Consider the following 72,089-nt stretch of genomic DNA (forward strand, 5'->3'; position numbering starts at 1 on the left):
AAACTGTTCTTTTGTGGCGAGCCCCCTCCCGCCTGGGTGCAGCAGACAAAGGTTCATGATGCAGCCGGTGGAAAGGGGCAGGATAACAACAGCATGGTGACTGTCATGCTGTCCATCCCTCTGTTGGTCCCGCCACTGGTCAGCCTGCTCCCTCTTCATCCGTTGTTCTGCACAACCAAAGGCACTGCTGTGACCAGTCCTGCAGTCCATGGTACCTGCTTTGGTGACTAACTACAGCTCCATGTCCACAACTGACTTTGGTAAGTGCCCCAGTGTTTGTGGTGGCAGCAGGACAGTGTAATCCTGTGACAGCATTCTAGCCCATTAACATTATCTCTTAATTAGCATATCTAGCACTTGCTGGGTGTTTATTGGAACTCAATGAGCGCACGCTGTAAAACATCCTGTCCTCTGTGACCAACAAAGTAAATAAAAATCCCACATCCTTTAGTGGGAAGTTAGATTTGCTTTGCATGGACTTAAGAAAAGCAAAGTATTTTCTACTTAAAGACTGCCTGTACAAACTATTATGGTTCATGAACTTTGGGAAACCCTCCGCCTATCTGTGACCCTTGCTCTGTTAGCATAAGGAGCCCTTGCTAGGAATCACCCCACCAAAGGGGCGGTGTACAGAACAGGGATGATCTTACAGCCAAGGGCACTGCAGTCTGAGTAAGGAAAGGAAGAGGGAATGGCAGAGGGACAGACATCAGCTGGAACAAGTAAAGAGTAAAACCACACTGGCCAAAACAACAGAGAACCACCCAAACCACCACAAAGAGATTCAAGTCAAAGGGGACATCCATATTACTTACGATTAAATTAGCAAAAGGATGGTTTATTATGGAACTTTGATTTTTCATTAAGTTGGGTTTTAGGATGTTAACCAAATGTGTGTGTACAATTCTGTGCTATTCATTCATATGCAGGGCCTGGCAACTGTTCACAAGCCAGGGGCACATCCCTCTTTCATGCACCCACCCTCCTTTCTTTTCTCACAAGGGCTGGTGGCAGAGAGAAACAGCCTCATGACACAGAGGGTTGTTGCTCACTTCTTCAGACCATTTTTTTTAACTAAGCCCCAAGGTGACTCTTCTTTCTAGAGTTCACCTCTGCAATCCTGCTCAGGAAACACAAGTTCATAGCTAGCAGGTACCACAGGTGGCTGTGACTCCCACCCTCAAAGGGCAGATACCCATTCTGCACGAGTTATCCTTGCAAAAACATCTGCAAACTGCTGCATGTGGCCCTTCCAGATCCCTGGGGAGGGAAAACAACCAACCTGCAACACAGACTTTGGATTCACCCAAAAGTAAAAGCTTTTGAAAAAAAAAATTACTGCTTAAGACAATTCATACCTTGATCTGACTCCTGAGAAGGAGGTCCATCCTCCAATGTGTTCTAGGATTTCTAGAAAGAAAACTACCCAGCAAACTTTAAATCAACTGAGAGCTTGTGGATGCCTCAGTGAAACCATAATCACAAAATCAATGCCCTGCATTACACAGGTGGCCAGTCTAGAGGCTTGTAAAATTTTCTCCCACAATAATAGTTACTCTGCTGATGGGATAAATTTTTTGCAATAAACAGTCACCTTCAGCACCCAGGGATGTTGCAGTAACAAAGTCTGCCACAAGCTGGTAGGGATCTAAGTGTTACAATATTCTTGCTACAGCTGTACCCAGTGACACCATCACATCTAATCACCATGGGTAAACGCAGTAAAAATTCCATGAAGTTATATTTGGGACAAGCCATTCAAAACACCCCCAGTTAAGATACAGCTGTGTAAATTGTTTGAGCTACTGGACAACAGCAACACCTTAGCAAAAAGGATTTGGGATTTTTTGTGCTCGAAAGCAAGAAGATAAAAAGGACCCAATGACTTGTAACAAAGCAAGCTCAGTGCGTCCTTGGGGTACCACCCTCTCAAGCAAATCTCGCAGTGATAGGGGAGTTGCTGATAGGAATGGTGTCTGGAATGACACAGCACATGATGGGTCTCAATAATTATTCCAAAGGAAAGCCCCAAGGTAGGAATTACAACATTGCCATTGACCAAATGCAGACAATGGACAGAAGTTACATGGAAATTTAAAGCATCACTGACCACTCCAGTGATGAGTACCCACAGTAGTGACCAGTATGGATCACACAACTCAGTGGGTGCCTGGGAATGGGTCAGCAAATGCACAGGTATCAAGAATGAGCTGAAAATGCCAAAAGGTTCATTAGTGATCATGGATGATTTCCAGGAGTCTGCCACTCCAAAGCAGGAGAGCCCTTATCACCTAAGAGTTATTAGATTTCTGACTACATTTAAAACAGCTTTTAAAGTACCCTTGCAGGCATTTTCCAGCAGCATTTTCTCGTGTGGACAACAAAGATTTACAGGGAAAACACTCTCAAATACTCCTGCGACCTCAAAGCCTTAGGGAGGTAACTGGTTTCAAACCACTTTCTCCGTTCTCATCAATATGACAATCATATCCCACCTCTGCTAGACTTCGCCTTTCACCTTTCTTCGTAATATCGTCTGCTCAATTTTACAGCCATTGGCCTATGCACACAATAGGAGGTGACTGTCTTGCTGATGATTTTCCAGTGCTAAGGTGACTAAAAGCGAATATAAACCAGTGCAAAATGAGATGATCCAGTAAGAAAGGAGGCAGTTCAAAACTTAAGTAAGAGACAGAGAACATCTAGTTCAGCACAACTCACTGACAGCAGAACATAATTTTCAGTAAGGGCAACAACCTTGGTGAGTTTTGACCTGCTAGACAAGGGGTAATATATTTAGGCAGGAGTAACTCATGGTAACTTGTTTAAATTTTGCAGGAAAATTTCACTTGCTTCATAAAAAATCCAAGGGACAAATCACCTTCATCCTCTGGCATGTAGCAAGGATCCAATGGATTGTTTCTGTTGGCCACATAAAGCTCAAGTTGTGAAAATGCATGAGCCTCCATGCACAGAGCAAAGAAATCAGTCTCCAAATGCTCAGACAGGGCAAAAAATAACTCTCATGATGTGGGTGGCAACATTACTATGACCACAGAGTCAAGGCTGTTTCTCCTCAGGCATCTCTTACCCAGTTCCAGGGCTCAGCTTCAGCTGTGTGGATGCAGTGACTTGTACACATCCCGCTCCGTGAACACCGACTCTCTTCTGAGTGCATTAACTGAGCAACTCACAATTCTGCTCTTTCCAGTATTTCATTACAGCAAAAAAACATCATCTAAAACTATTCCCTGCTGATAAACGGCTCTCAGACCTCTACAGCTTGAGAGCTTGAGACACTTCGAAAAGTGCTTCAAGACCGGAAGCATTCCTGGATTAGCAATGCAATTTGATCTGAATATTTCAAACTTTCAAAATCTTCACAAGGAAGTTCCTTCTTGTATGAATACATTTGCTCATCCCTTGCCTTTTCTGGAACTTCCTTAAGAAGATTTTGAAAGTTTGAGGAGTATGGGGTGGGCATTTCTCCCCACCTAGAGCAAGACCGTGGAAGAGGAAGAGCTATTGGCAGAAAGCTTTTTTAGAGGAGGGGGAACACATAAGGCCATAAAGTGAAATTTTACAGTCCTAGGAAAGGGTTATCTGGATTTACATAAATAGACTTGGCAGTGAATATGTTAACAGTTGACTATAACTCTTTGGAGAGAAACAAACTGCTTGGATGCTGGCAGCAAAAATGCTGCTTTATCCAATTCCTACAGTGCCAAGATCCTCCACCCTCTCTCAGAGCAGCATTTAGACAAATGCCAACACTTTAAAATTAAGTGGCCCCATCATTATTAATTCATTTGGTATTCATTGTAACAACATTAATCATGGTAAACTGCAGAGCTTTATTGCACATGTAATGGGTAGTTTCCTGGAATTCCCTGTAAAATCTTTGACATTGCTAACAATGTAAAGACAATGAGACATTACAACCAAACAAAACAATAATAAACACACAACTTGATAAATCATTATTCTACCCACAAGTATGTTAGAAAATAAACTCATTTCAAAACTAGAGGAAAAAACAACAGGCAATAAGTGACATGAGTGAATTTGAGGCTTTTGGTTGCAACAAAGAAACAAACCAGCATGCTAATATGACATTTACAAATAATACCTAACCGCAGCCTAATTAACTTATTGTGTGCTTACTAAACTAGCATACATATTATATTAGAAGAAAAACACTTACTTGTTCTGTTGCTAAGAAACTTCAGGCATTTGCATATTTAACAAATTGTTAGAGTGTTTTTAACCAGAACCCATCAGTATTTATAAAAGACAAATTTAAAACATGAGATCAAAGACACAACATTAATTTTTCTTTTGTCAACTGTCTTTGTTCAATGGCTCAAAGAAGCAGTTTTATAGCCAGATGATACATAATGAAACATCTGGTATTATTCTGAATTACAGCAGAACCCACTAACAGGCAAAGGCTTTTCTTTACTTCATACAATCACAGAATTGTTTCAGTTGGAAAAGCCCTCTGAGATCATCAAGTTCAGCCATCAACCTAACACCACCGTGGCAATTAAACCATGTCCCAGAGCATCATGCCCACACATTTCTTCAATGCCTCCAGGGACAGTGATTCCACCACCTCCCTGGGCAGCCTGTTGCAAAGCCTGACCACTCTTGCAGAAAAGAAACTTTTCCTAATATCCAACCTAAACCTCCCCTGGCACAGTATCAGGTCACTTCCTCTCATCCTGTCACCTGGTACTAGGGAAAAGAGACTTACCCCTACCTCACTATAACCTCCTCTCAGGGAGCTGCAGAGAGCAATGAGGTCTCCCCTCAGCCTCCTCTTCTCCAGACTAAAAATCCACAGTTCCCTCAGCCACTCCTCATAAAAATTGTTCTCTAGACCCTTCACCAGCTTTGTTGTTCTCATATACCATCAATGTACTAGAGGGAGCAATCCACCAGCACCTGGATAACATGCCTTTGAAATCACAGCAAGGTGTTCCTGAGTAAGGAGTCTAGGATCCATGCCTAGAACAGGAATGCCACTAATGTTTTTCTTTTGAAGGTTCCAGACGTCAGCCAATTTTAATTGGTCTCATAAATTGTGCAAGAGCAGGAAGCGAAAGCACAGCATGTGGGAGCGAGGCCATGAATGAATCCCAAGGGTTCTCCACTAACTGGGATCCAGTACAGTGACACTGCTGCTAACCATGCCTATGGGGATCCTGTCTGCAGTGCAGCAACCTGTGGCTCCCTGGGCATTAGTCCAGGGCAGCACTGGGTCACTATTTTACACACTACGATCAAGGTTGTTTGCCAGCTCACTGGCGATTAGTACATTGATTAGCAGAGCTTGAATCCTCTTCTTCTACCTCTTCTAGACACTTGCTGGAAAAGCAGGATGTCTGGGCTAGGGAAACTCTTGTGTTTGGGGGACACCCGAATTACATCCAACTGCCAGTGAGCACATTGTGCCAGATCCAGAAATGCCCTTGGGGTGTCACTACCCTGCTACTCTATCTCCAGTGCAAACACAGTCTAGAAGGAGCAAGATGAAAAGAAAAACAAAGTGACACTGGAAGGAAATCTGAAAACTCAAGGTAACAAAACCAAGGTAATCCTAAATTTGCTATGTCTAAAGCTCTCTTCACAAAGCTAACACAGGGGGATTGTTGTTCCGGAGTTGCTTTTTCCACCCACCAAAGCTAGGGGTTAGTCAGGTGTCTCCTTCCTTCCTTACTCTCCCTGCTCTGCCTATCTTGCTATAAATCCAAGATCAAGGAATTCCTGTGGTGGGACAATATCCTGCTGCACTCTTGGGAACAGACTAATAAATTTTGTACTTCCTCCTCAGTCAGCTAAATACTTAGATTTATCATTTGAATCAGCTTCCAAAGAAAATATGTGACAATCAAAATCATTATTTCTGAGAGGAAAACACTGAAAAAAATTAATTCTGCTAAACTGTAGCAGTTTACCACAGTCACCAACAGAGGTTTCTGGGGGATTTTAGAGTTCCAAGACAAAATCTCCTTGCAAGGGAAAAAGGTTTGTAATAGCTTCAGTAGCAACCATGTTCATTAACTAAAAGCAGCAGATGAGCAGAGCGCAGACAGCAGTTAAAGCTGTGTAAGGCTGAAGATGACTCTGCTGTTAAGAAGAGCTGGGTGTAATCACAGTGCCAACCTTGGTTTGGATGTGACCAGCTGTGGCTCTTCCATGCACCCAAGGAGCTCTCACCAGTGGCACACAGAGGGGAGGCTGCTGAAAGATGCTGCATTTTTGGCAAGCTTCAGCACGTCCTGCCAGCTTGCTCCCTTGGGAAGGAGCTGCTCTTACCAGCAGCTCTCCCTGCTGCATCACAAACTGCCTCACAGTGAGGAGCACATTTGTCAGTGGTCTCCACCACAGGAACATGTTACTTCACACCAAGGGGTAGAGTTGAAAGAACACGTACAAGAAGAACGTGCACATATTTAAAGCCTTTGTGGGTTCAAAACATACACAAAGTCTATGGCCTGCAGTGACATTTCTCTGTTAAAATTTCTGGCAGAGGCTGTTTATGACACGACTTCATCTGTGACTCTGCTGGATGGTTAAAAGCTCAGCTTTTCCATGAGAGCATCCTCTCTGCTTCCAGCCCAGCACTTCTCTGTGTTAGTTAAAGCAAACTTTGTCCCCAAAAGCTGTCCCCAAGGGACACTGATGTCAGGTTGTAGCCCAGCTGGGCACATTCATGCTGGCTTTAATTTGCCCAATCAGTGGCCCATCGCTCCATGCCTTCATTGCTAAGAACTTTTCTCCCTTTTACCCATGTTGCCACATGTGTACTGCAGCAGCAGGTACTTTAATCCCTGGCAGTCGATCCATGTTACAAGTACCCCTGGACAGAATGAGACTGCAATCATCAGCAAGGCAGGAGAGTGCTGCCCACGGTCTTCTAATTACAAGCAAACAGCAGAAGTTCAGCTGGTTCAGAAACAACTGAAAATTGGGCAATAAATAGGATGTGGGTAGCCTTAATAGAAAGCAATGCCAACAGTCTCTGTACTTGGAAAATGCACACAAATAAAAGCTTTCACTAATAGCACCAAGTGCTGCAGTTTCTATTTGAGGTAGAAGATTCCAGCTGTAGCCATTTCTTACATTCTTCTGGGATACAAAAGGGGGCTGACAGACAAAAGAGCATCTAATGGAAATTTTGTTGAAAGTATTACTACTACTACTACAAAACATTGGTAGATAAAGTCCCGTAAGACTACCCATAAACCACCAGTTTCTTATGGTGGAAAGTGCCAAGATTTTGCAGTCAGGTGTTAGGGGATGGACTGAAGCAAAGCCTGACTGAACACAAAAAGCTGCTCCCCTCAGTTGTGCCTGGTCACAGGTAGTCTGCTGCCCGCTTCAGCAGGTCTCAATTGCTGTTGCTGGCAGCACAGCTTGAGAGGCACCCAGGGAGTCTCAGGCAACAGCCAAATTCCAGGCATACGCTGGACACACAGGCAAGTTCTGCCAGCCACCCTTAATGGGAATGCTACCCACCTCGAAATGACTTAATCCCAGTTTTATGTTACAAACATGCAATACCTCCCTGCTGGAGCACTACTGCATTTCTAACCCAGCTCCTTGCTGCTTTGTTTTCTGCAGACGAATAGAGTCAAAGGTATGTTTTGGCCTTGGCAGACAGCTGTAGCTAATAGTGGCAGCACCACCAGCATCACAGGAACCAGAAGGAAACAAAGCACCATGAGAATAAATTCAAGACGTTCCAAGCAGTCAGTTTTGCATTTTCAATTTATGATATTCAACACTCAAATGTGTTTTGAAAAGAAAAAAACAAACAAACAAAAAGCCCACAACAGATCTATCTGAAGCGTGTAGGTACAGGAGTAATCTCCCAGGTAGGGAAAGCAGGGTTTCAGTTTTCAAAGGGCTTTAATTCCTACTAACTTCTGAGCACTGTGGTCTCAGGTACAGTTCTCAACCCACTGGTCCCCTACAGGGGAGGATAAATTTAGCTTTTTAAAAACTTAACTGGATCCTTGCTAGTGCAAGTAACTACTGACTTACAAGCAGCTTGTGGCTTTACCTGCCAATAATCCACTTTATCAGACCTTGAATACAGCATGTACGTTTCAGAGAGCTTCAAAATATAAATTTGTTACAATGACACCTTTACAATAGTCCAGCATGGGTTGTGTTACCTACTTTGTCAGGATTCCAACCTTCCAGGGAGATTTTGATTTTTTTTTTTTTTTTACAACCCCCCCACCTTTTCTAAAGCTCCCATCCAGCCACAAGAATAAAGGTATAAAAGAGCTTTCTAATTTTTCACTTGTTCTTCCTCCCTTAAAGACTATTTCTATGCTCCAACTTCATCTGCATAATGGAGGTGGAGCTCTGCATGACAAACACAGTACCACTGCTACATGTAACCCATATGAGTGCAAAGCCTGGCTGGGGACATTGGTATGAGGGACAGGAAAACTGTCAGCCGACACTCGTCTGACACATCATCTAGCCCAAATATTCTCTCCCATCCTCTACACGTTAAAGTCACATCTCTCTTGTAAGCTTCTAACTGTTATAGACTAATTATTACTATCGGTCTACAGACTTCTTGTCATTAGACTTTTTTTGCACCAGCTCTTCCACCTCTGAGATACATTGTCCTTGCAACAGCAGCACAGTTTATTGTTTCTCGAAAAAGGAGTGGGATGACAAGCTGCAGTTAATCAACCTTCAAAGAAAGCCAAAAATCAAATGTCTGTAACATTAGTGTCAAATACTTGGATCCTTTCCTCATAGAGTAAGACAGTGTCCAGTAGAGAAAATCTCACAGAGAAAACCAGAAGCTCTGGAGGCAAATTCAGACAATGATATTGTGATGTACCCTGGCAAGTTAGTACTTAAGCACGGAGTGGGCTGGGTCTGAGGGATGGAGGTTGTGTGGAACTCTTGACAAAGGATACTGTCAGACACCCCCAGAGGAGCCTCCTCCTCCACTGAGCATCACAGGAAGCACTGCAGAGAGGCCTTGCCATGACAAAAATCCATCACTGCACCCACTGATGGGTAAAGAAGTACACAAGAAAGCAACAGAATAAACCGTTCTGCAGGATCCAGTTCAGATGGGCAGGACTGAGACTCTACCAAAGAGCAAGAGGAAAAATTGATTAGTGACTGTGGACACTAGGACAGTATAAGATGGCTCTCAGCATGTGGACTCACTGGCATACCCAGCCTCAGTAGAAACCCAGCTCTCCACCAGCTGGATTCAACATTCAAATACATAACCTAAAACTGTCTGGGTGGTGTTAATTTATCCTCTCAGTGCTAGTGTGTAATGGGTTTTTAATGGGGGCAGCACTGCAGGGGCAGAGGAAAGTGGTGCTGCCAAGTTTTTCCTAGAACTCTCCTCCTTTCCTAGAACTCTGCCAGTCACAGGGTAGTGGCACTAAAGGCTGTGCACAGCATTACCAGAAAAATCACAAAGTGCTACGTGAACTTTCACATTTTGACACCACGCAAAACTGGGTCATCAAAGTCCTTCTTGCTTTCAGAGGGCAATGTTCCCAGCGTGAGAGAGAGAGGTTTTAGGAGATGAGGAGTGTGCACATATGTACAAATTAAAGTAAAAAAAGAAGTCCTTGGGAGAGTGCAGAGAAGGAAAGGTGAAAACCAGTTAACATGAAATCAAGTTGGTAATTGCAGGAAAATCACTGGGCAATTTTACAGAGGTTCTCTTCTCCCACATTTATAGCTGTCATTACATTTCCTAGAGATGACACCTAACCCAGTAGAGCTCCAGCCCTGTCCCTCTCTAAAACTATTTGTTCAAGATCCTTCTTGACAGGCTTCCTGTGACTCTCGTTCAACCCAAACATGAACATGTATCACTCCAGGTTGGTTTGGTTGTTTGTTTAAGTGGTTTCTAAACATTCTCCATTCAAATATACTTTCTGCAAGCATTCGAGTTGGGGTAATTTGATCATGTGACTGTTTGCAGGCAGTGGGCAATAGGGTATCAAGATGACAGAAATAAGCCAGTTAAAAATCCTCTTGAATATTATGTGACCAAATGATACCACTGATCATTCATCTCTAATTGCCCTATCATTTCCCTTCCCTGTTTTTATTTATGTGTCTATTATGTCATTCAAGTTTTCTGAAGCTTTGCAGTAAAACCAGAGCAAATATAACTTTATATTAAATCAATATATTCAGTGGTTATTTGATCATTTCCTTTGGCAATATCACATGAATTGGATCTTGGAGCTACAAGCAAGAGGATGGCACTTCTTGTTTGGAAATGAAGAGCCAAGTTGCACATTTTAAAAATCCATAATGAAACCTTCATTATAGAGACATATATCTCACCATCCATCATCTCCAAACATGAAGGCTGGAAATGAAAACCTGCCTGCCTTTAATTTGATGGGCTGTGCATGCAGTGTTCCTGTCCTGCTGGGGGGAGGGCAGCACTATTTTATTCATTCACATGCCTGCAAACAGACAGGTAAATTCTGGAGCATCATCTCGCCTCAAAATCCTGGAGCCACATACTTGGGAGTAGCCCTGAATCACACACCCTTGTTTCCCCTTGCACCAAGTGCTCCATTGTTTGCTCCCATTAGTGCAGTGGTAGGGGGGCTCTGGGCTGTGCTCCCCTCCCAAGCTGTGCAGCATCTGCTACAGGGTGGGGATTATTTCCTTTTCTGTTTATTTTCCCAATTTTGTTTCTAATCTCTATTTCTTTGTGGTTTCCTGGAGTCCTTCTGACAAAGCCACATATTCTGTCCCTGTCCTTTACAGCACTGGAGGGCACTGCAGAACACATGAAATTTGTTTCTAATTTTACATCTGCCAAAAAGCATTCCTGGGTTACAAATACATGCCAGCAAAATTGGTAGGGTCGATCCCACTAATGCCACAAAATAAACAACACCAAAAGGAAATAAAAAGGGCTAAAATACAGAACAAATATTTTTGCACTTCTTTTAGCTTGTACAACCTTTCCTTTTCCCCCTCCTTCTCCCACACTTTACCCAAGTTAAGCTTTTTGGCATTACATATGTATCTGTTTTATATGTAGAAAAAAGATTACAATATAAGCAACTGAGGAGGAACAATTTGGGTTTTCCTCTTCTGTACATCCCGTACATGAGGAGAAGGCTAGAAATACCTTCAGCCAGAAGTATGAGGAGGATGCCTCCCTCCTCAAGGTATCAATGAAACACTGAATGTTTCAAGTGATGGGTCAAAATCCTGAGGGCCAAAAATCAGTTTAAACTGAAAGGCTGATCTCATGCAGCATGCTTCACAGAAGCTATTTCTTCTCATCATCACAGTTTCCTGAATAATACTTCAGCTATGTCATCCTAAGCTTCTGTTACCACAGCAGGGCAAGCCCTGAGGTAGCCTCTAAGGCAGTAGGAGGCACAGTGCTGCCAGGGCAGCAGTGCTCTTTGGCAGGGCCAGCTAGGGCATGCACAGCACTGCCCCACTGATTGCAGTCAGAGGTCTGCATTTCAGGCTGTGCTTCAGTGTCTCCCTGTTCTCTGTATTTGCTGTACCAAAGTTTCACCTGCACATAAACAGAAGCTCCTAGCCTGGCTCAGACTTCACAACTGTAAAAGTCAACAGACCAAGAAACACAACTCTGGGTTTATTTCCATTAGTAGTAGCACAGAATCATGGCAGTTCAAGGCACTGCAAGTGCTAATTAAAGGCCTTGTCATAAGGAACTTGAAAAAACATTTCAGAGCTGGATCCAGCTTTGCAGCTTGAGTTTATCAGGTAAAATGCCATAGCACAGATATTCCAGCGCTTCCTACAAACCACATTTTCACACTTACAGAATTTTGCACTAGATAAAATATATACAGTTCCTAACAGAGAAGATCATAATTCGCCTGGTCTGGTGATACCCACTGGTTGTCTACAGGCATGTTGGCCATGCAGTGCTGCCATTAAGAGAGCCAAAGCTACAACTAGAGTCGTGTTTCCTCCAGCTGCCAGAGCAGGTTGGATGGCTAAAGACAGAGCAGTTGCCTTCATCTGATTCACAAAAGCCCGTGTCACAAAGTTAAGATTCGATTCCTGCCACTAAAACTTAGTCTGAACTACACTAGAATTCACCAACTTGTGCATGATTCTCATTCAAAACTTCAACCATTCCCACAACATTTCCCCAGATACCAGTATATGCGATCCAACATCTCCATTTCAGACCAGATCTGAAGAACATGCTGCTTTTCATATTGCATTACAGAACTTTTACAGGGCTGAACTGAGAAAACATTTTTTTCAGTTGTATTTGGCCCTTCATGTTCTAACTTCCCCAGTGATCACTCTTGGTGAGACATTTCAGCTATGCAGACTTGCTAGAGACTAATCTGCCTCCATCTGCACATGCACAGCATATCTTGTACTGTACAAATGTCTTTTCCAATATGGATTATGGGCTAATAAGCTCTATGGTTCTGCAAATCTTCCTGGCCTTTACTTTTTAGCTCTTATATAAGAGTCATATTTCCTAAAAGGAGAAACATATGGAATGTATCTATACAACACTAGATGATCACAGTATGCTGTTGAAATGTATTTAGAGAAAAATAAAGCCACCTATAGGAAAAGGGCAAGAATTTTTTTTTCTTGGGGGGGTGGTGGGAGAGGTGGGGTGGAAGTTTGGTTGTCTGGAGTGAAAAAATACTAAAGGGAAAAAATTAAAAAGGGTTTGTGTTGGAATAAGCTAACCCTACACATTCACTGATTGTAGGTGTATGTACTTTAAAAATATTTTCATTGAGCTTGTAAGATTCTGAAGTGAAATGTTATTTCAAAATGCCTTGTTTGGAGAATGCTTCAAGCTTTTGAAAAAAGGGATTTTTTTTTTTTTTTTTTTTGCTTGAAGCAGTACAATGCATGTCATTGAAAGTATTTCTCTTTCCCTTCAGTCATCTCTCATTCTCAGTTATTTTACACTGCTTACTGTAAATACTAGAGTAAAAAAAAAAAAAAAAACAAAAAACCCTGAGTAACCCACAAGGCAAGGCTAGATCTAGCCTCCAAAAGACAGATTAAAAAAAGTTGCAGATACCAAGACTACACAGTATATGCAAAGCTTTGCTGGTTTAACTTTTTATCCTAACTTTGACATAAAAATATGCCCTTCTGCTAACTATTCATCTCAGTTTTCTTATCTGTAACACAGGGATAATAATACTGGCTGTACTTGCCTCAGTGGAAGGGATTAGTTGGTATCTACAAGGATCCTGCCCATTTAAAGCACAGCGATTATTGCCTGAATGTCGGTATCTCCTCCGCTCATTATGCCTTCTGGCCTCAAAATTCAAAAATCAATTCAGTATATAAAATACTTCAATTTTGCTACCTCAGAAATGAAAATCTAAGCCTGAGAAGTTTGCAGTGTGGCCATGCACAGCAGCACACAGTATCCAAAGGAGGAGATCACAGATTATGATATAGATACTCAAGTTGCTTCATTTCTTAAGTGATCAGTGCCAGACCACCAGCACACAAAGCAGGGTTTCTGCCAGATTTCAGTGACAGCACAATGTCCAGTCCTGCCTGTACTGAAACAAAAAGTAAAAATAAAACACACAAACAAAACACCCCACATTCCCCTCCATACTTGCCTACTCATTGTACTTCATCTCTTCTCTAACAATTTGCTTACGAATTCTATCTACTTCTTTAAAACAACATACAATTTATGGCAATCTGTATTTTTACATCTGCAGCTGGAGTTCCAGCCTTAATTCTGGATGCCCAGCTTTTTGTCAGTTTATTGCAGGAATGAGATGTGAAATACATTTTTTTTTTCTATTGATAAAGATAAATGTGATTTGTAAAATGAGTCAAATTAACAATCGATTACACACTAATGGGCTCTAATCAATACATTAATTTAACTAAAAGGGGCGGGGGAGAGGAGGAAAGATGGAACAGTAATTTAAAATAACAGGGCCATTCTGCTGGTATAAAAACCATGGTGTATAAAACAAAGCTGAGCGGCCCTTTGTGGAAGAATGCAATATCCTCTCTCTCGTTCTCTCACCTTGTTTCTCTGTATGATGTGGTGTGTGTTTATTAAAGAATAAAAGAGCAATTATTGCATTTCCAGCAGATTGCAGCCCTGGCTGGGGCGGTAGTGCAGTGTCAGCCTGCTCTCTAGTGTTGTGGGAGGTGTGCGGCAGCCGGCACCCACTGCGCATCCCGGCTGCGCCTCCAGCTGCAGCCGCTTAAACACGGCCCGGGCCCTGCAGAACTCTCCTGGGTGGTAAGGAAATCTCAATTATGCACACAAGGGATGTGGTTAGGGGAAGAAAGAAGAAAGAATGTTTAAATTGTATACGTAAACTGTTTTGTTTTACAGGCTGGAGTAAATCAGCACATTTGTAGGCCATATTTATCTGATCCACTCAGTAACAATCTCTCTCAATGAATACCCTTGATGTGGCATTTATGCCATGCAAAACATAACCAAGTCCTTATATTCAATTAAACTATTAGTGGAAAAAAAGAAGAATTTTTGCTTCTGGGCAGGTCCCTAGTGTAGAATGGCACAAATCTCTGCCATGCTGCTGCCAGGGATTGAGATGAGAGTACATGCTGGGAACAGAGGTAAATTCAGAATTCCCCCTACTCTTTGCCTTCTGCATTCAGGCCCCACTCCCAGCCCCAGAACATTAATACAGGAGCTGTGGTCTAAACAGCCACAAATCAACTCTCTTCACAAACAGATCAAGAAAGGAATCCAGTCATTTTAGAACCAGTTTCCTAACAGAAAGTGCAATCCAGCAGGCTGATGCTAATGGAGCCTTGCACAGACCCTAGTGAGAATTTGGGTACAAGAGGGGCACAAGTAGATGATCAGCTCCATCACCTGGTCTTTCTTTGGACAGCATAGTTCAAGGCTTGTATGTTCAACCCTTCTTAGCTCCTGTAACACAGGGCCCTTCTAGTCTTAAGTGTTGTTACACATACAGAGAAGGGAGATAGTGCTGATTCATGCCAAGTAATTCCAAGAAAATTCAAATAGAAACAAGGGAGCTGTTACAACAGTGCACAGATTTGCCATCTCCTAGCAGAAACGTCAGAGAGAAGAGGCAGCAAGTGCACGCTACACACTACACTTTGGGGGAGAGCACTTTAAAGGCACAACTAGTCCTTGAAAAAGATGCTGAGTTCGGTTATACTTATATAAATCAGGAAAAATGCATGTGGAGCTACTTGTTTGCTACCACTAAAACCTCATGTCCCAGACTTCAGCTCAATCACAGTAACACAGAACACCTCACTTGGTCTCTTTGAAAATTATTCCACTGATTCACTCTGAAACATCTTCTTTACAAGCTGGTCAATACCAGCTTAAAAGAAAAAAGTAGAATACCACATCTCTAGAAAACGCATTTTGTCAGCTGAGGTGAAGATGTGGATGTGGGTGGCGGTGGCGAATTCATCCTGCCAGCTAGGATGCACTCTGATGGGAAACTCCTCTTTCAACAGCAATCTGAGAGCTACAGGCACCTACAGCAGATTATGAACACCAACAACAGTTACTCCTCTTGGGCTGAAGGAGGGAGAAGGAATGGAAGGATGCCAGCACAGTACATTCACAACCAGTGGTGCCTCTGCAAGTAGCACTTCTCAGACCCTTCTTAAAAACAAAGTTTCTTGCCAGTTGAATAGCGCCGCAGAGATGCCTAAGCACCAGTCTCCTCTGGGAGAGCAGAACTACCATGTGTGTACATGCTAGCTGGTGTAACAGAAGAAGCTGCTAGAACTGCCTGGGTTTCATTAGACATAATCAAATATGCAGTTAATATCCAATGTATACCTAAAATCAGCTCGGTCTTAAGGAGCTTTCCCTGATATATGCACAGCTGCTGGAAATGGATGACTTCTTTCATTAATATTTGCTTCAGAAAATAGCTAATTCACTTTGGCTGTGTTTATGTACTTTCTACAACTACAGCAATAAATCAGTGTGCTGGGAAGACCATTTCATGGAAAAGTCAAATCTTGGGTGGGTATTAAACAGCACTCATTCAGAATGAACTCTGAACTTGTGAAATGAAACGCTGAAAATTATATGGAAAAAAATCTACTAATCTAGAGGGTGAGAGCAATATGATGCTAGAACTTACAGATATTGAAGATACTAGCTTTGATTAAGTGCAGCCACAAACTATTCACAGCAAAACAATCACAGCCAGTTTGCTTAGAACAACCTAAAATAATTTTGCTCTGTTGTAATAACTGTTCCTATACACAAATGCACCATTATTATTCATCACTTCAGTTGTTTGTTAACAATGGGTGATCAAATTAATGAATTAATTTAGCAACTAGTGGTTTAGTTTAAGTTAACTTCTCTTAGCGTAAATTGTTATACAGGGTACTGAAATCCACACATACTTACAACCACGCAGGCAAAGCAGTCTCTCATCATTACTGTAGATCAGCCTCTGGCTGTGCAGGGTAATTCCCTGCCTCACTCCAGCTCTGCTCACTAAGCACATTTTCCATAACTTGATTTTGTAACAAAAAATATGAGTTTTATAGGCAGGAAGCAGAAGCCTCTTGTTTTGCTTGTTTTACTGCTAGACCTATGGGGCATTACTTTGTTTTGTCTGAAATTGGATAAACTTTATCCAGTGAACTCTGAACCTGTAGGTATGAATATTTTCAAAACAACCTCTCTGTACAGAAAGTGAGAGCAGTGAGGAGACTATTGTATTTACTAATGTACATTTAGACATTTGCTAAATTTATTATGCTTCTTTGAGTCTACCCAAAAGACAGGTTTTCACCGGAGAACAAACATAAAAGAGTTAAAACTCTAGGAGTTAAGAAAGTCCTACACACAGTGTATGAACCCCCGTGGTTTATTTTCCAGTAGGAAAGGCCACATATATCCTTGTGTGCGTGTATACACACACACACACACACACACACTACTTTTATGTCAGCACTGAGAAGTTAAATAACCAAATACAGTCACTCCCAGCACACCCTAGCTAGGTACCTGGGATATGCTTATTATTGTGCACAAATCAATTAGTATTGTCCAAATCAATTAGTATAGTGCAACACCACTTTTCAGGCTCTTTTATCTTTAATTCCTACTGGCATCTGTCTTCTGACTGCATGCTCAGACCATCCGTGTGCCCACTAGGCCACTCAATCTCAGGAGAATTTCCTCTTCTGCTAATGATGAAGATTTATTCAGTTTTATTTTATTAAGCAGAGCAGAACTAAGCTTGGGGTCAGCAGCAAAGGAGGGTTCCAGACCTCGAAGGAGTGACACATCCCACGGATTAGGCTTCAGCTACAGCAAAGCAGCTGCATTATTCTGCAGCTCCCTCTACTTGCTGCATCCCATCATGGCAGTGTGACAATTTGCCTCTCTAGCATCCCCATCACTCTTTCACAGGTCAGACCATAAGATCAATATAAACAAGAAACAAGAGAGACATGTACTCTTGTAAGAAAAGCCAGGAAGTTCAAAGTTATAGCTGACAGTCTGGATTTAACTCCAACTGATCTGGGAATCAAAACCAAAGCAGAAGGGTGACATGAATGAAGAGTGAAGTGTCAGACTGGAAAGCACTTGGGTTTTATCAGTCGAAGTAAAGCCCTTATGATTAACCCCAAATTTCTCATATTACATAGGAAAAAAACCCCAAAACATTTTAAAAGAGAAGAAATAATGATTTCATAAATGTTTACACATGACAGAGCCCCACACCTCTGAAATGAACACACTGGGACTGTAGCCATTTCAAATTTAGAGCAGTGTGTTCTGCACATGACAGTGACAATATGTGATGATACCCAAACAACATTGCTAACACCAACAGGCCAGTGCTTCCTGTCCAGTTCTACCCCACCTGCCTGTTTGCACAGCATACAAACATTTCATAGGTATAAACATGACAGTGAGTAACAGCTAGTCAAAAGGTGAAGACCAAAAACCACAGTGCATGTCGACCATAGCAGAGAAGGGCTAGCTCTTCAAATCCTGAAGTTAGCATTGGTGACAAATGCTCTCAGTGGGCACACACTGTTCTCCCCAATTTCTGCCACTAGCCTGACAGCTGAAAACACTTTCTGTTACTGTAGCTCTGGGAAAGGGGCAGCTGTGCCATTGGAGCTGAGGGATATCACTGCACTGACTGTTTCCAACTTATGGTGTCCAGGGGGTGATGCCACCCAAACTCACATCCTCGAACTTTCTGATAACACAGCCATAAATCCCTACGGCTGAATTTATTTTGTTTTTCAGACGTAGCTTCTGGGTATTTCACAAACATTTGGATCATGTATTCATTAGTTAGCAAATTAACTTCTTTACTGTATTGATGGGAAGAGACAGAAAAATCATAAAGCATTTTTATTGCAGCTGCCTCAGTTTTGCGTGGTTAAAGGAATCTCCTGAAAGAGTCCATTGAGTTGCATGACTCAATGAATATTTATATTGTTTTAAAGAAAACTTGAGAGCCTTGTTTTGCAAGATTAAGCAACAAATGTCTTATATTTCAACTGAACTGCTCAGACTTAATCCTGCAATTCTTTTCTAATCCAAGCATTCCTTAGGACTACGATGAGATCAAGGTCTCCCGACAGGAGCATGTTTGCAGGGTCAGGGTTTGCTTTCATCTGTGCAAAATGTATGCAGCCAATCACCAGGTGAACTCATTTTGCCCAATTTCTAACCCACTTGAGTATCAAGGGTTTGAAAGTTCAGATGAAAATAAAATCTTTTAAAAAATAAATAAACTTTATTGAATTTCCTTTCCACTTAGACAATGAAATAGCAAGGGAAAAGATGAAAAATGTGTTCAGAGAGAACCGTGATGAAATCTGTGATAGAACCCAGAAATGGAGGTGCTGCTCCAGAGAGTAAAGCAAGTACAAACTGACCCCATTATATATTTCCCCCTTAAACAGAACCTATGTATCCATGTCCAGTCACACATACACACACAGGAAATTCCATCAAGGAACTAAGTATCAGTAGGATCTTTTCCCACCATGATACCAATAACAATTCTTCTCCTGCTGTTTCCTTCCAGAAAAGGTGCAATGTAGTGGTTAAGGACAGAGCTGCTGTGCTCTACACTTGGGTTTTTCTTACAGGTATCAGAGTGCCAGCAATATGAGAGCACAGGAAGATAGAGTATCTGTCCCTATTTCTATCTCTGTTTCTACAACAAAGAGCAATCATGCAGCATCGATTAGTGGTCCTGGCCAAAGCCTACACCCAATAGTTCCCCAAGGAGGACCAGAACATCTCACAAGGAACTGGGAAAAGCCCTATGGAAACAGGCACAAGACTTGGCATCAGAAACTTGGGTCTACCCAAGTCGGCAGCTTAACAAAAGGCTCTGCCACACAATCCTCCACTCCCTCAAAAGGGGCTGCCCCCATTTCCCCCCTTCCCTTGCTCTGTAGTCCCAGAGTGGGGCTCTCCCCACAATGCTGCCGGAAGCACAAGCATCTCTGAGAATGGGTGTTGCAAAGCATTACATGGGAAGGATGGAGACATGGGCAGTGGACAGGGTTACCTGGGATGGCTGATGGGGATGACCCCTTGCAGCTCCTGCTCCAGGTATATAAGTTTACTGCACCTTATGATACTTTTTAAATCAGTTTTTTTTTTAATTAGGATTTTTTTTTGACACATAGGAAACTTGTTATCCCAGCTACAATATTTTAAATCCTAAACTTTACATTTACATATTACAATCACCTCAAAGACTTGCATGTTATAGGCAAGTGCAATAAATAGGCTTTTGCAGGCTTTGGCCATTGTTAGAAAACCTACTTAATTACTTGAAAGATTTGCTCTGAATATGAATTATTACAGCTCAACTGTAATAATTTCTGAGGTTTTTGTGTTCTTTGGTCTTTTGAAAAGTAAGAATTGTTAGGCTGCCTAGTCTAAGCACAGCATCTGAGTTTGTGAGTACTGCTCCTCCTCTATTCACAGGCTTATACTGAATGCAGTTGTGACTGGGGCTGTGTCACGAGGTAAAGTCATTAATTAGAGTACCTAATAAATTGTTATTGATATTGTTCAGTTGTTTGTCAACACCCAAAATGGTCAATAGTGTCAACAACAGAAACAGAACATGGCAAAAGCCAAGCTAAGCTCACATAAATCAGTGGAGGAAAAAGCACAGATGAAGGCAGTGACAACTGTGGAACAAATGAGGGGAAAGCAAAGAGGTGGTCAGAGGATTTCTGTGCCCTGAAACACCACATTCAGCTAATATCTTGAATGGCACTTCACAGGCTCCCCCTCAGCAGTAGCAGGAGGGAACAGATACTGACTTTTTATCTCCCTGCATCAGAAGCCAATACTTATTGTGAGCTGCAGGAGAACTGGGCCTTCTCTGCTATACACTGAGTAGACTAGACTCATCTTTGCCTGAGGAAAATCAAGAACTCAGTGTAGCTGGAAGACATTTTTCCTTCTGACTTTGCAGATGTGGCTGGGGGGAATGCTCCTTTGGAACATCAAAGCCTTTCATGAATATATGCTATTTTGGTAAAGATCCTTCTGTAGTCTAAAAAATTCAAAACAATAATTTTGGGGAGGCTTACCTTTACTTTTGCTTTCAAGTGTTTTCCATAAAATAAAAATCTAAATCTTGACATTAAAATTAAACATTGCTTTTAATAATATATGTCCATAGGTCAAAAATAATTTTTCCCATAATACACTTCACCTTTTTTAAATGCAAGGAGTTTTCCCTCTGAACCAGAATGCAGAGTAAGCTTTAGACCACTGCTCAGCAAGACAAAACTCAGTTTTCAGCCCTCAGCAATTGACACTGTGTTGCCCTTTTTCAACACAAAATGGGACACCTATGTCTGTTTATTTGCACCACCTTTAGCCATCCTGAGGTGTTTTTTGCACTGTCATTGTGCCAAGCAACTCCTGTTGCAAGGAAAAGTCTGTCTGCTTGACATTGCCTTTCCTTCTCACCACACCTCCATCGTGTGGCTTGAAATGCAGGCTGTCCTGTAGTGGTTCAGGTCTGTGCCTTTGAAGGTTTGCTCCTCACTGTAGTACTGGAGTGCCTTCCACTAACACAGTTAAATGTAATGAGAAGCAAGGAGAGGAATTGCCTTTGGGGCTCAGGGAGCTAGGGTGGCCCAGCTGTAAGAAAAGCCAGGGCCTGAGCATCCTGCTCCTGTAGGACTGTCAAATTGTGTTGAAACAGACAAAATCAACGCCTAATTTTATGTGATTGAAAATTACTACAACCAACGTTAGGATCAAAAAATTTGATTTAATGTATTTTAAGTTTACCAAGGAAAGTTTTTTTTCCCCCTCAGTTGCTTTCCTTATGGCTCCCAGAAGGAAACAATGTTTCATAAGCAGAACTAGAACAGCCTGTCATAATCACTCATATCTAATGATGGATATTTATTGCTGTCACCAGAGACTTAAGGTCTAACAATCCCATCACATAAAAATAAAAAAGAATGTAATGACTTTACTGATCCTTTGCTGCTAAAACTGAAGTATGTGCAGAATTTGGATTAATTCACATGTTAAAATTGATAAAAGATGTTGGATTGACCTTGGTGGCTACTGCATGGAGTATTTGGAATACTGGATGTATACACAAGCATGTGCATGACTGTAATGTTTTGTAACTCATTGTCAATTTGCTTTAGTTGCTTCCACTAAGCTGCAGCAAGTTTCATAACTGTTAAATGGGAAGATCATTGGGTCAAGCAATGCACTACAACTACACATTAGGTGCCCATGCATTACAAATACAGCCAAGGTTTTGGGGGCCTGAGTTATTCAGGAATGATGTTTATGGAGGATTTTTGGGAATATCCGATGGACACTATTTACTAGGAGTTCCCCTGGCTCTTGCCTGATTTAGCAGGGCAGAAGCAGTAGCCCTGCTCTGAGCACTTCCCAGGCACATCTGAACTGCTGCAATATCCCTGATTGAACAGCAGACACTGAAACACATAGAAGCATTCCTAGAGGCAACAGGGACCACATGAGGATGCCCTTTTTTAAATAGCAGATATAGAAGCAGCTCTTTTATGCAACAGTACTTTTTAGCTCTCTTTCTTACATTTTACATACCACATGTATCACGCTTGTAACTCATTTAAGAGTATGTTTGGGTATCTACAATAGTTTGGGCTACCGAGTAAAAAAGTGCATTTGGAAATAACGTTTTGAAAACTGAAATAACAAGAAAAATACCTGGAAACCAAGTATATAACTAACAAGGAACAAAGTAAAACTAGACTATAGATAAGAGGGGACTGTTCTGCTCGATATTATTTTTTTCATAACAATAGCGACAACCCTTCTAGGGCACCTATTTCATCTGCTTTAATTTCTTTTTTCTCTTTACCTTTTACTTCATTAGCACTGTTTTACTGATACTTTATTTTAGCTGGTAGTTTATTTTGTCCTGTGGACAACCAATGGGATTCCTATACGTGTTTTTAAACCTTTCATTCAGTTATACACACAGACCTGCATATGAAGACTATGCTTGTGGCCCTGGGCAGCCTGACCTAGTTGGAGGTGTCCCTGCTCAATGCAGGAGGGTTGGACATGACCTTTGAGGGTCTCCTTCAAGCCAGTGTAATCTGTGAATTATTTTATTCTCTGAAATATCAAGATGCTTAAAAGACTTTCTAGACTTTTATCCTTGGCTATGCTTATCCACTAACTTGGGGCGTTTTGACTCATGGAAGTCCAATAACTTTGGATCAGGGCAATAATTTACACCTTAGTGACTTTGTTAGACTCACACTCAAGTTTTCCACTGGTCCAGTGATGGTAGGCCCTGAAATAAAGACACAGCTATCAATCCCCTGTCATCTCTTTAGGAGCAGAGCAATGTGTGAACTCTTTTCATCCTTTTACCATACATGTCATTCCCTTTTATCTCTAGGAAAATAGTTTCCTGCTATTTTTAGCTCAAATCACAGCTTTGTTTTTCAAAAAATATCCAGAGGTCACACTGCTTCTTAATTTCCTACGCTGCAAACAAAGCTGAAAAAAAGTTAAAATATCATTGACTTTTGATCTGTTTTAGTTAAGAGCTTGCCAGGCTTCTCAGATCCAGTTCATAGCCCTCTTTTAAGTACCTTAAGGTAAAGGATGCAAGCCACAGCTATGTCAGAACATGCTTTGCTCACCTTTTCTACCCCCCTCAAACCATTTCTGACCCTGCTTTGGGGGACAATATTGAAAACAGTGAAAATATAACCCTGCTAAAAACATGAATCAGAAAGTCACTGCTTGTGGACATGTTTTTAAAATTGCTTAGTTGCATGGAAGTCCCTTTAGTGCTTGAAGGACTTTAATAAAATTGATTTTCTGAGTATAGCCTTTTAGCAGCTACTGTATAAGCTTGAAATATGAACCCTTCATTGTTGAAAGTGTTTCATTTTTGCCCTGTAACTAATGATCAAGGGAAAGAATGTGTTCAGAATTCTCCATGGTTGCCATTTTCATAATTAAATTGTGCTAATAATAAAGCTTTGCAGACTTTAAACAAACTGGCACTGGAGTGGAATGTAGTTTGTAGTGTTTCATTTAGAGACCTCTGCAATTAGCCCTTAATGAATAAGCATACCACAGTGATAAATAAGACATCTCTGTAAACCGGTTATTTACCAAAGCACAAAACGGTGACATTTTCATTCCAATGACTGAAAATTATTCTCCAGATTTCTTCTGAAGGCTCTTAAGTAATTTGGGAAATTAAAGCCCATTAATTGTCTTTAATTCTTGAAGTGGAATGCCAGCAGTACTGCAGTTTATCCTAAGTATATGGGTCAAAAATAGGCAGCCAAGTCAGTATAGCTGACCAGGAACTTCATGCACTGCTGGTAGTGAATCTCTACTGGTTTTGGCAAGCCATAGAAAACTTTTGAGTATTTGAATCACATTCAGTGAAGAAATATAGCTGCAGGTTATGCTTTCCCCTCGTGTATACTTACTTTCCCCTCCTGTATACTTACTTAAACTAATATTCACACTGAAAGATTCTTTCTTATATTCACTCATTGATAAAATACCCTTTTTTTGAGGCAGCCCCATCCAGAAACATCTCTGGACATACTAAGGCAGTGTTGAGCTGGGAATGACGCTGAGGTATGTCAGTGAGGAATCCAGCTCTGACTGAACACACTATAGCTTTCTCACAAAGGTAACATACTGCCTGTAGGAGGAAGTCATTATTTTCTGGCAAAACTCATTTCAGCATCTAATGAATCAGATATAGTGGACTTTCAGAGCTGTGCTTTGGTTCATATAGCACAGCAGCGTATAGGACCCTGGGATTTTTTCCATGGACTTCAGCAGGTATTGGATCTGGCCCTAGAAAGAGCAATGTGGTGACTGCTGATAGAAGGTAGTATCAAGAAGAACAGACAGCCTGACAGACTGTCAGCAGACAGTTCTCTCATATAGCTATCAGAAGGCAACAGGAAGATAACACAGTATCTCCAAAAGTAACTGCTTCAGCCTAGGTTATCAAACCAAGTTTTTCCACGTTGTGTTTTCCTGACAGCATCACAGCCACTACTGATCATCTAAGTGTGTTTCCTGTCTCTCAAATATTTGGGTAGGCAACTTTGTACTATCACATTTCAACTCTACTTGGGAACTTCTCTTTTTCTGCTGTGCGCAGTCATCTTTCTTTTGCACACACAAAAAAGTTGATGTACATAAAAATAGTGGAGCCTCTGATATATTTTAGGCTTTGTTCCATAACAATCTGACACAAATCTTTTCCAAAAAGAAATACAAGATAAAGACATGGGGGAATATGAAATATGGAAAAGATTTACACATGCAATCTCCAGAACCACTAACAAGAGACAGCAGTTTTGTGCAGTTTGCTGTAACTCTTGTGGCAATGCTTGGCACAAAACCACTGCAAACACTAACCCAGACCCACACAGAAACCTGCCATATCCCAAGTCCTCTTTGCAGTATTGCTTAGCCCAAGCTGGTGCACAGGCAGGTACAGCATATACTGACAAAGGGAGATACGGAATTACTTGCCCAGATACTTTGTACTTAGAAGATGCGAGACCACAAGGTCTCTAGAATCACTGCTGCCTTTACAAAATATCTTAGAAATCTGGTTTCAAAATCTGATCGGGCTCCATTACCCATACAAACTAGGGATGCCAGAACGGGAAAAGCTGGAAAAATTAGGTATTATAGGACACAGTGCAGCTCATGGTGTGACGACACCCCATTGCCTCAGTATAAATGAGCTCAGGTCCAGCAGGGCTTAATTAGCTCCAGTTCACCACCACCAGCAGAACAGTTATGTCCATGTCATCAATGTCCAGCTCAGCTGGACATGACCTGGCTCTTTAGAGAGTACCATTAATTTGAAACTCAATTATATCACAGATTACTAAATTTGGGCTTTCAGCTGTTCCTCTTGAAGCTGCTGAACTTCATTCCTGAGATAGGCACAAGTCATCTGCTTTGAGCTTAAATCTACACCTACCCATCTCATACCTACTTGTTAAGAGGTTAAGAGGCTGTTGCCTCTTACTCTTCTCCCTTTTTTCTGCTGTCTGTATTCCTAGTAGAATGGATAAACTTACCTTATTCTAAGGGATTTCATATCCAGTTGGGATAGGGACAGTGTCATGGCTCTCTAGACATCATTTCCCAGGTATGAGAAGCTGGGTATGTCACTGTGGTGACATGTTATCATGCCAGGTGAAAAACATCTTGTCAAAATCACTCCCAAAGAACCTTGTGAGCAGCCTTCTCTCATGAAGCCAGGCAGTGGATGGATCAGAAGAGCTCTTTCATGGTCATCTTAATTCTGCCTTCATACTGACCCACTAGATCCTGGATGTTAGCAGGCTTGGGATAGAGACTGTCTCCTAGTGATGGTCTAGCCTTTTCCAAGACTATTACTGGGAAAACAGAATCCACCATTATGCCTCCAGAACTGTCTTTTTAAAAATATAAGAAAGGAATAGAGGTAATGAAAACTTAGAACTTGGAACTAGCATTCCCATCATAAAAGTAGTGCAACATAGACACAAACTTTTACACTTTGCCAAAATCCAGCCCCTATATCCAGACAATATCTCATAGAGCCTGCACAGTCCAGCTTGTCCAACTGCACTGATGTGAACTTTCAGGTACTTCCTGTGCAAAACTGATAGCCCTAAACTGGAACCCCAATAATGAATGAGGTGTTTTAGTTATACCAAAGTTGTACCTTGGTACCTGGATAGCTGTTCTACTTATTTTCATTTGTGGAAGAGTCCCATGAGTGCCTGAGAGTATTCCTGCAAACAGGAATTCTATGACTGATCATGCAAGGCAGCAAGAGGCAGTAACCTCTGGAGTAACTTCTTCATCCCTGTTATAATTATATATTTACCTTTTATACATCAGACTAAACTAGTTGGCACATAGAAATAGGACAAGCAGAAGTGCTTTTCTTAAACAGAAACCTCATACAGTTATTCATAAAGCAAATCAATTAAGGCAGGCAAAGAGAATATACCTTAGATGAGCCCGGGTGAAAAAAGTAGAAGTAATACATTGTGTTCATTAAAGCAATATCAAAATTAAATTTAATACAAAGTACCTGAGACAAAACCCCAAAACTATTAACCCCAAAGCCACTAACTATTCATTAGCCAAGTCAATTTTGCATCCCATTATGATTCACAATGTGTAAATTCCCATTGAAATTGATTTAGTAAACCAGCTCTTTGATGGGCCTGAAATTAAAAGGATAGAAGAAAAGATACAACTAATTGAAGAACATAATTTGATGCTTGTACAGGGTGTGAAATTTACTGAGAGCAGACCGGAGCTTTAATTAAAGACAACGGGCCAAATTCACACCTGGGATAACGATTGAGGAATTCTGCTGAAGTCAGAAGAATTGCAGCCACTCCTGGCAGGCCTTAACGCAGCTTCTGGTAGTAGTCCATTTTAAAAAAGAGCTAAGGAAAAAAGCCTTAGAGAAAAAAGATTGGGGGGAAAGTACAAAGTATGTATTTCCCTGCCTGGACACGTTACCCTGACCGGGTTCAACCTTGCTCTACATGAAGCAGAACTGGGGACTTCTAGCAGTTGATTAGATGAGGACACTCCCACTTGGACTCCCAAAGAGTGATGAAAAGAGCTGAAGTTTCACAGAACGGCTAGGAAAGGCACCTGTCTTTTGCACTGGGAGCACAGAAATAACACTGCAGGGTAAACCACAGCCTTTTGAATAAGGCCTTTCCATTCATGTTATCAGTGATACTCAGGCTGTTTGAAACAACTTCATGACTCCTGTTTTCTCTGGTAAAATGAAACATCTGAACACATAAAGTTTTGCAATTGCTTTGTGATGTGTGTTTCTTAGAATATCCATACTTGGGAATCTGAGACTTCTATCAATCATTTGGATTCTGTTTTGTGAAAGGTCTCCCCTTTACTAAAGAAGGAACAGCTGAAAAAACGATGATGGTCTGCACATTTTTGTAGAAGAGTATACATAAGGACATGAAGACATTTCACATTATTTTCCAAGGAACATCAGGACTAAGGACAATATTCTAATTAGCAATTATAGAATATGAAGACCAGGATTAAAAAAATATATTTGACCTGCTTATAGATCCTGACGATGAATTCATCTTCTTTTTGTTATTGCAGATAAACTGTAAATAAGAGAGCATTATCTCTTGCTTATGACTTATAATTATTTCATGAAATCATATACCAGCAGGAGTCACTAATTATTAATCAGTGGTTGCTCAGATGATTAATTTTCTGCATAGACAGTGCTGTTCCCAAAAATCGTCTAAATCTAAATATTCTCAGGGAAGAACTTATGACCAAATGGTTACTGGCAGCATCAGAAAAGAGAATCTATGACTGACAAAGTCTTTCATGTAATAAGGCAAAATAATGCCATGTTTAAACTTCAACAGAAAAAAATAAGGCTCGCTCTTTCCTGTGGCTCTTCGGTAGGAAGTTAAGAAGTAAGAATTTAAAATGGCATGAGGAGAGCTGGGAGAGAAGCAGCAAATTTTACCAACAGTGATATTTTCTGTTGGTACTTTGCCTCACTTTTTGGTACTTCAAGTGTTTTAACACTGAGCTTTCTCTTTCTATAAAGTTGATTACACATTCCTGAGCTGGGTCTGTCATGCTCAGCAGACTGGAATGCTCCAGTAAAGACCTGTGGAATAATTTGCTCAAGAAGGTGAGGTTTTTGAGTAAGCATGAATAGAAGATTACAGTGTCCAGACCTGAAGTTTCAGGAATAGTCCATGTCTGAGACACTATCTGAAGCCATGTCATGGGGATTGTTGTAAAAGGGGTGAAAGATACAGAGCAATGTGAGGAGAAAAACAGATACTGTAAAAAAAATTAAAAAATCATCTACTATAAAATTCACACAAAGGTTAGATTCTTGGTGTCCAACACGCAGACAAACTGGGATGATCCAGAGATGATCTAAACCCACCACTGCATACATGTACTGGTGCAGGAATGGTATGAGCTGACTTGGATTGTCTTGCCTGCATTATTTAAGCACTGCCAGCCCAACAGAGTTTGTAACAAGCCTTAATCAAGAGCACCACAAATAAAGAGCATATTTGTACAGACACAGACTTCTAACTCCTTTAAAATGCACAGCAAAATCTACAGAAACAGGAGTTTTAAAGTGGGAGTATTTGGAGCACAACTTACGGGCCTGCAGTCTTTCTTGGGTAAATCTGTGCTGACATGGATGCATTTCTACCTTTATCAGCTGGTGAGGATTGTCATCTCTACAGTAAAAGAAGCTATTCCTATCCAGAAAGTATCATCAAAGTTAGGAGAGGGTTGAAAGGCAGAGTCAAATCCTGCAGTATCTGTTTGAGCCCCATTAACAACACCCTCATAAAAGCTGTTGTGTGGGAGCAAATAAGAAAAGTTGAATTCTTTGCTGAGTGTAATTCACTTCATTTATTGACTTTTTTTCCCTTTCGTTTGTCAGTGGTTCTGAGATGCCTGGCATTCAGGATGATTTGTAATGTAAATTATATAATTGTACTTTCACATATTTTAACATCAAATGGAATGATTGACTACAGAATTTGAGCTGTCTACAGGTGGGGGTCAATTATCATCTGAATAATCACACTGCCACACAAGAATAGCATGGCCATGGAGTGTGACATATTTTTATCTCTATGCATTTCAATGAAGTCAGGCTGGTACATAAAAGGTTATCACCTAGGAAACATATTTTCCTAAGCACAAGTTAAACATGCAAGCAAGATCAGCATAGATATTCAATTTAGCCAGTCAACCCTAACCTATTAATATTTTAACAAAATCCAGTGAGGATAATTTTTTTTCTTTGATCCCATTTCATTTGAGCAGCCTGGAAAGGGAAGAAAAATTAAAAACAAAATAGTCAAGCATACAGAATGAGGTTATGTATTAAGTGGGCTATTTAATGTTTTTGGCATATTATAGCCCTAGGGAAAGTGTGGATGGATTTAACAATCAAGATCTGTGTTCCCTGGGCCCACAAAGTTCGAGAAACATAAAATAATCTATACTTCTGAGCTGACAAATCTTACCTGACACTCTGCTTCATCTCACTGGGACTCTCTAGCTCAGTATTAATCATGTGTTACAGGGAGTAAAAAGAAAAGTAAATCACACTAAGCTGGAAAGTGAGATGGAAGGTCTTTGGGCAAAGCTTTTAATCAATAATACGTGGGATAATAACCAGGAGCTATTGTTTGAATCTTCAGATATGAAAAGGCAGCAATGCAAAACACAAAGCAACTACAAACTGCTGTGACTTCAAAGGGGTCTGATGCAAACAAAATCAGCTTGGTTTGCTCTAATCCCACCCCCTTCCCACTTCACAGTCCATTAGCAAAATTCTGTATTCATGGTTCACCAGTATTTTGATCTAACTCCAAAACTGCAATTAAAGGTGTGTATCTGATCCTAAAGATAGATTCAGACACAGTGGTATCATGTGAATTAAGTTTGGGGTGTCTAACCTGAGATCCTTTGGTAGCCATTGAGATTCTGAGAACATTCCAAAAGAAGGTCTTACTTTTCATGTCAGTCAATTCCCCTCTTCCCCTGCGAGCTTCTCTTCATACAGTTACTACTAAGACATAAAACAGGCATTATTTTGCCCTGAATTCCACCTCATTTCCAAATACTACATCTACCTCTGTCTGTCTGTTGCTTGCTTTCCCTCCACTCCTCCCCATACATTAGTAACAGGACAAAAAGAATGTATTAATTTCTTGCCTGCTAAACACTGAAGGATTCTTTATGTATTTCCTTACTCTTTAATCTGTAGTTTAAAATCAGAATATGTGATCAGCTGGTAGAAGCAGTATAACTAAACCAGCCTCTGTAGGCTGAAGCCTCAGCCATAAAATACATGGCTGTGATTGACCTCCAGCTATTCATATGGCTCAGTTCATGACCTCTAACTTTCCTCATCCCTTCAATAATGTATGTAATAATATTTGGTTTGCTTGGTTATGAACAGGAGGTGGAGACGCTAGTCCTATCTCATACTTTTGTAATTATTAGTATTATTTTAGGGAGTGGAGAGAAAGCATTACAGCTCAGAGTGAAACCTAACCCAAATCCAGTTCAGGCTGTCCATTAATGCAAACCAGTTTTGAAACTGTGAATGGAGCTCCAGTAATTCCCCCACTGTTGCTCAGCAGGAGCTCAGCAACACAGCTTTCCTGACTACAGTATCTTAAAAAAAAAAAAAAAAAAAAAAAAAATCTTACAACCATGAAAACATTCATGGACCATTTTCACGGGCAATCCTACCAGAGAGGCAATATTATTTTACCACCAAGTGCATGCTGATATGCTCTTCCCTTTACTTTGTCTCTTTTTGGTAATAGTAATACTGGGGTTTTACCTTTTTTTTTTTTTAAATATATATAACAACAACAAAAGGAAAGTTACTTAACAGTCTTGCTCTGCAATAAAAGATTGTGCTGCTTTAGACACAGCAATACCTACAGTTTATTTCTTAAACAGCTATTTGGTGAAGTCAGAAAAACCTTTCAATGTTATCATCTCAGCATATCTTAAACTTTTCCACGAAGTGAGAATTTCTCACTCAGAATGAATAAAATAAGATGGCACATTTTAAAAAAGTTTAAGTTAATCACATTTGTTTAGACAGGTCACGACAGACTGCTGGAAAAAAACCAAACCAAACCAAACCAAAACAACAAACCTGTCTCCACTCTTACAGAGATTTGGTTGGCTCATCAGCAACACCTTCTATCTTTGCTTCAAAGCTCCCAGATCAGCTTTCTTTCATGTAACCCAGGAAAAAAACAGACACAGTCCCAGTGAATTCACATGTTCTTAAAATGACACCAGTTTAATGGCCTAATTAACCCACCACTTTTTATTAGTAGTTAAATTAATTTGTAACAAATTCTTTCTCTGATGACTGTGGACTTTTTTCTGCTCATCATGAATTTCTAAGAGCAATTAATCTACCTTCACTACAGCATTGTCTAACAGTTATTTTGGACTGGTTTATCACACCAGCACTTGCTGACACACATACTCCTTCAGAGTGTTTGTCACTCCCAGCGTGCATCTCCTTGACAAACTGCTCTGGTGACAGTCAAATGTCTGCATTACCCTGGGGCTGAAGCAGATCCTGCTCACTGGACAGGAGCACACCTCGCTACTCAGCATTAGGAAAGGCAAAGGTACCCTTTCTCCACCCTCCAGGAATTCCCGGAGAGCTGCCACTCCTGCATTTTTCCCCAGGTAAGCAGACACCATTCCTATATATTTGAATACACACACAGACACACACTTTCCTGGAGTTTGGTTTTCCAGGTAACACCAAACCAAAAGGAGCAGCAACCCTCTGCAAGGAGCCATTGCTGGCCTTGGCTGGTGGCCTCACCACCATGTGCACAAACTTTTGTGTGTTTCCATTTCTTGCCACATTAGACAAATCTGCAATTCCCATGCATGCAGCTGACACTGCTCTTCTCACAACACAAATTCAGGAAGGAAGAACGTTTTATCGCTCTTCCATAAAATAAGGATAACAATCTCCTTCAAGTGCTTTTCTACTGATGCTAAGTAAAGAGAATTTGTATGCATCCTGAAATTACTATATGAAGCATGAATTTTGTTAATTTTGGTAAATTACTACAAGACTGAAAGGTGTGGCAATTCAGAAGCCTCCATTTTTCAACAGAACTTGCACAGCATCACCCACAGTGATTGCTTGTGCGTCACCCTAATGGTGACGCACCTTTTTCATTGCCTTGGAGCTTTAATTGCAGGGTGACAGACAGGAGATGATGCAGCAATAATTTATTAACACCTGCAGACACTGATCAGCCCATGCTGCTTTATGCCATGGGATGTGGGAGAGTGACACCAAGGCAGGCACTTTTCTGCACATGGCCCTTCCAGTCATTTGCCAGGTAGCCCAGCAAAGTGGCTTTGCCAGGCTGCAGTCACCCTGTGTGAGCATCACCAAAGCATCAGTGCTGCTAATAGGGTTTTTTTCTTAAGGTTATACAAAAAGGATAGAGTTTTGAAAACAAACAGCAAGTTCTTGGGCACTTCTCCCTTTCTTGTATTTGTACATGTTCTACAGTGGTTCCCACTGTAGAGTGAGAGTTTGTTAACTGCTACTTACAGAAGCCTTTAAAAAGGAGCCATCATTCTCTGGTGTTACATTATGGTGAAAGCTGGCATTTTCACGATGACTATATATTCAAAGACACCACTTGTTAATTTGCTAATAGATATCACTCCCCTGCAGCCTTGGTCTCATTTGTAAGAACTCCAGTCTGCAACGAACCAGTCAGGAAAGTGTGTACAGGCTGTGGATGCAGTCAGAAAACTCATCAGGGTTTTCTGCCAGTTTTTATTCTGCATAAAGGAATACCTAAACCCACTAATGTCTCTGAAACCAGACTGAACTGCTTACAGTGAATAGATAGGGAGGAAAAAAATCAGTTTCTTTACAATACAATAGGCTTTTGTATATCCTTTGAGGAAAGTGATAGTGCTGTCTGAATTTAGGCTCAGTGAAATGCTGGAACAGTTAAATTTAATGGTGTTTCCTGTTCTAACCTCTACAGAACTGGACTTGGCAAAGACTAGTGACCAACTCTTTGAGCTTCCAAAGACACCTAAGGTTTAATTGCTTATTTCTGAGAAGGGAAAAAAAAAAAAAAAAAAAAGACAATTCACCAGTGTCATTTACATATACAGCAGGGTTCCCAATTCCTAGAATTACTCAATACTACAGGAAAAATTAACCCAAATCCAGGACAACAGCTAAAATCAAGGGCTACTCTATTCCAGAGTTATCTTCAAAGATTCACAATATTTTCTGATGTTATTTAAAATCTCCATTTGGAACATGAAGAGTTAGCACAGACTGGAGAAACCAGCATAAGTAGCTAAGCCTGTAGTATGTTATAGGTCAAAATTCACTTGGTTACAGGAAAGCAAAAGAAACATCTGAGCAAAATAACCTGTAATATTTTTCAGAAAATATCTATTTGCAGGAAATAAATTTTTTACAAGAACATACCAGTTCTGACAATCTCTTCTGCAGGACAGTTTTGTTAGCTATTCAGCTGCTTTTCTTTCCCCAAACCTAGAAAGCACAGCACTGTCGTAGCAGCTGGAACAATTGTTCAAAGCGTGATAAATTTGGATTTAAGTCCTTCATTCAGACCAGGGACTTCAACCTGGATCTTTCCCATCTCACACAACTGCCCAGCAATTAGGTTTTTGCTTATTCTGAGCTAAATCTATACGTCTCGTTGGGGTTTTATTATATTTTCATTATATACTTTTGCTTCATCCTTACAAGAAATTTTTGCTAGAGCAACATTGTTTGAAGATGGAAAAAGCATTTTGCAAACAGAGGGAGCAGTGCACTAAATGCAGTGCAGGGGCTTATTTTGCTTTTATTTCCATACTTTGTGAGGTAGTAAAAAAAAAAACCAGAAAATTGCAACAGTGTTGTAGTAAAAAGGCTTTGCTTACAATGCAAATTTTCTTCCTGAAGAGCAGTTTATTGCAATGTAGAAAGCTCACTAATTAGATTTACAACAAGCAGGCAGCAATAGTAAAAAGGAATAACGTGAACAGTGAAAAATAAATGCATATTAAATCTTACAGACACCTATACATTTCCTGTGCTCTTCTGAAGAGATGCCAAGCACCTAGTATTTCCAGATTTAGTTTACTTGGTAAAAGAGAAGGAAGGTGTTTACATGTGAAGTAAATAACCACGCAGCTTGTCTACAATCAGCAGAAAGGCTTATCTCAGCTAATATGGAGATGGCTGTGTTAAACTCTAGAATACGCAGCCGAAGGAGGCAAGGAATGCATTGTGCTAATGCATCGTACTGACTTTTCTGGAGTCTAAGCATATGCTGAACTGATTTGCTGAACCAGCTGAAATGAAGGATGTAAGAAATCCCTAATTGAAATACTTGAGCAATTTTAACAAGTCTGTCTTTAGACAGTGTTCTCTAAATCCGGTATTTATCTGCCTTGCATACCAAGTCATCTGTATGCTTTACCCTGCTTTATACACTCTGGCAGAACTACATCGCCTTCTAAACTTTAGCTTTTCGTTTTGAGGGTTACTGTATTTTTACAGTTGAGAGTAGGGTTGAATGAACAGCACGGGGCAGTTCTGTATTATCTTGAGTTGCAGTGTAACCTATCTAATCTTGGCAGGCATAAATACTTTAAAACATAGCTGAAATTCTGCAAAGGGTGCTACTGAAAGACTGTGACTGCAACAGTCACCTCGAAATCCTGCACTTATTTCTCACTTCCATTTGGTGTCATAAAAGACCTCAGCATCAATCATTAACAAGCTATTAACACATGCAGCTGATAAAAGTGCCTGAAGTCAGGTCAATAACAATGACAGAAATTCCTGGTTTACAGCTGGTTTAATCCAAATCTGCAGAGCTCATGCCGGTTATTTTCTTGGCTAAAAAGTGCTTCTCGGCTCTTCCACTTTCATCTCTTCCTGCGTAACAGGCACAGAGGCTGCCTGCTCTCATCCCTGCCCTGCAAAACTGGCCGTTTCTCTCCACTGCCTGCCTTCCTCCTTCTTAGAAGCAGTTTGCAGGCAAACAGAGCCAGGAAACAATCTCACTCAAATGCCATATGATTATAAGGTATTAACACCTTGTAGCAAAGGTGCTATCAAAGGAGTGAGACATCTGAGCTCAATTTGCAATCTGTAAACACAATAAATCAGTGTTTATTAACAATAATAAGTGAGCAGGCTGAAATTTGGACAGCATCCTTCTAAGGTGCTTTTCTCCAGTTCGTTCTCTAAATTGTACCAAAACTCACCCATGCTTCTAAAATGACTAAAGCTACAAAGAGCTTTGGCTAACTGAATGAATATATATCCATATATTTCGTAATTCACAAATAAAATCTCTGACATCATGAAGCCTGAACAGCTGCTCAATCAGCTCATTACTCTGTATGTACAAATGTCACGCTGTGTGTGTGTTACTGACGGTTTTGTCGTTGCCCCTGCTGCAAGTAACACTGTCAATAATTGTATTTACTTGGCAATAGCTTCTTCCCTTTCCACAAAGGAATTTAATGATAGAACATATAGAAAATGACATAAGAAAGATAACATGGGCTCAAGAAAACATGAAAACGCCTATCCTCCATCTGCTTCAGTGCAATACACTTCAGAGCTCCCATTTTACATGTAAAAACATGTAAAATGGGAATGCAGAATATGATTTATAATTTATAACTTATACCTAGTTGGTGCAATCTCTCTTGAAGAAAAAAAAATCTTTGATAAAACACCGGCTGTATGTTATCATAAAACTATTGAGAAAAATCACCGAACATTTGGCAATTTACCTCTAGTACAGTACCTTTGAAGTCTGGATGTTTACATTTTATGCACTTTTCAAATATACTCTATTGCAGAACACAAACAAGAATAAACCTAAAGTGTGAGTCGACACTGCAATGTAATTACATCATTAGCAGCCATAAACTACTGCAGTTATTTAGAGACCTCCATGAAACAGTTAAGGATCAACTCTAATATGATTTTAAATATTCTGTGAAGTGTGGAACATATACAGTTTCCTTGATTTATTTAAAATTTGTAATGTAAGAAAAAAATCAAAGAGAGCAGCAATGCATCCCCTAGACTCTACAGAAGCACCCTTCTTGCTTATAGCTGTGGTGCTTTTTTAAATAAAGTTACAGATGTTGGGGAGCATACCTAGGAAAAGGTTCTGCATCCCTCATGCCTGTGAATCATTTCAGTGCTTAGCAGTGATTATATGTAATAGGGTGAAATTAACTTCTGAATAAAATAACCTTTAAAAGGTTTAAATTAGAATTCTGCTGGGTCACAGGCTGAGACTGCACAGGAATGAATTACTTCTGTGAAAAGCCATTTCAAATCTAGAGGGTTATTTATTAACATAAACGACATACAATCAAGAAGCAAATGGGGATGTAAGGTGTTAAAATCTGCACAGATCAATGTCCTGATCAGCCACGTGATCCTTTACTTAAATTCTGTAATTTTCAAAGCACCTGTCCTGTGATGTCTCAGTTACAATCCTGACTGCCATGCTCCAACAGGCAGAGAAGCCAGAGTGGTTTGTCTTGGTTCTGACAGGTTCATCAGCATACTACAACTGAGAGAAACATTGCACTCCTACTCTATTTTCAGTCCATTTGCCAAAGAAACAGATCGCTCTGGTGATATACATTTCACACCACTGGCTGCTTTCTAAGACTGTGCTGAGTGGCAAGCAGAACTTTAAGAAAGGACCAGAAGGAGGTGATTCTCAAGCATCTCTTTTTGCTTGTGACAGAACTAGTCAGAAGAGCTATTTGAAAAATGTCAAAATAGTGTGGGTTGGTTGGTTTGATGAAAAGTGTTATTTTCATACAAATGGCACTTTTTAAAAGCATCACTTAAATTTCCTTTAGTGAGCCAGCGATTTGTGATGCTGTTGAGACATTAACCTTTTGATATAATCATAGAATGAAGAGAGAGGAATTTCCTGTGTGCTGTGATACTGTGGTATATTTGCAGTGAAGAAAACAAATACAAAATGAAAAAGGCCAAAAGCCTTTACAGGATTTTTCTAATTATAATTCTTTTTAAAAAATCTCTTCAGATTAAGGAGAAAAAGTGGGCAGAGATGACAGAGTTTACCAGGAAGCACAATTCAGGCCGAAGACAGAATGGGGACAACGCAGGGGATAGGCTCACTCCCTTCCACATCCAGTTCCAGGCTGTGCTCCTGGAGGCACTTTACCTCAGAGGCTGCTGCAAGGCTCTGGGCTGTGTGCCATCAGCACCAGCAAGCTGAAGATGATTACATTCCACTGAAATTGTAGTTTGTTCATATTGTACAAAAACATCTCTTTATTGACACAAGGAGTCAGGTAGTAGCCTACAAATTCCTGCAACATCTGGCTGGACTTTGATTTTACCATATGGATCCCAACCCTCCTGTATGGGATGAGATTTCGAAAGGATCCTAAACAACCCAGCAACTCAAATACTGCTGATGCTAGTGGCATCTGTGAGCCAGGTCACAAGAAGTGATCTAATTAGAGCATCCTAAGAAATTTTTATCCTTCATGTGGAAGCTGCCACCTGCTCAGCTGGAAAACTGCCCTTCAGGCTCTCCTAGGCCATTGCTATATCAAGTGAAACAGATTCACAAGTGCTTTGATTATGCTTCAAAATCTCATCCACAGTGCAAAATCCTATGGTCCCTGTGAAATGGGCAAAACTCTTCAGAGTTGGAATAATTTAGCAGTATTAAGTGTTATAAGGCCAGCTAGTCTGGAAAAGGAGAAGGTACATAGCTCATAAACAAGGATTTTACACAAGTGTTTCAGCTTTTGCTTTGTGAGTCACCGTGCTTGCCTACATAAAGACTGAAGACCACAACAGGCGCCTTGTTCTCCAGATGACAAGTCTTTGCAGCAAGGTCCAGAAGCCATTCATTGCCTGGTGTAATTGTGACGTTCAAAACCAAACGAAAGCAATGCCAATTTGATGGGCAGTATTGCAAGACAAAAAAGACTGCATATGAAAATACTGCAGCCTCTCCTTCTTTTGTACTTTTAAAAATATTAACCCCATCATTCATAGACTTGCAGCTGTTCCACTGAATGTTTCAGCCTTACAGAGCAGAGGTTTCTGGAGCACATCGGGACAGTCCCAGCCACAGTACCTGTACCTGAGCAGGCTACCATCTCCTGCAGGGTGGACATCTGCAGTCCTGGAGGCTCACATCTTCATAAGACATCAAAGGAATTCTTGTGGGGTCAAGAAAGGATGACACGAGGGCCAGACAGCCATACTGCTTGAGGCAGGTGATCCACTTACACTGTCAATTTTGGTCTGTGTCAAGCAAGAATTTTTTACTTTATAAAGTGGCTCTGGCTCAAAAAATGCTTCCCAATTACAGCAGCAGCTTTCATCTGAGTGCTTGGCAGCTGGGTTTGTATGCAAATGAGAACTGCAAGAACTGTGCAAGGAGGTTTCAGAAGCCTTGCAGGGGTTGTATGTGTTTACAGGTGACTGTTCCTCTATAAAGCATGAATGTGCTGATTGATTTAAAGCACCTATGTGTTAAAGGACTTGTCTGAAATTACTCATTCAGTAGAAACTGCAAGGATTTTCTCAGATTCCCTATGAATTCCATACTAAAGATGTAGTTTTAGCAATGAAACTTCAAGGCCTTTTTTGCTTACCACCTATAAAAAGTCAGTCTTGGCTGAGCATGACATCTTCACCCCAAAAATGTTGCCAAATCGCTACCTTCTAATTCAGGTAAGCCTCAACCAAGTCCAGCTAATGGAAGCCTGCCATACAACCTGAGAGTTTACTAAATGCAAAGTATGGTTCTCTCTAGCCTCTGCTACTTCACTTCCAGAAAAAGAAGTTCATTAATTCTTTTTTAATTAACCTTTTGAATCTACCTGCAGTCATGATCAAGACATAAGTTTATTTATCAAGTTCTTGAAAAGCCAAGCAAACCCACCATGAACTTCAAAACACTAAGACGACATTAACAGCTAAAACAAATTTGAAGAGCATATGGCCATTATTTAAGTATTGTTTGCATTTATATTTCATGGAGAAGGTAGTTACATAGGCAGGAGTGGACTTCAAAAATCACTGTCCTCTTCAAAGCTGCCATGGTTTCAGCTTCCTGAGAACTTGCCATTGCTACTCAGAAATGTGCAAAACTTTCATATGGAAACTCCAAACCAGGAAAAGCTCATTTGGTTCATTTTAGATGCAATTTTAATTGATCCTGGGCTGATGTATGTTTTCAGGTAGAAGTCATAAAGAACTCACCATTTGCAATACTATTTGTTTTCAAAAATTACCTTCTCCACTATTCATCTCTCTCCCTGCTCAGCTCAGCTGGTTTGTGTGGTCTTTTGAGACCTTAAAACGGAACCAAAGTCAGGAGGAAATAAAAGCAGCAGTTACTTCAGTTGAGGTTGCCAGCCCTGTTCTGAGACCTTACCATGAATTTTAAAAAAAGCTAGGTAGCCCACTGTGCATCAGGAAGAGAAAGCTTAGAGGTCTGTATCTCAACACTTTGAACTTAAAAGAGGTTTTATTCAGGTGAAGAAGAGAGCTGCATTTCTGCCACTTACTTCACTTCAAAATAAATCCAGGGTAAAACTGTAACTTTTCTTACACTGCTAAAAGCAAAGTAACATCTGAAAAATATTACTAGCCAAAGGCCAGATTCTTCAAATATTTTGCAAGAGCTAATACTATTATGGTTACTTATGTGAGTATTCTTGTCACAACTTACCCAGATCAGTTTCAGGGGAACTCTCAGCTAACAGTCACACAAGACAAAAGCTAAAGCACAAAACCTGGTCTCTCACATCTCCAGCTTTTATTGATTTTAAATGGGTGCATGTGTCACTGGAGACAGGATTTGCCCCTAGCTGAGGACAACTATAATCCATACACTAAGATGCTTAAATCATTTAGGTGTTGAGTTTAAGCAGCCTCTTCTATCCACACATATCCATGCTGCTTTATTAGCTTGTTGCTGCTCCTTTCGGGACTGCAATTTCAAAGAACATGAGTTCTCCTTTGTACCCATTCCAATGCCTCTAATTTTTTTACGTTACCATCTCTATTTTCATTTTATTCTCCACCTACACTCTACCTGGTAGGTTCTGTGACAGAAACACCCAGCTAAAGCTGATTTTCTATGCTGAGAGAGGGAAACTAAATATTACAGCACCCACTCCCCCCACTCCAAAAAAAAACCCCAAACAAACAAAAAAACACTACCACACAAAACCCACCACCAAAACACTCAGAAACACAGGGCATGCATAGGCAAAGATGACTGATCCAAGTCAGTCCTTCTGATGTTAATCTTACTGCAAATAATATATGGGGTACATGAGAAAATGCCAAATCCACACTATCTCACAATTGCTGGCTTTCACTCCAACTTGAAACCATTCCGAGGGAAAAATATAAGGGAAAGGCTGAAAGTTTGATCATTATTTAGAAAGTTTAAAAAGAAACAAAAATGTGGCTCCCTTGAAACTCTGCTAGAGGAATATTCTCACAAACTCCCAAAATAATATCAGCATCTATGGCTATTAAAGTTTATAAATGCACAAAGAATGTAATTAAAACAGGTGGTATTGAAATCAGATAATTCCTTCTAATTAATATGTAGATAAATACCTTATACAACACTAAATATTCCATATAATTATTCTTCAAAAATAAAATTATGTGATTAGTAAAATAAGCCATCACTGTCACTGAAAAAAAACATTTCTGAAACGCTTCAGACTTGCAGCCAAACATCTTGTCAGAGCAAAGCATTGGTGTTTTTAACACAAGTTCCACTGAAGTTAAAGTAAGGTAAGCATCTCTGCTAAAATCAATCAGAGCATATAAACTACTTCCAGTTCTAGCATCAAAGATGTCTTTGCTGCAAAAAGAAATGTAAGAGAAATGAAATGGTGAAAAGAGTTGTGACACTTTTAAGGATTTCTTTTGGGAGCTTTTACATCGGAGACCGACTAACCATAAAGTCTAGCTTTCATACACAGCACACGCCAGTGTTTCATCTCCTCTGCCAACTAGATGTAGCTCCATGTTTCCAATCCCTAGAAAGTTTTATAAAGGCAAAATGAACTTTACATGACTGTTCCCCTCTGCTTTCCTTTCTTCCTTGGGTCTCATCCTGCCAAATCCCCCGAGCCCACCAACAGCTACCAACTGTGGGGAGCACGGGTGCTCTGTGCTCCTGGCCCAGCGTCCTGCCTGCAGGAGCTCTCAGCGCCTGGTGCCACTCGTAGGGCAGCAAGCACAGTTCACTAATGTGTGCAGGATGAGGCCCTTAATCACTAACAGCTCCTCTGGAAACTCTAGCAGAGATAAAAAGTACAAAGACACTGTGTTGGTTCCAGTCCCCTTATTGAATTTTCATTGCTCCTTTTATTGTAACTATGAATTCAGTCCATAATGTCACGTGTTCTTTGTTCTCCAGCCTGACATGCATTTTAATACCCCGTGCAATATCTGTGCAAAGACTAAGTGTGTTCATGTGTAGGAGAGTTAACACTTCCCCACAAACATGGTTATAGTTATAGATTAAAAGCAACACTTTCAATGAATTTACAGCTTAATATTTCCAACTCCCATCTCCTTATGAAGGTCCTCCCCCCCCTCCTTGTTCCCCCACCCCCCTCCCATAAAAATCTCTGCACAAGAAATGCTGAGCATACAAATTATGTCACTGACATCTGGAAAGAGACATGACTACCCGAGTAAAAAATAAACCCAATGGAGGTCATGGCTTTAACAGACTGTCGCTCTATATTTAAACTGATTGATTCATACAAAGACATAATTATAGAGAACATTGGAATCAGCAGCTCCCAGCATTCAGGATTGCAGGCACAATCGTGTTTACAGGAAATATATTTTAAAGGCTACATCTGGCACAAGCTAATTGATACACTCAATATTGTGATGCACAAAAATTTAAACTAAAATTGTGAATAATGCCTACTTATTTTCCTGCCTAGATAATAACAACTTTCTTTCAACTATACATGATCATGTATCGTTTTTCAGGATATTCTTTGCATAAATCTATTGGTTATGCAAATAAAAGGCTTTGGAGAATAATGTACAGTAACTAATTTGTATAATCAGTTTCCCTCAATTCAGTGTGATAATGATATGTAAAGCACATCACTACAGACTGCCTGTGAAATGAATTCTGTCTTAATATGCTAGTCAACTAGCCACTCGACCTTTGCACAGGCTCACTGTAAGAGGACCAGAAAAACCCACACACATTCTTTCAATTTCTAAAGGGAAATTCGACTCTAGCCATAGAACAAAGAAAGAAGAAATAGAAGTAAAAGAAAATCAAAGAAAAAGTGATTTGGATTCAAGGGGATCAGATGTTTCATTTATTGCAGGTTGGAGACCTTCAATCAGTCAAATGAAAGACACATTTGTATTAAAATACCTACAAGGCAGAGAGAAAGCCTTGATCAGGTGTATTAGATTTAAGTTACAGCTCTCTTGCTGAGAGATGTGAACCCACCTTCCAGCCTATCTGTTCTCAATATTGAAGGTTTTCTGTGTTACAAACATTAGATGAAAGGTAGCTTGCTTGCCTTCCCACGTCTCTGCTGGATATTAACTGTACATTTGAAGCACACTCTATAAGGAGATGTGAACTCTGTGTGTGCCACAGTCACCCATAGAAAGGGACATTGAAACCATGACAAAAACTGTGGCAGGGAGGCTCACCAGCGTAGAGGCTGCAGCTGTAGTGGTCACTAAAAGCAGGGTGTTTCCAAATGTAAACCTCCTCTGCTTTGGTGGGAAATGTGTAATTTGTACTGTAACAGGGCTGTGAGCCCTGTGACACAGGTGGGAAAAGCAGCACTACAACAAGAGCCCCTGCCCCAGTTCTTGCTGTGTGAGCACACAGCTCTTGGCTTGACTTCTTATTATGCATTGTGCAGGTGGTAACAAGCCAAGTTACGCCCTCATGCCTCATTTTCACAATATCCACCCCTCACAAAAACTCCTTGAACCCACTGTGCTTGCCCAAACACATAGAAGACTATCAAGCCTGATGGCAGAGGTCAGGTCTTGTACACCTGCAGCCTGAGGATGATAGTTTTGTTTAGATTGTCTGGAGGAGGGTCCTGAGGTTATTCATAAATTGATTACTCTTGCTTGTAAAGTACTGGACCAACATTCTTAAAAAATAATTTATCTTATTAATGGGTTCTCCTCAGAGTAATTATTGGTTTTGATTAAACCTTGGCAAAGACCCATTAGCTTCAAAGCAAATTTTCTGCAGAGACAGAGGCTCCATTTCTGCTGGTCACTCGATTCGAGAAACTCAAGTCCAATCTTTGCTGTGACTTACCCAGAGCAACTATCTGAACCTGGATCCCTTCTAGAGGTGTTCAGAATTCCTGTCACTGCTGCACCACCTCTTCTGAAAAATTCTTCTCTCTTTCCCAGTGTAAGGGACTTGCAAAGATCACATACACTGGGAAAACAGTCCTTTAGCCTGTTGTGAGTTCACAGAAATCCAGCATGCCGGCACGCTAAGAGCAAGAGTTACTGCTTGAACAGATTTGCACGTACACTTCAGAGCCAAGTATTGGGTCATCTCAACCCAAAGTTCATTCTGCCATTATACAGAGCATTTCAGTAATTTAATATCAAGATTAAGCCTACAGGTGCCTAACCTAGGTCCTCTGGCAAGGTAAACACATTACGCAAACTACATGGGTAAATTTCAGAGAGACTCTTTCACTGGGAAGCCTACTCTGCATGCTGCTTCCCAGGCTTCCCCCTGATGAAGGGTGCCTTGACTACTGCATTCCAGAAAGTAAAATACCAAAAATACAGTCTTAACACAGGGCCCAGTTTTAAGTATTAGCTTCTGATATACAACTACCTTCCTAAACAAGTCACTATAAGTCTAATCTCTGCTTTCATGTATGCATAGCTCCAGATATCACATAGTGGTATGAAAATATTAAAGCCACCCTGATTGTTAAATAAAATCTTTCCCATTGTAAAGTTTAGCTGATCTTTTCATTTATGTACCCATAAATTCTCATAAGTCTAGAAGAGGGTTTTTTTTTTTCCTATTTTCTTATTTTTAGTATTTTCTCTTGAAATAAAAATAAATATCCCCTCAATAATATCTGAATAATGCAGCATATCAGTGATATATAGTCTTCTGTTTGGGAGCTGAATAGGCATAATAGAGGACCTGAATAAAGTTTCTTTTCCTTTTATTACAGCTATGTTTTTTGGATCAAACAGAGGACCTGTAACAGTATGAGTTCCATGGCTTTATGGGGGAAATTTACACAGATGTTTGTATCCTCCTTACGTATGATAACACATCATACAATTTCCACAAGTGGATCACAAAGCAACAGCCTGTACATAGCAGTACAACTGATAGACTAAGATAAATTCTACATCTCAGATACGGTATTTCACATAGAGTTAAAATCTGGTCAGAGGGAAAGGAGCTATAAGGCAAGGCTCCCTTTTTAACAAAGTGAACAAAAGAACCCAATATTGTGCAATGAATTCCACAGAGACTTCTTTCTATTTATAGTGAAATCCCTTTTAGCACATGGACATTTAGTGGTTTAGCTTGATATGTCTTTTTTCCATTTATAAAAGATCAAAACATGCATTTCTCTGTCTAAAGCACTTTGCATTTGATGCTAGGGGAAGCGGCCACAGAAGAAGAACATACAATTCTCCATGGAGCAATGCAGAGGCGCAGCAATCTTCTGTTACACTGTCATGTCAGAACCAAAACACAAGATGGTAGCAGGGATACTGCCCTGCCTTTGGAACGCAGCGCACTGAAAGAAGGTCTTACCAGCCTGTTCATGACATTGCCATAGTGCTGAAGAGCTATTATCCATAACTGGGTGACAAAGAGAGAGAAGGCAGGGCATTGCTGTTGCTCCCCGCAATTATAACAGAGAAAACAGTGACATGTCATCTAAAGAAGGAGGAAAACAGAACAATGCAGAAAAGCCAGCAATGCTTTTCCCAAGCAATTGAGTAGGCAGCTCCTGGTATGACACGACAAAGCTCATTGGAAATGACTATGACTTGATGCAGATTTCCCTAGAAGCCCATTGACCCTTTGTGCCCCAGTATTGTCATTACCACGCAAGTACAATTCTTTGACAACTCTTGTTGCAGGACCTGCTGTCATATATAGCTCTTGCCATTTGTCTTCTGAACAATTCTGACCCAAGCAACAACAATAGCAGCAAGACTGGAGCTTCACAAAATACCCCAAAGTAGGTTTAATATTTCTCGAGCGGACCAACTATTTTCACTCAATTTTGTGAGCATCTTAGCACAGTTCTAAAATATCTGAATGTCTTATGAGGCTGTTGTCCAGAAAACATGAGCTTTCCCACCTCCTGGAATCAGAAGCAGCAGAATGTTGGAAAGGGAAGACTGTGTATTTGGCATCTTTTCTTGATTCTCATCTCAGGGGGAAAATCTGCTTCCACCCCACATGGACACTGATCTCATAAACAAAATGCTGGAGGCCATGTAATCTTCAGCCTCCCCTTTCCTCCCAGATCCCAGCAAGCCAAATGTAATGCATGAAACAGCACAGACACAAACTAGCAAAATGTCCTTGAGTGCAAAGGAGATGTGCAAAAACACATCTACACTGACATCAACCACCATTTCTTGCTAGGCTGCCCACATTGTTTCAGGGACACCGTTAAACCTTACAGATGGAATAATCATTTTCTAATCACAGCCTGCCAAAACAAGCAATCTACCAAAGGTGAATCCAATTTCTTTTTTTAATACTACAGACTTTTAGGAGACTGTAACCTGCTCTGACATATGCCTCCAATTTTTGGTAAATAATCAGTCATCTTTGCTTTGATATAGAGATATGTAGTAAGCAAGAAATATTTTCCAATTCCAGTTTGTTACAGTAGATACCAGACTTTCATCCATGCCAAACTGCTGTATCAAAAGATCATCTCAGAAGTATCTGGAACTTCTTATAATGTAAAGGCTTTAGCTAGGCAACATTATCATTCCACTTGTGGCCATTTCAAAAACAGAATAAAATGAAAATTAAATAATGGTATCAGAACCTATGACATAAGGGGTTGTAGGCCAAGGCAAATTCATTTGTATCTTAAAAATAAAAGCCTTACTATTGCAGAAGAATGTTGCTACCATGCTGCAGTGCAGAGCTATCAGACGCAGTCACGTCACTGACACTTCCACGTAGAATGTCACATCTCCTCTACAAAAGAGATATATTGCATAATGTTACAGATGGCACAGCTCATAACAGTCAGGATTACATTTATGAAAATCAGCTGAAATGCTTATTGCTAGATTCAATGATTTTCCATGCAAGGTGACCTGAGCTGCTTTTTGTCTGAGCAGTACCAGGATTAAGATTTTCCTGAAGTGGGAAACAACTAAGGGTAGAGGGTAACCATCACTGGGCATTGATAAAAATTATTACAAACACTTGTTCTAAAACTACATTTATAAAAATTTAAATTTATCAACTGGGTCTTCAGTGTCACTTTTACCATAATTGCTCAGGAAACTGCGTTTTTGTTTATCTGAGAGCTGGAGCAATGGCTGCTAGCTTCACAAATCATTCACACCAAAACTGTTGGGTATGAGTTTCAGGGGTGCCCTTTTCTTTTATACTATCTCCAGTTAATATGAGTGTGGACAATGGAAGGGAGCCAAAAATGCCTCTAGGAATGCCACCTCCTTGCCACCAGCCTGGTCCTTCACCCCCAAACGGAAAAAAACCCTAATTTTTTCCCGAGCAAGCCACAACCCAAACTATGTTTACACAACAATTGAGTTGTTATACATAAAATAAGGGCGTTTATGAGAACAAACCCTCAGCTTCCTATCTGGTGAAAAGGACTGGATTTGATGACCAGCCTGAGTCCAAGGGCTATTGCCCTTCCAATGTGTGTGTGTGTGTGTGTGTATATATATATACACATACATACATACACACACATATGTATGGGGCCATATTCCCTTGAATTTCTCACACTAAATGCAAAACCTCACACACTTATAACACCTAATTTTTCAAAACAACAGATTAATCGCTGTAAAGCAGTTGTTTCTTGAGCATACACTGATAGAGATGCATTTTTACAGCAGACCAGTGGCGAAGGCACAGAAGTACAGTAAAGGTGAACAGATATGTGGAAAACAGCCTGGAAGGCTGAGGCTGTAACTGTGCCATGTTCACACAGGGCTGGGTTTTGTCTTCACCAGCACCGAAAGGAACACTCCCACAGCCCCTGTGGGGTGCACCCAGCATCGGTGAGTACCTGAGGCTCAGCAGGAGGGAAATGCCTCAGAAAACGCAGGCTTTGCCAGCCCACCCTGGGCCTCAGGCGCCAAGCTGTGGCCTGGCTCGGCCCTCCCTGCCACCCTGCCTGAATGTTTCATATTTATTTCCCTCTCCTCCTTTGCAGTAGCAGTTGTAAATCTACCTTTCTCAAAATTCAATAAAAAATTAATTGGAAAGGAAAAAAAAGTCATTTCAACCCTAACAATAAAAGACCAATTGACTTCTCAATTTTCTAGTGGGCAGGAGCAGAAATCAGGCACACAGCAGGGAGAAATTCAATTCCCCAAAGCTCTCCCTGTCAGGATTTCCAGACCCACAGTCTCAAGGGTGCTGTGTCCCCTACCACTTGCTCAATTCCAGCTGGGTATTATTTTCTCAGCTCTGAGGGAAGCAAGAATTCATTCTGCATTATTGATGACTTGGTGCTCAGCTGCTGTGAGCGCCTTTGGTTCAGTGCTTCCCACTGCGGTCACTCACCTGCACCAAGAGCTCCCATTTTGCCAGGGCAGGCTGCTTGCTTTCCTCTCTCCCCAGTATTTCCCTTTCACAAACTATTAGAAGAAAGCAACTGCAACAAAAACTGGATGACATGGTGCAATAATGAACCTCAACCCACTGAGGCATCCCCTACGTGAACTTGAGTGTTAAAGGCAGCAGAGGGCCACGAAGGGCTACGAGGTAGGGAGCCTTGCAAAGTCTTGGGTTCAGTATCACAGGGCATATTTTGACCGGTCCCACTTGATAGTTAAACATAATGCTTCGCCTCAGATCATGACACAAATACATCAAAGGCAAATTGAGTTTTTTGAATTCTTCCAAAAGAATATGTCTGATTCTGGAAACAGCAAACACTGACCGAGCACCTGCCAGAGTAGGGGGACACCCACTCCTCAGAGAGCCAGATGCGCCTTCTCTTCTTTTTTCTGTTGACCCTTGCCTTTCTTTTCCCCTTGGTGTCTTTTGTTGTGGTTTTTATTTTGCTTTCCTTCTCTGTCCTAAACAATTATTTCACTTTCTTTGGAAATCTTGGCACTGAACAAGTGCAGCTCCACACACATCTGTGAATACAGAGGCTGCACAGTTGTAATTAGACCTCAGTGCGTTACAAGTAGAAATGCTGGATACCAGAGCGCTACATTCAATTAACGAACAAACACCACAGATCTGGTAATTGCCAACTAGAATTTGCATCTGGAGCCACTGACAAAGCACAGTACATGCACAGGTTTTGCACAGATCAACTCTGTCCATTGATGTAGACTTGAGTTGCAACGTAGTTCAAGCCCAGACCCTAAGACTTCACAAATGACCCTTAACCTGCTCCTTTCTCCACACTGACCAGCTATTGCTGGGTCAGTGCTTTGATCCGAGGATGTAACTGTTTACAAAGAAGTATGACACTTTCCCTGGTTTTAAGAAACACAAAACTAATAGTTGTCAGCATCTTTGAAGAACGGGTTCACAACAACTGTGATAATGCACTATTCTAAATTAATTGAGAGAAACCTCAGGCTGATTTTTATGACAAAGATCTAGCATGATGAGCGGTTTTTCCTATGTTTTATCTTGTAGTCATAGGAAATTTGGGGAGGAAAATCAGAAAACTAGAGACAAGTAGTATTTAGGCAAAGTGTTGGATCTTAAGTGTAAAAGTACCATAGGAAGTTAAAAATTTATATTCCAATTAATACTTTTCCCCTTACCAGATCTAGAGGATTTGAATCAACGTCTCTCCTCTGCCTGTAATAGTGCAGGAAAATAGATCAGAGAGTTCTGTAATTATGTCTTTATTTCTGTGTGTATACTTGTATCAGCTAAAATTGTCACTGTTTTACTTACAGTCGATAATGCAGAGTGGGAACAACAGTAGAAGCTCTCCTCATTGTCCAATTTGAGGATGTTTTAAATAATTGTTTTGAAATATTTGACAATGACTGTTCACAAAAGCTTGTGTATTTTTGCTTTCCCACCCCAATGCGTTCTTTGCATCCTCTGTGCAATACCTGAACTGCTGGTGACTAACCTTTGAGCTCCTCCATCCAAACTTCTTACATTATCAGTTTTAACCTTGCCCTCAAACTTGTATAAACTGGGGAGAGGCAGTGGTGATTTAATTGTTCACTGAAAGACAGCAATTTAAAGAACCTTTATAGTGAAAAATCTATCTTACTCTAAACAGTTTCAGTGATTGTGAAAAAACACCTTAAAAAAAAAAAAAGTTCAGCAATTTCACACAGTGGAAAACAGCCCAGGGCACAAGAAAACTAAAACCAAACAGTTTGCCGTCAGTGCTGTAGACTGTGTTCAGTAAAAACAAAAGATCAAACAAGTTCTGTAATCATTATATAAAGCACATTTGCTATGGCATGTGAAGAAAACATACTTCCTTCCTAATACTAATTAACATTAGAGAGTTGTGGGCTGAAATTCGGGATAAAAATAGCTGTTTAAACTAATCACTCAGCAAGATGTAAATGTTACATATAAAGTATACCTAACGGGTTAGAATATTTATCCCAGAAGTGAAAAAAGCTTTCACTACTCATGAATTATAAAAGTTTCTCTTCCTGCCTCGCTGCAACAATATCTTGACCCTTTGCAAGTATGTGATCACTCTTCATAGACTGTCTACAGTTTTCCTTATTTGTAAGCATTAAAATGTTTTTGTACCAGGTGAAGTTGTAGAGAATGATGGAAAGTGTGAGCAGGAAACCTAAACCAATTTGTTCAATAAACAGCACAAAGATATTCCAACAGCCTAAGCCACATAATGACTATCAGTCAATGTGTAGGGCTGAGGGTTGCAGACAATGCAGGGAGAAAGCTCACAACCAACAGGAGTATCATCAGCTTCACCTGAAGAGCACTTACACATCCCTTCAAATTCTACTACTAATTTACACAAGTCAGCAAGCTCTTCATAACATGGGATAGCATTTGCACATCTACCTTGGCTTTTCTGAAATTAATTATTCTTCTGTGCTCCATCTCTCCACAAATAAATCCAAGCAAATGTTTTCCTTCCTGTCACTCCTAGTTATTTCTTCCATTTGCCCATCCTATGGTTTCCTTACTGCCACTAGCACCACTGTTAAAGGACTCCTCAGGCAGAGGAGCCAGCACTGAACAGAAGACGTTCAATGACTGTCACAATACCAATCGGATCACCAGAGACTCCAAAACATTCCTGAGCATAAACTACACAAAAAACTTCAGAATGCCAAATGTTTTTAAAATAGCATTTCAATAGTGTCATAGTAGCCTTTCAGAAGCTTCCAAGTAATTTTCCTTAGCAAGAATTCAACAACTGGAGAAAAGGTGTTTAAATGTGCAGTTCTTAAGCATTGCACATTTGAAAAGTTAGCACTTTCCTGTAGAGAAGTGCCATATTTCCATCTTCCAAGATTTTTAACCACCTGTTGAGCTCTGTGTCTAATACAGATACCAATGAAATATATTATTGAATAACAACAGTGTTCTGCAGGACTCAGCTGAAATTCATGAGCAGAGCACATTAAGACATTTTCAAGATCCTTGACCCTCTCAACACACATGTGGCTGCTTTGGGCTGTATTCAGGAGCACTTATTTACCCAACAGAAAACCCTATATGAACAAAGCTATTAGGAAGGCAAGATGGACCACTGTGTGCTAGGGTCATGAAAGATAAAATCATGGGTTTTCCCTTCATCAGCCAGGGAAAATAAAACACACATCTGAGCAACTTCAGTGATCCCAGGCCAAAATCAGATCCCAAACTCAAACTACCTGGCACTCCAGTCTTCTCCTGTAAGAGTCACAAGACTATAATTTCAGTATGTAAATATCAAATAAAACAGACCTTAGGAGACAGAGCATACAACCCAGCACAATACATTCTTATGTCCTCTTCCAGGACCCTGTCAGCAGATGCTTTAGACCAAGGGAGCAAACACACAGGAGTTCTGATGGCAAATCTTCAGGAGCAGACACTTTACATCATAGAAAGGGAAAATCATTCAACAGCAATGTTTTAAGATTAAACTGACAAAGTAATTCAAACAATCTGGCGATGTAAACTGAGTCACAAGGCTCCTAGGCCCCCAAAACACCAAACCCCAAATCAGTGAAATTTAAAAAGCAATTACTCACGATGAGTCCAAAACCTTTTCTATGACAGACTCATTCCACTGAAAATGGAACTGTTTAGGGCAAGACAAACATCACCTCTGCTCCTTCTTAAAACATGATTCATACCGCTAAGTGCTTTGTTTCCCTCTTGTAGCATGTAATGTTTGGACTTCTTAAAAGGGTCATATCGAATTAACAGGTTCACCTTGAAACCACACAGTGGAACAACAGGAGAGGACCAGCTTGCAAGAATGCAATTCTCTCCTGTTCAGTAAGAAGAACAAGCATCGTGGCAACCTCCAAATGCTCAGGTCCATAACATAGATCTCTTCCCAGGTCCCTTTCAGCTTGCAGCAGAACATCCAAAACATGCAGCCTGCACCAGGCAGGAAAGTCCGCAGGGAAGCACTTGGGGGAGCTGGATATCTAACCACAGACACACGGCAAGGAGCAGCTATCAGAGACTGGTTATATGGCTGTCACAGCTCATTGGATTCCTTTGTCTTTATCCACTGTAAGCTGGACACTATGGTCCCATGTCTAAAAGTATTCAGTAAAGCTCTCATATTCAGCTTGTAAGCAGAAAGGAGTGGCAAATGCTCAGAAACCTGACTTAAAATAGTATTAAATAGTAGTTTTCTTCAGAGGAGTTGAGAACAGGTTGTGGAAAGAGTGACAGTGGTGCTAACATCTTAGAAGGATTTAGTTTACACATGTGACCTATTTAGTGCATTGTCTCAGTCATGTAGTGCATGGGGAGCTGGAATCATAACAACAGATAAAAGATATGGCTTAGCCTGCTAAAAAATGTTAGCCATCTCAGCCTCCCTTGTGCAGCTATGAACAGCTCGTCTGAACTGCAGGGGGAAGATTGTTCTGGCAAAAGGAATCTGATCCAGAAAGTTCCTCTGAGAAGGATTTTTTTCCCAAACTATAATGCAGAGCAGCACTTATGAAAAAAGTCCCCCAATAAACATTTTGCAGACCAAAACACTCAGCACTCTTCGAGGAACTGAGATTAATCTGGCAAGCCTCAGCACTGAGACTGAAGCCAGGCAGGCCTTCTGCAGCTTCACACCCTCACAGCAGGGAGCACTCAAGATTCCTGAGCATTTTCTGTACTCTACAGAATAAAGAATAAATTATAAGTAGTATTTCAGTATGGAAGCAGCCTGACTCAATGGGGGCCTGGTCATCTATGTGGGATGCAAACAAATACGAGGATAATTACATCTGGGCTTTCCTCTGCACATGTGTACTTGTGTAAAAACTGTAAGTGCTTTAATGAGCATCTTCCTCAATGTTCACCACATTGAAGAGACCTGTCATGGAAACTTAAAAGTCTCCTCATGGTCTGCGATTGAAAGAACGAATGGTGCAGTAAGATTTTCAGAGCCTTGCTTCTACCATCATCTTTCCATGTACACCAGCACTGTACATTCCATATTCTCCTTGGATCAACCAAGACCACACTGCAGCACTTCCCTGTAGGAGGTACCAGGCTGCCCTGCAGCGATAGCCCTGTACTCCCCAGGTCACTTTTCAAGAACCATACACTAAGACAACAGTAAAGCATCTGCAAGCATGAGATGGCAAAGCAGTTCTCATGTGGGAAACTGCAGTGAAGTCTCAGGTTCTGCCTTTACATTGCAACCAAAAAATAAGGGGAGTGGTATTGTTCACTTTACCACAGTGGCCAAGGCATACACAGGGCAAGGAGCAGTATAAACATGTAGAGCAAAGCCCCTTCCCATAGGAGTTTATGATCCATGAGAAAAAGAAGGCACAGCAACAGGCCCAGAAAAACCAGGGCATAGAAGCAAGTACAAGCAAAGCTGCTCAGCCCATCAAGCACGCTCGCAGTGTGCCAGCAGCCTGAACACTCATGCTACTATTCAAGAGAGAGCAATTTTCAGTGTAGTAAGATGGGAAGGTTTAAGGGAAGACAGATTTGAAGGCTTTTGAGGAAAATCCCCCTTAGTTCAGCTAGTCCTCACTCCACAACTGTTTCTCCATTTCTGTCCTTCCACCTTATTTTGCCCTTAATCTCACTGTGCATTCTTCCTCCCAGCTCAAAGAGAAAACCCACAAGGGAGCCAGATGTGCAGAACGTATGGATATGAGAGGCAATCTGCATAACAACATGAACCATGTGAAATAATCTCATTTTTCCCATCTTGCTTCTATTTTTTTTCTCCATTGGTAAAAATAAAATAGACCTAGTTCATGGCTTGTTTTCTTCAAAGTAGTTTGATTTTCTTTAATTCCTTCTTCCACCTTTCAGGAGTCAGATATAATACATGGCTGTATAAATGCTTCTCATCCACATCCATGTATGCATTACTGTTTTGAAGCTATATTGTAAAGTTCCAAATGATATTATTGGAACTGAAAGACAAGTTCCCATCTTGGTCAAGCTAAATAACCTATTCAAATTGTAATTATACTACATAGAGCTCCGTTAGTCCCCCTGTGAGACCAGCACAAGCCCAAAGAAGTCAGTAGCCACAGCAATTCACTTCTAGCAGTTTTCAGGACAGAGAATCATGATGGTGGGAAAAGAAAATTATGGGTCTGATAACTGTAAAAAAGTGGTAGAAGCTCATAGAAGATCCTGAATAAAGAAATAAGTCAAGATATTTGGATACACAAACATGAATACTATCTTAACCTAGACAACACATTTCTCTTAAGAATCGAGGGTTTTTTCCTCCTATTACATAACAAATGTGGTTCACCAGCTTCCTACGCTCAAAGACCCAAACTGGGAGCAAAGAGAATCTCCACAAAGAAGTTTCACCTAAGGGATTCTATCTTCCCAGACAAATTGACAGTGAAGAAAGTGGCTCAAGAAGTGGAACAAATACCAGAGTTTAAGTTCAGATGCTCCAAGTGGTCTCTGAAAGACCTCCTGTCTTTGCTGGTTAAGGAGACTGGACTATGCAAGTACTCTCCAACCATCACTGTGAACTGTTAAGAACTGTTAAGTACTGAGCACCTGTAAAAACACTGGCCTCAGCTGTAGGTGTTGAAGACCAACAAATGTAGCCAAGAAAATCTGGTCTGTTGGATCTGACCTGAAGCCAGTTGAATCAAGTTTTGGACCAGACTTTAAGAATTTTTGTTATAAGACCTTTCCCTTGTGCTATGCACCATGCAAACGTATCCCAAGAAACAGTCAACACTGCAAGGAACCACCAGGCTGAGCAGGGATAGAGAGGAGAAAAGGAGTTCTGACCACAGGATATTGCTTGCAGGGGCATGGACAGGAGACAATATTTATTCAAAAAATAACTAAACATTAGAATGTAGTGCTTCCAATAATTTTGCTGTTACCAATGTGCTGCTTCTACCTCCAGCCTACTTTATTCTGTTTGCTGTTCAGAACAGACCACCACTGGAGTTGTTATTTTAAAATATTTTCCACTATGATTAAATAGCTGGTGCAGTCAAGTAGTTCTATCTTCTATGGAAGTTGGTAAATCACAGTATTTTAAAAAGATGCGAGAAGCAAATAATCTGGTATATAATAGTTATTTGATTTTTTACATATGTGCAGAGAAAATAAGCACATTAGATCTCTAGCCTTTAATTAAAAAATTGTTGGGGGGAGAGAGTAATATCTTAACAAGTAACATCTGACCAAAAAGCATTCAGTAAATCATGTACTAAGTGTGGCAAAAAACTGTAAGACTTACTGCAAGTAAATCATTATTGCTATCTGAGTCTGAATAGCTTCCATCTGATTCCTGTATGGAAATCACTCCATGGAAGCACAGCCTTGAACTTCAAAGGATGTGCAGGATGCTACTAATTTCTGTATCTGACTGTGATGCAATGTTTGGATTTGCATCTCTGCACTTCAAAGTGTGGCACTCTCTAGATAAGGTCTCTGTTTATTTTGACGTGGATTTGCAGAGGTGAACAAGAAAGCAGCACCCAAAACATACAGTAAAAGCCCCCAAACCAGAAACAAACAACAAAAAGCCCCAAAGCTGCTTCGTTTGCTGCTCTCTGAATTCAGTAAGGCCCCGGAGGACAAGGATTACAGAAGAGTACAAGTCATGGTTGCGGTACTTGAAGTAATCTCCAGTGTCCAAAACGCAGTGTCAACATATGGTACTCAAATGCAGATTTAGAACATCTTTGAAGTAATATTGAATCTGACTAACGGGTAAAATGCAGACCTAGCTGCCTTTTTTTTTTTTAAATTTCATACTGATGTTATCAGCGTTTCAAGTAGGGCAGTCAGATGTTACCGCATCTCTATTCTGTGAATCACACAGAATTTTAGCTAAAAATTACCACCAAGATGAACTCTGATGATCTATTTTACTTTCTGCCACCTGAGCAATGCTGGCATTCTACAGTATAATGATAGGATAGCTTTTGCTCTAATGACCCTACAATAACACTTAAAAATTTGTATTGTCTATGTGTGTGCAATTTCCGTCACATTATAGACCTAGAGGAAACACTAAATGTTGGAATATGACCACAACTGCTGTACAAATCTTATTCATTCCATCAAAGTAGATGAAAAAGTCTTCAGCAGCTATAGCTCCTAGAACTATTCTCACTTCCCTTGTATAAAACATCAAAGTATTTTTCAATACCAACAGCTGCTGTCCAGGAGCATATATACAACTGTTATAATTATTTATTTATTGTTAATTAAGCACTGATCGTGTTCAGCAAAAACATTTGGGAGGGGAAAAAAAAAAAAAACGAATGCAGCTTCAAATTCTGGCAGAACAGAGGTGTTGAGGGGAAAAGTGTAAAACTCTTTGGGATGAAAATCCAGGAGGATTATCTGCATAATGCAGGTTCAGACAGCTGCACCTGAAGTTATTTTATACAATGCCACTATCACAAAGGTTTCTAACTGATGAGTAATTACCAAGTATCCCATACCCTAATCTTCCGTAGTATGCCACTACATTAAAAGTATTGCCTTTGTATTTAATATTTTTTTTATTTTTTTTAAGAGAAATGAGGAAAAAAAATATCTATCAAAGCTAACAGGACTCAGAAGATTTGTGCAATAAACATCATATGCAGATTTTTATTTCCCAGTCCAGCTGGAGACCAATGTAGTATTTTGAAGGTTGATTAAGGCAGTTCAGCCTCTCAAAAGTTCCTGTTTTATCTTAAAAAAATCAGTTGTATGAAACTGTCCTATTATTTTTCTTTTAAAAAAGGGAATACCAAGTTTCATTTGCTCAGTTAAAAGACCAAAACTCAAATACTGTTCACAGACAGAATTCAGAATTAGTATGCTACTTCTTACTCAATTATGATTAGTTATCATTTGCTTGGTGCAATGTTTATACATAGTTCCAAATGCCCCAGTCCTTCCTTAGGCGAAAAAGGTCAGTGGGAGTTTTAACTAAGTCCTTCAGGATTTGGGCCATATTGAATTAGAAACCTATATAATTCCAAACATTTTCTCTATTACATAGAATTCTTGCATACTTAAGCAACTTTGTATTTAGAGCGAATCTCAGAGCTTAAATGCAACTCGCATCTGGATCGTAGTTTGTGCTTTATATTATACAATCTGCAGTTACTGGAAATGTTTGTATCCTTTACTGAGAAAGAATGATTCATTTCAGAGAAATTTTCATCTGCTATTAATCTTCCAGGATATAGTTAGTGTTCTGATATTTTCAGATATTGTTTTATGGAGGGATTTAAAGTAGCTCTCCCTTGGCAGCCTGCAAGATTACTCAGTGATTATAAGCAACTCAATACTGTATGACAGCATTTCCATGCAAGGGACTTACAATCATGTTTCATTAATTCGGCTTGAATGAAGCCTCATTTCAGGCCTTGAGGAGCTTAAGATTTATGTGAAATTAATAACATAACAGATGTCTTCACAATTTGGTTCCTCTGAAAAAAACTGATTACTTTGAAAACTTCAATGCTTTAAAATGCAGACTGAGGGAGGTTTTACTCTAGGGTACAGAGTTATTCGTTTATATCAACTGAATCTCAGAACTAAGTGGAATTTAAATGTCAGATTTATATTAAATAGTCATATTCACCATTATTACATGTAATAAACAAAAGCCTATTACTTTCATTAATAAGCAGTGTTGGACATTTAAACTAAAGCTTGGAAAGATAAGAGTCAGCACCTTTGCTAAGCAGTAGGAATAAGTGAGACACAAGGGAGGTGAAAGAAGAATATCCAGGAAGCCCTGGGTTTTTTATCTTTGTTTCTGATAATTTAATCATCTTTTCCTCATAGGAAAACAAAATGCATCTGTGCTCACACAAAACTCCCCACTTTATAAGAGTTGAAGCTGTCTCTTGTGGATGTGCATGCCTAAGGCCAAATGCCTTCTTTCTTTCACAGGACACTTTAAACGCCAGCTTCTCTCTCTCTCTTTTTTTTTTTCTTTCTCCATTTTTTTCATAAATTCAATTCTTTTATCTAGGCTTCAGCCACACTAGGAGCCTTGCAAGCTGAATTTTAACGCATGCATGAGCAAGGGATTGTGATTACTTCTCCAAGTCCCCCCCCCCAAAAAAAACTAAAACAACAAAACCATAACAACCAAAAACCACCATTAAAAACATCCCAAAAAACCTAAACCCACCTGAAATAAAAATTATGTCTCAGCTTTGCTTTTTGATCTGATATGCTGAAGGGCACAGGGAACAATGCATTTTTGATTCACACACTCAAGTACAGCTGATAGGATGGTCTCTGTGATGGTTCGATATGCAAATGTATTACATTAAGGGATGAAAAATTGACACAGTGCAGGATATTACAGCTAAGACGCTATCAGCAAAATCATAACAATTAGCTGTTTGATTGCCACAGACACGGTTCATGCACCAGCCTCACATTTATAATGAGGTATCCCCGATCCCTTTCTTGTCTTGCCCCACCCTCAGCACCATGTCCATATTGATACGATGCTTCGCCAAGAGGTAAGGGCTCCGAGATAAAGATGAAATACCAAAAGCATTAGTATAAATTACAATTGTACATTATTAGCTATTTAATTACATGAGATATCAGAGTGAAGCTTGCTGATTTCATGCTTATGTTAAAAGTTACCATGGCAGTATTCCTCCTCCGTGAGACAGCATCAGGAATTATTGTTAGCACATGCTAAAACAGACAAAGCAATGTATTCTCGCCACATTCTCTCCCTGTCTAAGTTTAATACCAAGGAATTCCTTAGGCATCTAAAAAAAAAGCACATGTCTGGCACGGGGCTGTGAACCAGGAGATCTGAATTTGGAGATAAAGTCAGCATCCTAGGCCTAAGGCAGATGGCTGCTGTGCTGACTGTGGAGGTGACTTGCTCTGCTCTCCATGAGGGACACCCGGTTTTCCGTGCACCAGCACCCCCCTCCTCGCCCACACCCCCCCAAGGGATGGCATTAGCTGTGCCTCCAAAAACAGCTGCTTATCAGCTCCTCCGGAGGGAGGAAGAAGCAGTGGGTGGCAGAAGGTTGCAAGGAGGGGGAAATGGAGGAAGAGAGAGAAAAAAAAGCAGGACCAAGAAAAAGGAGACGTTAATAAGGATGAAGGAAAGGGGGGGGGGGGGGAATGTGCTCTACCCAAACATGCATGCAGACAAAGGCCTGATGAAGCAGCACACTGATTCAAATGCCACTTATTTCTTCCTATGTAGAACCATGCAAGATAATGCCTAAATATACACATCAGTGCAGCAGAGAGAGCAAATCAAGATGGGGAGATGGCTTTTGGTGTCTTGTCTCTTTCTAAAGGAGGGAAATCAGCATTTTATGCTAAACATCTAAAAACCTCTGTGATGAAACTTCTGGAGTTACATATTGTAAGTTTTCCCACCAAATTCCCCAGATGGCACTGTCCCCTTTGAAAGTGGATTTGCAATGCAGTGGCACACAGGCAAAAGTGCTGAGATTCCCCTTAATCTTGCAGCAGGGAATGATGTCAGCATGGTGGGTTGGAAGGGCTTGAATTTAATGCAAGGCTCTTACTTCTCTTTGGTCTTCTGCATGAGGTCTCAATGGATGGTTTGGTCCACAAGGACAGGTACTGACATATTGTCATGCACCATGCCAGAAACTTTTCTACTCAGAGAAGCTAGATTGAAAGCCAAATGAGCAATATGGATTAAATCAATTCATAAATCACATACAGGTGAAATGGCAAAGGCTGTCTTTAGCCCTGTGCCAGTTAAAAACTCTCATCCATGATCTACAGATCCTTTCCTGGTAGAAGTGGGCTGAAGCATACCAAAAACCTTTATGTGCAAAGGAATCATCCACCACTGAACTACAGACAAATGGACCTAAAGGTTCAGGTATCATTTTACCTCATCTGTTTTTCTGAGACTCATATATAATTAGGTTGGAAACAGAAAGTAAAATAAAACGTATCACATATTATGCTTCACATAGGAATGATAAGACCTCCTTTACCAGTGACATGGAAGGATCAAAAGGCTTGAAGCTGTTGCTGGGATCAATCTAGCCCCAAAGAAGTACAGCTGATCTTTACTTAAAAGTCTTGTCCTTGCAGTGTGGCTGTAAAAGTACAGCACATTTCAAGTGCTATCCTGAGAAAGGATCTGAAATATGAAAAGGGATGAGAAATCCTGAATGCAGCACTTTCCCACTTTTTTGTCACACTAATGTATTAAGAGAAAGAATAATAATAAATTAAAAGTCCATGCACTTTAATGCATTTTGCATTAAAATGGCCTAATTCAAAGGTAATTTTTAGACATTTTCCTTTGAGCACATCCATGGATAGCTCCAATGACTGAGCACTGTTACTCTGCTCCAGTCTCCTTTCCTTCATCTCAGCTTTCTCTGGTGGTACCAAACATATAGATCCCTCACAATTTCCTTCAACAGTTGCACCTCATTTATCGACCTTCTCTTAATTCAAACATCATTTATCACAACAGAACAATAAAGCCGTTGTATAGTGAAGCTGGGTTTCAAGGGAAAGTAGAGCAGCTGAATACCTCACAATTAGGGTTATTCAGGAGCAAGTCAAAGTTTTGTGGAAGTGGCAAAAGCATTTAACAAGAGGATTATGAAAATCACCTGTAAATCCCTTTGCTGCCCACCTCCTACAATACAATCTCCATGCTAATGTGAGAATGACCCAGAAACTGTTATTCTTACACCAGGAAAGCTCTGAGGTCTCCAATTTTCCAATCACTCCATTTAATGTTCGGCCAGCAAAAGTTAAGATTTTGAAAAGTTGAATGGACAGATAATCTCTGACTCTATGTACAACTGCGTGCTTCATTTATGTCATAAGAATTATGTTTAAATGTTGACATATTTTCTTGTATTTTTCACCTAAACTAAAATTTCAGTGTTACAATCTTATTAGCACAAAAGAAATGGAATACGGAAAGCCTTTATTCTACAAAACCCTAATTGACACTAACAATTTGCCCACCAAGTTTTGGGTTTGTTGAACCAGCATTTTTGACCAGCTGGAAAGTTCCCCTTCCATTAGATTCATCTGGCTCCCACTTGTTTGGAGATGGCTATTGAGATGTGGAAGACAGCTGCTTCTTCTAACACTCACAGAATAAGTTTTCAACTCTAGAACTTTCAGATTTTGACTTGACCTACTACACAGAAACACTTTCTCACGAGAGAATAATCCACATAATACTAAAAATGGGGACCAGTGTTTAGCCTGACTTTGTACCATGCCTGTGGTTCTCTCTCAAGCTGCTTCATGTGACAGTAGTGGCCAGGACAATCAGCGTGACACAGGTGCATCTTGCCCTAGTACTTCCCCACTTTCAACCACGGGGTCTCCATTGGATGCTCTGCTAAATTACACATTTGAAGTGCCTTAATGTAGTCCCACTTTCTCATGTTGGTTATGAGTGGGTTTACAACTTGGTGTTATTCAAAGTCTTCAAAGTTCCAGTGTTAGTAAGCATCATTAAACTACGTTTGTCAGCCCTTTGACATGTGGCCCCGTTCCTGGGTCCAAAACAGGACAAATAGTCTCCTCTCTCTTGGCTTGAAGAAGTCCCCAGATATCAATACTAGATGATAACTCACCTAATTAAAAAGAAAAATATTCACAGCTATTTGAGTGGGGCAGTTAAATGGATAAGAATAAGTTCAGATCAATATTATCAGGGGAACAGCATCCTTTCAGCTCCAACAACTTCTAACACACAAAAAACCCAAAGAAAATCCAGCAAACAACTGCCTCAGCCCACTGTAAATGGAGCCAAGTGATTTCTTCATATAATTCTTGTTATAGTCACTTTAAAGGGAAAAGTAAATGAAGACTATAATAGGAAAAACAAAAACAGGCAGCTCTAACTGTAACAATAAATACAGAACGTGCCTTATTTAATCTGCTTACAGTAAAATCCACTGAGCAAAATTATAATTTGATATGGCTCAGCTTAGCCAATAGAAACTCATAAAATGTCTTAACATCATAATACATTGTACAAAAGAATCACTAAGTACCATAAAACATATGGGAATATGGGTCTGTATTCATCCATTACTCTTTGCCAGTGTAGCATATTAAAATGGTTTCTATTTAAGTATAGAGATCCCTGAAGTATACTACAGTCTTAATTAAAATGTCAATAAAATGCAAAAGTGCATTGGGGACCACATCTGATTTTTTTTTTTTTTTTGGGTTAACTCTTTCAGAGAGTTATTTCTTAATAGCTTTATTACACTACTGAGGTTTGGAGCAATTAAAAATAAACATAAGTAAACCATTTTTAATAATTAGCTGCAATCTGAGCATGATCTGTATCCTTTCTCTCCAACACAATTCCCTGCAGGAGTCGCTGGCAGGTTAAGTCAAGACTGGAAAAGTAGGTCCCTGTCTGAGGCCAGGAAACAATGGTTTGGGTATTCACATTCCAACAGCTTTTCACTACAGTTTAAAAAAAGGAACAAGATCTTTGGAAAGTCTCTTTCTGTGACCAGAGACCTTGGCAAGGTAAGCAGCTGTCTGGTTTTTGGTGACATTCAGTGGACAGCTTTTACTAGGCATGGGAGACACTGCCCTGGGAGGCAAGCTTTTCTATCTAAAGTTCTCACCTTTCCATGGGGCATCAAGCCCACCATGAACGGAAATAAAAACCACAGCTGGCCAAGAAATTATTATTGATTTACTTTTTCTGTTCTTTCAAGGAATTTAGAATTGCCTTAGAAAAATCTGTTTCTAAGAAACAAAACAAGACACATCACAGTGTTCTTCAAAAACTTAAAAGGAAAATTCACTTGTAAGGAGAAGATGATCCATTGCAATATTGGAAGGATGACAACTGAAACAAGTAAATAAGATTTTCTTTCCTCTTCCTCCATTCTCCCAATCTCTTGTACCAGAAGAAATGCTTTCAAAGATAAATTCACTTACCCCACAGTTCCCTAAAATGCTACAATATTTCTCTAATATCTGCATTCCCTTGAGGAAAGGAGGAGTATATTTGGAACTGAATTGGCCATCAAAATATTGCTGAAAATCATGATACTGGAAGGAACCCCCGAGTGCTGACAGGGTCCTGGATTGCTGATTCAGTGTAGGAGGGCTTTCCTGAGAGGGGTGAGGCTGACTCTGCTTCAAGATGCATGGAGAGCACTTTGGAGTCAGTGTCAGTGTATAATTCAGCCTAGAAATTGAAGGATCAGAGCCTATGATCTGCAATCCTGTAGTACTTATGGGCAGCTTATTGACCTGTCCACAGACACTAACTTGTTAGATGGCAGCTACCTGTCTGGTACCAGAACAACAGGGAAAACAAAACAGTTCTGGGTTTGAAGTCTGTGCCTGGTGGCTAGATACATTCACCTGTATCTTTTATTAGGCTGGAGAAGCAGAAAACCGACAAAATCAGAAGTAAAGATGACAAGAAAAGTTTACCAGATCAACATGGCTTTAGATTGCATTGTATACTTCATCCCCCTCTAAATCCATTTTATGTTGTGTGACAAGCAGTTGGCAGCTTCTGCAGATCTACTGACAATAGTAGACATATGATACAGCTGTGAAGACTTGTCTTACCAGGGTTTCAGCTGGTTTCTACTAGCTAACAGCCAACAGCCAGATTTTGGGGGTTATGACCTCTACTTATTGGAAAGAAATTGGGAGGGGGAGGCAGGCAACACATTTTATTCACTACTCTTGAGTTCCTAGAAGATTTTTAGGACTTGCTCACATAAAACTGACTCCATTTAATGATCCTTTAACAGAAAAAAACCCCAAACAACAGAAAAGTGATTGGAAAGGGCATATCTTGTGAAGAGAAACGGTGCTGAGCAAGTGCTTCCTGCACAGTGTCCCATATTCTTACCTCTTAGTGAGTTATATGAAAGGTGAAGGTACTTAGCTCAGTATATTGTATTCCCCTTGAAGGGGATAGCTCACATTCTTTCTCATTTCCTCCAACATTCTGGGTGGTTGTTTTTTCGTTTTGTGGGGTTTTTAGGCTGAAATAATAAAGGACTTCTAAGAGCAGAGATATTCAGCTTGACTCCTGTCAACCTCATACACACTACATGGATTTCTTACAGACATACTATTTTCCATAATCCTAAAAATCTTCTTTAACATTACTACATCCATCACCTCCATGTGATATCACTGTAACAGTCTGAGAGGGCAAGGAAGAACTGCAGTTCCAGGATGGACCAGTGGCATCAGCCAAACTGACCCAAATTGGAACTTGAATGATAGCTCAAACTGTCCAACAGCCAAACAAGCTCCCACAAAGCCTGTGGACTTGACTAAGTTACCCCTGTCAAGTGTAAAAGTAATAGGAAACTTGAAAGACATTAACTGTCCATCAAATAATTTAAAATAATTAAAACACTAGATTAGGCTCAAAAGAGCTCACTAACTACTTGGCTCTCCTAGTGAAACGTGTAGGCTACCAGAAAAGTCTCTCCATTGGCTACTCTCAACATAAGGACAGTGGAAATCCTTCTAACAGCTTTATCTTGTGTTCCCTGAAAAATTATGTGCTTAGGTAAACAGAAACTATATCTTACTGTGTCACTATTATATGTGGGGGTTAATTATTCTCTGCTCTCTGTTCCCACACAGTAATATCCACACTGATCAGAAGTGACACTTAGGCAGGAAGGGAAGTGAAACACACCTCACCCAAAGACACCAAACAGATTTCAGGTGTTTCTTCATAATGTGGGAGCTACCTTTGCTACTTGGACAATGAAGCACTGAGTGCTAGCAGATGTACTTGGTTAGGGCATGAGGAAACACAAGAAAAATCTAGATTATCTGAATTAAGTGACCAATGTTGGGAAATCCCTTCTGTGTACCAACATCTGGACATGTGAGTTTGAAGGTTTTGGAGAGGCGAGTTGGCAGCCTATAGAGTTGGCCACATTATTCTGTGATTTGAGTAACACAGATTCATATATTCAATAGGTGGAATTTCCTTGGCATCTCTCTGGTCTTTAGAAGACAAAGGGGGAACTAAAACTTGACAGATGCGAAAAGGAGAAATCTTGTTTTTCTCTAAACCAGCCAGCTCCTTGTTCTTTGTTAGTGCCAAGAATTTTATTATTACTAGAGGACATACCACAACAATTACAAATTTTCAATTGAATTAGACTTCAGGAGACTGGGCTATAGTAACATATTTATATGATTGGTTTCCAATGTTTGTAGTGAATTATAACAATAACTTGCCTGCAGCTAACACATATGCATCTATACTTAAATAAGTCTCTTTTGTCTTGTTAAGGAGTGAGTTAAAAGGCGAAATTGCTGTTGTTTAATGTTTACTGCTATTAACCATCAACCTAAGACAGTGTGCCAATCTGTTCTCACATCTTTACTCTAAACACACCACAGTTAAAAACATTACAGATGGTATGTACAAAACATTACTCAGGAATGGCTCATGTGCAGTAAGCTTCTGTCCTATTCATATCTGAATGAACATTCACCTGCAGACAAGTGAATTAGAGCACTGTGTTAAAGTCTCTTAATCACAAATGCCTCCTTGTCAAATCACAAAATAAGCAGGCACAGCCCAGACATATAAGAACCTGCCATTAACATCACACCATTTGACACTAATCCTGTCTTGAAAGAGCTCCATAACAAATACCCTACAGTATTTCTTTGCTGTATCAAACACTGTTAACATTCAGATCTTTACAAAATTATCATACTGCTGGGGATGCTGCAGGAAGTACTGAAGGAAAACAATGTCAATTAATTCTAATTTCTTCTATTCCCCTCCCCCCCACTGATTCAAAGTGCAAAGTCTTGAATTTTCAAGTCATTGAGTCCTCCCTGTTGTCGCACTCTTTAATAAAAAAAGAGGGACAGGCATATTTTCTTTGCCCATCAATAACTTTCCAGCCTCTCTATGCAGAATAACAAGAATTTCTTTCCAGCAGGACACATATTTCTGAATATGCTGCCAGTTCTCACCCTCAAGGAGAAATCTTCCCCCACCTGACACCACCACTGTGCTAAGAGAAGGTCCACCTGCTTTAGCTCAGGAAAATAGAACAATGTCTTGGACACTAGGAAACCAGTCTCTTCCCCTGCATTGTTCCTTCCCAAATGTGGCAACTATTTCCCTCGTATCTCAACAGCAGTTGAAAAATTTTGTGCTGATAGTTAAAGGGAAGGGATATTTGCACAGACAAAGCCTTGCCAAGACACACAGTACAGCTGTGGAAAAAGTTCTCGCTCACTAACTGGAAAATATGTGACATGTTCCCTGGCCATATCAGATTTTTAGCAGGCTTTGAGTTGAAAGGCAGCATCTGTAAGTCAAACACTTCCATTTGTTAAGAAAACAGATGCATTTGTTTCCCAGCAAAAGCATTGCCAAGTTCAGAGGCAGGAAAAATATTGAAAGCATTTTGCCAGAGTGGAACTTTAACATTTTCAACTGACTGAAAAGGTATGAATCGCCTTGATGTGCCCTTGATTTTTGTCCAGTACTCAAATAAGTAATTGACAATTGCCCCAGTAGAGTGAGTGATGCTCAGGAAAAATATATGTGAATTTCAGATTAAACCCACAAATATTTCTTTATCTGTCAGACCTGTTTCAGGAAGATAAGTATATTCTTCCTTTAGCAGAACCTTTATGATGCCCTCAAGGATGATTCATACCCTGGTCTCTGATGCATGAAGGTTGGAGCCTCAAAGTCCTACTGAAGTCAATGGGACTCAACTCTGGTACAAACTGCATCAGTGTAAGCAGTTATGAGAGAAACTGTAACATTTTTCTGACTGAAAACAATTCATGTGTTATGTACTGGGATCTATTCTATAGCAGTGACACTCTTGGTTTCCATCAGAACATTTAGCAAGAGAGTTTTCAAGGGGTTTTTGATTGTTTTGACAATCTCAGACTCAGGCTTTCAACGACAAGAGCTAACACTGCATAACAGAAGGGTTAAATACCTTATTAAGCCCAAAACAGTCATAAGATGAAGCTGTGGTGTGGACAAAGAAGAAATAGGAAATGGCATACCAGCAGCAGAAACACAGAAGAGTACCTGGTATCAGGAACAGAATCCTGCAAGACACTGAAGACACTGGAAATATTACTGAGATTTGTGGCCATCCCATGAAGCTAGAGAGTGCTCAGCTGCTTTCAGAATTAAATGACTGTCAATTGCTCAGCAGTACAGGTGGGAACTGCATTTCTTTTCACGGGCTTTACTTGCAGCCCTTCAGTGTTAAAAAGAATCTTCTGGGTTTTTTTAAGGCAAATCACAAACATAAAAGAGAAAATAAACCAACCAGAGCTGGGTCAGAAAATCCCTGAGCAGCAAGAGTAAGTGCTGGTTAGTGCTGTTTATGCTATTAGTGCAAAAGAAAGAGATATTGGAAAAGTCTTCGCTTCTGCCAAACCTACAGGAAAGCTCATGCTTTATACAGCAGCTGCTGCCTGTGGCTGTGGGGCCACTTGTGTATATGCACTCCCAAAGATCCAAAGTCTTTCCTATACTCAGGTAAGCCTTCCAGTCACATGAGCATGCATATAGAACATTTTCCAATATATATGTAAGAGTGTTGATGTGCCTTTGAGACGTCAAATGTATTTGGGGTGGTGGGTGGGAAAGGCTCATCTGCAATCCATTTTCCAAAGTGTGAATGCTCACCTTTTTTGTTGTTGTTGTTGAGAAAAAGACTGCTTCAACAGATATGGGCATCACCTCCACCCTCAGGTACTGCTAATGCACATCAATTGCCTAGCTCCTGGGATGGGCATGAGTTATTTGTTCTGCACTTTCTGAAAACTGCAGTTCTTCAGCAATTTTAATTATTTTTTGTAAAAAACAGATTAAGCAGCACAAAGCAGACTATTAGGATGTGGTTTAACGTCCATGGTGGACGTTAGGTCAATGGTTGGACTCAATCATCTTAGAAGTCTTTTCTAACCAAAGCAGTTCTACGCTTCTGTGCTTCTCTTAAAGTATTTCCACAGGCTTCTCCTGTGAGAAAGATCCTCTCAGCATCTTTTCAAGAAGCCAAAGTAAGCTTTCAGAATTTGGAAAGAAAAAGCTCTAAGCCAAGACACAGGTCACATAGCAAATTTAGCACTGTTCTGTGATACATCGTATGTCTGAGTAAAAGAAATCAAGAGTATGATCAACAGAGGAGTAAAGGGACACAGAGCTATCACAGATAAGACAAAAATGGGATACAGTTTATCCTCATTTATCATATAGTACTTAGCAATTCAAAGCTCACTGTATATTTGTAAGGTAAGAGCCAAGTGTTTCACCTATTAACCACTCCCCATTTGAGCAGACTGGACTAAGCAAGCACTGGTGTGCAGATAACACACACAGCTATAAGCTATATCCTTCATATTCTCACTGGCACACACCCATTCCTGACTGTTCATGCACTGACTCTGCAGGTATCACACATCACTTATTCCTCAATCATATCCTTTCTGATAGGAATGGCTACTCAGGGAGTTTATGACTCTACTGAGAAGCCAGCAGGTCACAGGCCCTGGCTGTACTTGGGACAGTGCCTACTCTGAGCACACTGTGACATCTTTGTAATATGACTGTCAATTTTACCTGGTAGTCTAGGAATAAAGCCTAATCTTATTTAAACCATATTTCTCTGACATATATACTCAGCAATAAAAATTAAGAGCAATCTGATCACCTGCATAATATTTCATATTTAACTACAAAACAGAGGACACAGATAATTACTCATTCATCCCCCTACATCTTCCCTAATCTCCAAAATATAGAATCAATAATATAAAAGACTCTCAAAAATACAGAGTCAATAAAATACAAGACATAGTGATTCTCTCATTCACTGCCCAGCTGCCAGCCTCCCCCATTTGCTGCACTGGCATCATGTGTAAGGTGGGAAGGAAGCAGTTTCTGCTTGCTTCCCACACACCTGAAGGCCAGGTAGGACAACATGGATGCTCCAAACAGCATCAGACTTTACATCTTAACTGCTTTTTTAGATAATTCTAAAAATGGCAGTTCTAGTAAGGGCAACAGCATACTTCAGCCTCTTAAGCGTACAGATCAGTGACAGGTAAACATCCATTCTTTTAAAGAGCTAATCAATAACTTCCATCATCTGATATGTGCACACAAGTCCAGCCAGAATTTCTCTCCTCAAGTCAGCCAGCTGACCCAGGGAGCACCCAAGACTCCCAGTTGGGTACATGCGTGCTCCTTTGCCCTACAGATAATCAGCAGAAATGGTAGCCCTTCGGACTTCTCCAGTATGACAGAGACCTTCTAGATGTCTATTTCTAACTGCACAGTTGGCAAAGAAGTCTCAGATCAACTGCAAATGTTTCTGTTCCACAGAACAGCTCAAGCATATCTCCTGTAACGGACTGCTCCGGTTGGTGAAAAAAAAATGCTTGCAGCACTTGATCATGTATGATTAAATACTCCGTCATTTTCAGGTACCTTGTTTTGCTTTTACTTTTATGCCGCTCAAAGAAACTCTATTAATGCCTGTCATCAGGATATAAACTACAGACTGTACAGTGAACACATGAGCAAGCTGTCCCTAAATGACCTTGATTTTCAGCCATATAATCTTGCTTTCAGGTGAGCATACGTTAATTTGGGATGTTCCATAGATCATTACATATTGCCCATGAACTATTTATTTACTGCACTTCTCTGTCTTTGCTCTCAGACTTGGATGAAAGAGTAGCATGTAGAAGGACTGGAGGGCTCAATACACACAGTTGGATGATAGGAGAACATGGTGGTAAATTCAGTATAACGGCTAATATCCCATGCTGCCTCACTTCTCTGGGCCTTGGTCTCACCCTCCTGGTTTTTCCTGATTTAACTGTGGAAATTATAGATACTCCATGGTAAGGACTGTCCTTCAGCAGCTGGGTGTTTCCACTCCTGTGTCAAACTAAGAAAACTAGTGATGTTTGCTGTAGGTAAGGAAGTGTTCAGCATTACAGGCCATCCTTAACAATGCTGTCTTCATATAACAGGTCACAGGAACACGAGGTTCTAACTCTCCTATATTGCTATCAATCCTGTATCAGCCTTCTGCCTTCTCATTCTTTTAAGTACAACCACCCCACAACGCATTCAGCTCTAACAAGCAGAACAGCACAGAGGAGAGGGACCTGGGGGTCCTGGTGGATAGAAGGATGAGCATGAGCCAGCAATGTGGCCAAGAAGGCCAATGGCATCCTGGGGTGTGTTAGAAGCAGCACGGTTAGTAGGTTGAGAGAGGTTCTCCTCCCCCTCTACTCTGCCCTGGTGAGGCCACATCTGGAATATTGTGTCCAGTCTTGGGTCCCTCAGTTCATGAAGGACCTCAGGCACCTGCTTGAAAGAGTCCAGCACAGAGCCACAAAGATGCTGAAGGGAGTGGAACATGTCCCTGCTGAGGAAAGGCTGAGGGAGCTGCATCTCTTTAGCTTGGAGAAGAGGAGACTGAGAGGTGACCTCGTTAATATTTATAAATACAGGAAAGGTGAGTGTCAGTAGGATGGAGCCAGGCTCTTCTCAGTGATGTGCAATGATAGGGCAAGGGGTGCAAGCTGGAGCAGAGGAGGTTCCGTGTGAACATATGGAAAAACTTTTTCACTGTGAGGGTGCCAGAGCCCTGGAACAGGCTGCCAAGAGACGTTGTGGAGGCTCCTTCTCTGGAGACATTGAAAAGCTGCCTGGATGTGTTCCTGTGTGACCTACTCTAGGTGATCCTGCTCTGGCAGTGGGGTTGGACTAGATAATCTTTCAAGGTCCCTTCCAAACCCTAATGTTCTGTGATTCTGCGAAGGCAACCAGCTCCTTTTCCTGTTCAGATCCAGCTACCCTTGTGCCAAAGCAGGAGGCCTGGATGTATCCGGTCATCCTCAGGGAAGAGGCTGGAATTTTAAGTCTCATGATGGTTGCATTCTGAAGTAAACAAGAAGGGAAGGACTTGCAGGTCTCAGGAAACAGTAGCAATGCTCAGTCCCTGTGTGGATCCCAAAGACATGGACTCCTCTTGGCTGCTGCCTGCCTGTGAGCATACGTGCTACCCATCACATATACAGTGCCCCACAGGCAGTGATGCAGCCTGCTCATACCAAAAGAGTGGGCAGAACTACTGTAAATGCTCAGCAGAAAGGAATTCAGATGTTCCCACAGCAATAACAAACCAAGCAGGGACAGGAAGTACAGCTTCAAGATACTGTTTCCAAACCTTCCAGTGATTTAGTGCTCTGAAGGTCAGAATTGCTCTAACTAACAAAGGAGAAAACTTGTTACCTATCTAGACTTCTCACGTAAGAGCTGGGCAGAAGAAAATACTCTCATTATTCAACACATTGCTGTGAAGGATTCTGTATCCTGGGCACCTACAGCTGCACTAGTGAGGCAGTAGCAAAAGGAGGACACACTGTGAGGGATGGCCATTCGATAAGCATCCCTTCAGCACTCACAATGGAGCAGTGGGAATCTGACCTACTGACTTGAGAACTGAAATCCTAAAGCTTGGTCTTCTGCCAGTAACAGAGCAGTTATGATAATAACGGCAAGAAATACATCAGGTTCCTTAGGTATCTTATTAATGAGAAACATTAAGCTGAGTAAGTGATATGCTTCAGCTTTTATTGAACAGGCACCCACAAATAAATATACTTGTTCCCACAAATGGGGATTCATTCTTCAGTTGAATGAGTCTATAATTTAATCCATTGTTACACCCTAACCAGTGCTAACACTTAACATCTTTTCTAATCAAGCTATAATTTAATATTTTTTAATTTCTTTTAAATTAGTTGAAATCCTTTCATTTTTTTTCTTTTATGAAGGAAAGTTCTCCTTTTTGCCTATGATTGAGTTTGATCTGGCTTTGTTAGAGCCTTCTTAAGATATACAGTACACATTTTTGTTCTTCTTATCTAAGTTTCCAGGACTTGATCAA

This window comes from Indicator indicator, chromosome 19 (assembly GCF_027791375.1).
Source record: "Indicator indicator isolate 239-I01 chromosome 19, UM_Iind_1.1, whole genome shotgun sequence".
In the NCBI taxonomy this organism is placed as follows: domain Eukaryota; kingdom Metazoa; phylum Chordata; class Aves; order Piciformes; family Indicatoridae; genus Indicator; species Indicator indicator.